The 69,858-nt window shown below is 60.6% G+C and overlaps 2 protein-coding genes across 2 annotated transcripts; one reads left to right on the top strand and one right to left on the bottom strand.

The window, feature by feature from the left end:
- The first annotated feature begins 22,125 nt into the window (after positions 1-22,125).
- On the top strand, positions 22,126-25,477 carry LOC133626084 (UPF0598 protein C8orf82 homolog). Its single transcript, XM_062002715.1, has 3 exons — positions 22,126-22,136; positions 23,096-23,142; positions 24,956-25,477. Exons 1-3 carry the CDS (start codon positions 22,126-22,128, stop codon positions 25,459-25,461), a joined length of 564 nt encoding a protein of 187 aa, XP_061858699.1. The 3' UTR covers positions 25,462-25,477.
- A 1,156-nt stretch (positions 25,478-26,633) lies between these two features.
- LOC133626083 (leucine-rich repeat-containing protein 14-like) lies at positions 26,634-60,051 on the bottom strand. The gene is given in 10 exon segments (XM_062002714.1): positions 26,634-26,930; positions 26,932-27,252; positions 28,233-28,348; positions 28,350-28,631; positions 37,768-37,852; positions 38,362-38,498; positions 38,582-38,661; positions 57,854-58,003; positions 59,402-59,682; positions 59,930-60,051. Coding segments are annotated over 10 exon segments (1,764 nt in total). The 3' UTR covers positions 26,634-26,740.
- Between the last annotated feature and the right edge of the window lie 9,807 nt (positions 60,052-69,858).

Here is a 69,858-nt window from a genome sequence, read left to right as displayed (position 1 = left end):
TGAGTCCCATCCCAGTCCTATCCCATCCCACCCTTGGGGTCCCATCCCACCCTTGGGGTCCCATCCCACCCTTGGGGTCCCATCCCACCCCTGGGGACTCATCCCACCCCTGGAGACTCATCCCACCCCTGGGGTCCCATCCCATCCTGTCCCATCCCACCGCACCCCTGGGGTCCCATCCCACCCCTGGAGACTCATCCCACCCCTGGGGTCCCAACCAGTCCCATCCCATCCCAAACCTGGGGTCCCATCCCACCCCTGGCGCCCCATCCCACCCCTGGGGCCCCATCCCATCCAATCCCACCCCTGGGGACTCATCCCAACCCTGGGGTCCCATCCAGTCCCATGCCATCCCACCCCTGGGGACCCATCACATCCCATCCCACCCCTGCGGACTCATCCCAGCCCTGGGGTCCCATCCCATCCCATCCCATCCCACCCCTGGGGTCCCATCCCATCCCACCCCTGGTTTCCCATCCAGTCCCATCCCATCCCACCCCTAGGGTCCCAACCGATCCCACCCCTGGGGTCCGATCCCAACCCTGGGGTCCCAGCCAGTCCCATCCCATCCCACCCCTGGGGTCCCATCCCATCCCACCCCTGAGGTCGCATCCCACCCCACCCCTGGGGTCCCATCCCATCCCTGGGTTCCCATCCCACCCCTGGGGTCCCAACCAGTCCCATCCCAAACCTGGGGCCCCATCCCACCTCTGAGGCCCCATCCCATCCCTAGGGTCCCATCCCATCCCACCCCTGGGGTCCCATCCCACCCCTGGGGACTCATCCCACCCCTGGCGTCCCATCCCATCCTGTTCCATCCCATCCCACCCCACCCCTGGGGTCCCATCCCACCCCTGGAGACTCATCCCATCCCTGTGGTCCCATCCCACCCCTGGGGTCCCAACCAGTCCCATCCCATCCCAAACCTGGGGTCCCATCCCATCCCACCCCTGGGGACTCATCCCAACCCTGGGGTCCCATCCAGTCCCATGCCATCCCACCCCTGGGGTCCCATCCCATCCCACCCCTGGGAACTCATCCCAGCCCTGGGGTCCCATCACATCCCATCCCACCCCTGGGATCCCATCCCATCCCACCCCTGGGATCCCATCCCATCCCAGCCCTGGGGTCCCATCCCATCCCACCCCTGGGGTCCCATCCCATCCCACCCCTGGGGACTCATCCCACCCCTGGGGTCCCATCCAGTCCCATCCCACCCCTGGGGTCCCATCCCACCCCTGGGGACTCATCCCATCCCACCCCTGGTGTCCCATCACATCGCATCCCACCCCTAGGGTCCCATCCCCTCCCAACCCTTGGGTCCCAGCCAGTCCCATCCCATCCCACCCCTGGGGTCCCATCCCATCCCAACCCTGGAGACCCATCCCATCCCTGAAGTCCTATCCCTGGGGTCCCATCCCAATCTAGGGTCCTGTCCCACCCCTGGGGTCGCATCCCACCCCTGGGGTCCCATCCCAGTCTCATCCCACCCCTGGATTCCCATCCCAGTCCTATCCTATCCCACTCCTGAGGTCCCACCCCTGGGGTCCCATCCCAACCCTGGGTCCCATCCACTCCCATCCCATCCCACCCCTGGGGTCCCATCCCAACCCTGGGTCCCATCCACTCCCATCCCATCCCACCCCTGGGGTCCCATCCCAGCCCTGGGGTCCCATCACATCCCACCCCTCGGGGTCCCATCCCAACCCTGGGGTCCAAGTCAGTCCCATTCCACCACACCCCTGGGGTCCCATCCGATCCCTGAGGTCCCATCCCACCCGTGGGATCCCATCCCATCCATCCCATCCCATCCCTAGGGTCCCCTCCCATCCCACCCCTGGGGTCCCATTCCATCCCCTCCCATCCCACCCCTGGGGTCCCATCCCATCCCACCCCTGGGGACTCATCCCATCCCTGGGGTCCCATCACATCCCATCCCACCCCTGGGGTCCCATCCCAATCCTGGAGACCCATCCCACCCCTGAAGTCCTATCCCTGGGGTCCCAACCCAACCTAGGGTCCCATCCCACCCCTGGAGACGCATCCCACCCCTGGGGTCCCATCCCAGTCTCATCCCACCCCTGGATTCCCATCCCAGTCCTATCCGATCCCACTCCTCAGGTCCCACCCCTGGGGTCCCATTCCACCCCTGAGGTCCCATCCCATCCCACCCCTGAGGTCCCATCCCATCCCACCCCTGGGGTCCCATCCCACCACTGGAGACGCATCCCACATCTGGGGTCCCATCCCAAGCCTGGGGTCCCATCCATTCCCATCCAATCCCATCCCATCCCACCCCTGGGGTCCCATCCCATCCCACCCCTGGGGTCCCATCCCAGCCCTGGGGTCCCATCCAGTCCCATCCAATCCCATCCCATCCCACCCCTGGGGACTCATCCCAACCCTGGGGTCCCATCACATCCCATCCCACCCCCTGGGGACTCCTCCCAGCCCTGGGGTCCCATCACATCCCATCCCACCCCTAGGGTCCCATGCCATCCCACCCCTGGGGTCCCATCCAGTCCCATCCCATCCCACCCCTGGGGTCCCATCCCACCCCTGGGGTCCCATCCCACCCCTGGGGTCCCACCCAACCCTGGGGTCCCAGCCAGTCCCATCCCATCCCACCCCTGGGGTCCCATCCCATCCCACCCTTGGGGTCTCATCCCATCCCTGAGGTCCCATCCCACCCGTGGGATCCCATCCCATCCATCCTATCCCACCCTTAGGGTTCCCTCCCATCCCACCCCTGGGGTCCTATTCCATCCCCTCCCATCCCACCCCTGGGGTCCCATCCGAACCCTGGGGTCCCATCCAGTCCCATCCAATCCCATCCCATCCCAACCCTGGAGACCCATCCCACCCCTGAACTCCTATCCCTGGGGTCCCATCAAACCTCAGGGTCCCGTCCCACCCCTGGGGTCGCATCCCACCCCTGGGTCCCATCCCAGTCTCATCCCACCTCTGGATTCCCATCCCAGTCCTATCCCATCCCACTCCTGAGGTCCAAGCCCTGGGGTCCCATCCCACCCCTGGGGTCCCATCCCATCTCACCCCTGCGGTCCCATCCCACCACTGGGGTCCCCTCCCATCCCACCCCTGGGGTCCCATCCCATCCCCTCCCATCCCACCCCTGGGGACTCATCCCACCCCTGGGGTCCCATCCCAGTCTCATCCCACCCCTGGATTCCCATCCCAGTCCTATCCCATCCCACCCCTGAGGTCCCACCCCTGGGGTCCCATCCCAACCCTGGGGTCCCATCCCACCCCTGTGGTCGCATCCCATCCCACCCCTGTGGTCGCATCCCATCCCACCCCTGGGGTCCCATCCCACCCCTGGGGTCCCATCCCAACCCTGGAGTCACATCCCACCACTGAAGTCCCATCCCTGGGGTCCCATCCCAACCTAGGGTCCCATCCCACCCCTGGGGTTCCACCCCTGAGGTCCCATCCCACCCCTGGGGTCCCACGCAGTCCCATCCCACCCCTGGGGTCCCATCCCACCCCTGGGGTCCCATCCCGTCCCATCCAGTCCCATCCCATCTCACCCCTGGGGTCCCATCCCATCCCAGCCCTGGGGTCCCATCCCAGCCCTGGGGTCCCATTCCAACCCTGGGGTCCCATCCAGTCCCATCCCATCCCACCCCTGGGGTCCCATCCCATCCCATCCCACCCCTGAGTCCCATCCACTCCCATCCCATCCCACCCCTGGGGTCCCATCTCAACCCTGGAGTCCCATCCCACCCCTGAAGTTCCACCCCTGAGGTCCCATCCCACCCCTGGAGTCCCATCCCATCCCAACCCTGGCGTCCCAGCCAGTCCCATCCCATCCCACCCCTGGGGTCCCATCCCATCCCACCCCTGGGGTCCCATCCTTCCCCTGTGGTCCCATCCCAACCCTGGGGTCCCTTCCAGTCCCATCCAACCCCTGAGGTCCCATCCCAACCCTGGGGTCCCATCCCATCCCACCACTGGGAACTCATCCCAACCCTGGGGTCCCATCCCACCCCTGAAGTCCCATCCCTGGGGTCCCATCCCAACCTCAGGGTCCCATCCCACCCCTGGGGTTCCATCCCTAGGGTCCCATCCCATCCTAACCGTGGTGTCCCATCCAGTACCATCCCATGCCATCCCACCCCTGGGGTCCCGTCCCAGCCCTTGGTGCCGCAGGGTACCGGTGGGGTTGCCAGGGTTGATGATGCACAGCACCCGTGGGCAGCAGTGCCGGCGGCCCTCGGCCAGTGCCCGCCGCAGCTCACTCAGCGCCAGTGCCCAGCAGCGTTCGTCGTCCAGGTAGTAGCCGACCTGCACGGCCCCCGGCTCGGCGATGGTGGCCGAGTACAGCGGGTACTGCAGGATGGGCATCAGCACCCGCGTGCGAGAGGGCGCCCAGCCCGTCACCAGCAGCTTCAGGATTGTTTGAGGGCACAGGCATGGCATGATGGGGGGCGACGGGGGGCTGCGGACACGATGGGGGGGGACACGGGGATGGTGAGGGGCACAGTGTGAGCACAGGGATGGTGATGGTACACGGGGGGGATGAGGGGACATGCGGCTGGTGAGGGGACACGGGGGTGGTGAGGGGAGAAGGGGAAGGTGAGAGGACATGGGGGTGGTGAGGGGATAAGGGCATGTTGAGGGGGACACGGGGATTGTGAGGGGACACGGGGCTGGTGAGGGGACAAGGGCGTGGTGAGGGAAGAAAGGGATGATGAGGGGATACCGGGATGGTGAGGGGACACGGGGGTGGTGAGGGGACATGGGCGGGTCAGGGTACAAGGTGTTGTGGAGGGGACATTGGGCAGGTGAGGGGACACGGGGCTGGTGAGGGGACAAGGGTATGGTGAGGGGACACGGGTGGGGTGAGGGGATAAGGGGATGGTGAGGGGAGACGGGGATGGTGAGGGGAGACGGGGATGGTGAGGGGAGAAGGGGAGGTTGAGGGGAAAAGGGGGTGGTGAGGGGACATAGGGCAGGTGAGGGGCCACGGGGATGGTGAGGGGCCACGGGGCTGGTGAGGGGACACTGGGATGGTGAGGGTACAAGGGAGTAGTGAGGGGAGAATGGTATGGTGAATGGACACGGGGATGGTGAGCGGAGAAGGGGATGGTGAGGGGACACAGCGGGTGGTGAGGGGAGATGGGGATGGTGAGGGGAGAAGGGGAGGTTGAGGGGACAAGGGAGTGGTGAGCGGACAAGGGGGTGGTGACGGGGCGTGGGGCAGGTGCGGGGACACGGGGGTGGTGAGCGGAGAAGGGGACGGTGAGGGGACACGGGGATGGTGAGGGGACATGGTATGGGCATAGGGATGGTGTGGAGCACGGTGTGGGCACAGGGATGGTGAGGGACATGGTGTCGGCACAGGGATGTTATGGGTCATGGTGTGGGCACATTGATAGTGAGGGGACACAGTGTGGGCATAGGTAAGGTGGGGGGACACGGTGTGGGCACAGGGACAATGAGGGGACACGGTGTGGGTACAGGGATGGTGAGGGGACATGGTGTCCGGGCACAGGGATGGTGGGGGGCCACAGTGTGGGCACATGGATTGGGAGGGGCACAGTGTGGTCATAGGGATGGTGTGGGACATGGTGTGGGTACAGGGATGGTGAGGGCACACTGTGGGCACAGGGACAATGAGGGGACACGGTGTGGGCACAGGGACTGCGTCGGACATGGTGTGGGCATAAGGATGGTGTGGGACAAGGTGTGGGCACAGCGATGGTGTGGGACACGATGTCGGTACAAGGATGGTGTGGGACACGGTGTGGGCACAGTGACAATGAGGGGACACGCTGTGGGCACAGGGATGGTGTGAGACACAGTGTGGGCACAGGGATGGTGAGGGTCACAGTGTGGGCACAGGAACAATGAGGGTCCCATCCCAGTCTCATCCCACCCCTGGAGTCCCATCCCAGTCCTATCCCATCCCATCCCTGAGGTCCCACCCCTGGGATCCTATCCCATCCCAACCCTAGGGTCCCATCCAGTCCCATCCCATCCCATTCCATCCCACCCCTGGGGACTCATCCCACCCCTGGGGTCCCATTCCATCCCATCCCAACCATTGGGTCCCACCCCAAACCTGGGGTCCCATCCCACCCCAACCCTGGGGTCGCATCCAATCCCACCCCTGGGGTCCCATTCCATCCCACCCCTGAAGACTCATCCCACCCCTGGGTTCCCATCCCATCCCACCACACCCCTGGGTTCCCATCCCATCCCACCACAACCCTGGGGTCCCATCCCAACCCTGGGGTCCCATCCAATCCCACCCCTGGGGTCCCATCCCACCCCTGGGGTCCCATCCCATCTCAACCCTGGGGTCTCATCCCACCTCTGAGGTCGGATCCCACCCCTGCGGTCCCCTCCCATCCCACCCCTGGGGACTCATCCCACCCTTGGGGTCACATCCCATCCCACCCCTGGGTTCCAATCCCATCCCAACCCTGGGGACACATCCCATCCCACCCCTGTGGTCGCATCCCACCCTTGGGGTCCCATCCTAGTCTCAATCCACCCCTGGAGTCCCATCCCAGTCCTATCCCATTCCATCCCATCCCACCCCTGGGGTCCCATCCAGTCCCATCCCACCCCTGTGGACCCCTCCCACCCCTGGGGTCCAATCCCACCCCTGGGGACCCATCCCAACCCTGGGATCCCATCCAGTCCCATCCCAACCCTGGGATCCCATCCCACCCCTGAGGTCGCATCCCACCCTTGGAGGCCCATCCCATCCCACTCCTGGGGACTCATCCCACCCCTGGAGTCCCATCCAGTCCCATCCCACCCCTGAAGTCCCATCCCTGGGGTCCCATTCGAACCTCAGGGTCCCATCCCACCCTTGGGGTCCCACCCCTGGGGTCACATCCCACCCCTGGGGTCCCATCCCACTCTCATCCCATCCCTAGGGTACCATCCAGTCCCACCCCTGGGGTCCCATCCCACCCCTGGGGTCCCATCCCACCCCTGGGGTCCCATCCAACCTCTGGGGTCCCATCCCATCCCACCCATGGGGACCCATCCCATCCCACCCCTGGGGTCCCATCCCAACCCTGAGGTCCCATCACACCCCTGGAGTCCTATCCCATCACACTATTGGGGACTCATCCCACCCCTGGGGTCCCATCCCATCCCAACCCTGGGGTCCCATCCAGTCCCATCCCAACCCTGGGATCCCATCCCACCCCTGAGGTCGCATCCCGCCCCTGGGGTCCCATCCCATCCCACTCCTGGGGACTCATCCCACCCCTGGGGACCCATCCCATCCCACCCCTGGGGACTCATCCCAACCCTGGGGTTCCATCCAGTCCCATCCCAAACCTGGAGTCTCATCCCACCCCTGGAGTCCCATCCCAGTCCTATCCCATCCCACCCCTGAGGTCCCACCCCTAAGGTCCCATCCCATCCCAACCCTGGTGTCCCATCCAGTACCATCCCATCCCATCCCATCCCAACCCTGGGTTCCCATCCCGTCCCATCCCAACCCTGGGTTCCCATCCCAACACTGGAGTCCCATCCCATTCCACCCCTGGGGTCCCATCCCATTCCACCCCTGGTGTCCCAACCCGTCCCATCCAGTCCCATCCCAACCCTGGGGTCCCATCCCAGCCCTGAATTCCCATCCCTGGGGTCCCATCCCAACCTCAGGGTCCCATCCCACCTCTGGAGTCCCACCCCTGGGGTCGCATCCCACCCCTGGGGTCCCATCCCAGTCCTATCCCATCCCACCCCTGAGGTCCCACCCCTGGGGTCCGATCCCAACCCTGGTGTCTCATCCTATCTCACCCCTGGGGACTCATCCCATCCTACCCCTGGGGTCCAATCCAGTCCCATCCCATCCCATCCCACCCCTGGGGTCCCATCCCACCCCTGTGGACCCATCTCACCCCTGGGGACCCATCCCCCCCCTGGGGACTCATCCCACCCCAAGGATCCCATCCCATTCCTAGGGTCCCATCCCATCCCACCCCTGGGGTCCCATCCCATCCCACCCCTTGGGACCCATCCCAACCCTAGGGTCCCATCCCATCCCAACCCATCCCATCCCACCCCTTGGGTCCCATCCTATCCCAACCCTGAGGTTCCATCCAGTCCCATTCCATCCCACCCCTGGGGTCCCATCCCATCCCACCCCTGGGGTCCCATCCCACCCCTAAGTTCCCATCCCTGGGGTCCCATCCCAACCTCCGGGTCCCATCCCACCCCTGGCTCCCACCCCTGGGGTCCGATCCCACCCCTGGGGTCCCATCCCAGTCTCATCCCACCCCTGGAGTCCCATCGCAGTCCTATCCCATCCCACATCTGAGGTCCCACTCCTGGGGTCCCATCACATCCCAACCCTTGGGTCCAATCAAGTCCCATCCCATCCCATTCGATCCCACCCCTGAGGTCCCATCCCACCCCTGAGGTCCCATCCCACCCCTGAGGTCCCATCCCACCCCTGGGGTCCCATCCAGTCCCATCCCAATCCTGGGGTCACATCCCATCCCTGAACTCCCATCCCTGGGGTCCCATCCCAACCTCAGGGTCCCATCCCACCTCTGGAGTCCCACCCCTGGGGTCGCATCCCACCCCTGGAGTCCCATCCCAGTCCTATCCCATCCCACCTCTGAGGTCCCACCCCTGGGGTCCCATCCACTCCCATCCCATCCCATCCCTGGGGTCCCATCCCACCCCTCGGGTCCCATCCCATCCCACCCCTGGGGACTCATCCCACCCCTGGGGTCCCATCCCAACCCTGGGGTGCCATCCCACCCCTGAAGTCCCATCTCTGGGGTCCCATCCCAACCTCAGGGTCCCATCCCAGTGTCATCCCACCCCTGGAGTCCCATCGTAGTCCTATCCCATCCCACCCCTGAGGTCCCACCCCTGGGGTCCCATCCCATCCCACCCCTGGGGTCCCATCTCATCCCACCCCTGCGGTCCCATCCCACCCCTGGAGTCCCATCCCATCCCACCCCTGGGGTCCCATCCCACCCCTGGAGTCCCATCTCATCCCACCCCTGGGGTTCCATCCCTAGGGTCCCATCCCATCCCAACCCTGGTGTCCCATCCAGTACCATCCCATCCCATCCCACCCCTGGGGTCCCATCCCATCCCAACCCTGGCGTCCCAGCCAGTCCCATCCCATCCCATCCCACCCCTGGGGACCCATCCCACCCCTGGGGACCCATCCCACCCCTGGGGACTCATCCCACCCCAAGGATCCCATTCCACCCCTGGGGTCCCATCCCATTCCACCCCTGGGGTCCCATCCCATCCCACCCCTTGGGACCCATTCCAACCCTAGGGTCCCATCCCATCCCAACCCATCCCATCCCACCCCTTGGGTCCCATCCTATCCCAACCCTGAGGTTCCATCCAGTCCCATCCCATCCCACCCCTGGGGTCCCATCCCATCCCACCCCTGGGGTCCCATCCCACCCCTAAGTTCCCATCCCTGGGGTCCCATCGCAACCTCCGGGTCCCATCCCACCCCTGGCTCCCACCCCTGGGGTCCCATCCCAGTCTCATCCCACCCCTGAAGTCCCATCGCAGTCCTATCCCATCCCACCCCTGAGGTCCCACCCCTAAGGTCCCATCCCATCCCAACCCTGGTGTCCCATCCAGTACCATCCCATCCCATCCCATCCCAACCCTGGGTTCCCATCCCGTCCCATCCCAACCCTGGGTTCCCATCCCAACACTGGAGTCCCATCCCATTCCACCCCTGGGGTCCCATCCCATTCCACCCCTGGTGTCCCAACCCGTCCCATCCAGTCCCATCCCAACCCTGGGGTCCCATCCCAGCCCTGAATTCCCATCCCTGGGGTCCCATCCCAACCTCAGGGTCCCATCCCACCTCTGGAGTCCCACCCCTGGGGTCGCATCCCACCCCTGGGGTCCCATCCCAGTCTCATCCCATCCCACCCCTGAGGTCCCACCCCTGGGGTCCGATCCCAACCCTGGTGTCTCATCCTATCTCACCCCTGGGGACTCATCCCATCCTACCCCTGGGGTCCAATCCAGTCCCATCCCATCCCATCCCACCCCTGGGGTCCCATCCCACCCCTGTGGACCCATCCCACCCCTGGGGACCCATCCCCCCCCTGGGGACTCATCCCACCCCAAGGATCCCATCCCATTCCTAGGGTCCCATCCCATCCCACCCCTGGGGTCCCATCCCATCCCACCCCTTGGGACCCATCCCAACCCTAGGGTCCCATCCCATCCCAACCCATCCCATCCCACCCCTTGGGTCCCATCCTATCCCAACCCTGAGGTTCCATCCAGTCCCATCCCATCCCACCCCTGGGGTCCCATCCCATCCCACCCCTGGGGTCCCATCCCATCCCACCCCTGGGGTCCCATCCCACCCCTAAGTTCCCATCCCTGGGGTCCCATCCCAACCTCCGGGTCCCATCCCATCCCTGGCTCCCACCCCTGGGGTCCGATCCCACCCCTGGGGTCCCATCCCAGTCTCATCCCACCCCTGGAGTCCCATCGCAGTCCTATCCCATCCCACATCTGAGGTCCCACCCCTGGGGTCCCATCACATCCCAACCCTTGGGTCCAATCAAGTCCCATCCCATCCCATTCGATCCCACCCCTGAGGTCCCATCCCACCCCTGGGGTCCCATCCAGTCCCATCCCAATCCTGGGGTCCCATCCCATCCCTGAACTCCCATCCCTGGGGTCCCATCCCAACCTCAGGGTCCCATCCCACCTCTGGAGTCCCACCCCTGGGGTCGCATCCCACCCCTGGAGTCCCATCCCAGTCCTATCCCATCCCACCTCTGAGGTCCCACCCCTGGGGTCCCATCCACTCCCATCCCATCCCATCCCTGGGGTCCCATCCCACCTCTCGGGTCCCATCCCATCCCACCCCTGGGGACTCATCCCACCCCTGGGGTCCCATCCCAACCCTGGGGTGCCATCCCACCCCTGAAGTCCCATCTCTGGGGTCCCATCCCAACCTCAGGGTCCCATCCCAGTGTCATCCCACCCCTGGAGTCCCATCGTAGTCCTATCCCATCCCACCCCTGAGGTCCCACCCCTGGGGTCCCATCCCATCCCACCCCTGGGGTCCTATCTCATCCCACCCCTGCGGTCCCATCCCACCCCTGGGGTCCCATCCCATCCCACCCCTGGGGTCCCATCCCACCCCTGGGGTCCCATCCCACCCCTGGGGTCCCATCCAACCTCTGGGGTCCCATCCCATCCCACCCATGGGGACCCATCCCATCCCACCCCTGGGGTCCCATCCCAACCCTGAGGTCCCATCACACCCCTGGAGTCCTATCCCATCACACTATTGGGGACTCATCCCACCCCTGGGGTCCCATCCCATCCCAACCCTGGGGTCCCATCCAGTCCCATCCCAACCCTGGGATCCCATCCCACCCCTGAGGTCGCATCCCGCCCCTGGGGTCCCATCCCATCCCACTCCTGGGGACTCATCCCACCCCTGGGGACCCATCCCATCCCACCCCTGGGGACTCATCCCAACCCTGGGGTTCCATCCAGTCCCATCCCAAACCTGGAGTCTCATCCCACCCCTGGAGTCCCATCCCAGTCCTATCCCATCCCACCCCTGAGGTCCCACCCCTAAGGTCCCATCCCATCCCAACCCTGGTGTCCCATCCAGTACCATCCCATCCCATCCCATCCCAACCCTGGGTTCCCATCCCGTCCCATCCCAACCCTGGGTTCCCATCCCAACACTGGAGTCCCATCCCATTCCACCCCTGGGGTCCCATCCCATTCCACCCCTGGTGTCCCAACCCGTCCCATCCAGTCCCATCCCAACCCTGGGGTCCCATCCCAGCCCTGAATTCCCATCCCTGGGGTCCCATCCCAACCTCAGGGTCCCATCCCACCTCTGGAGTCCCACCCCTGGGGTCGCATCCCACCCCTGGGGTCCCATCCCAGTCCTATCCCATCCCACCCCTGAGGTCCCACCCCTGGGGTCCGATCCCAACCCTGGTGTCTCATCCTATCTCACCCCTGGGGACTCATCCCATCCTACCCCTGGGGTCCAATCCAGTCCCATCCCATCCCATCCCATCCCACCCCTGGGGTCCCATCCCACCCCTGTGGACCCATCCCCCCCCTGGGGACCCATCCCCCCCCTGGGGACTCATCCCACCCCAAGGATCCCATCCCATTCCTAGGGTCCCATCCCATCCCACCCCTGGGGTCCCATCCCATCCCACCCCTTGGGACCCATCCCAACCCTAGGGTCCCATCCCATCCCAACCCATCCCATCCCACCCCTTGGGTCCCATCCTATCCCAACCCTGAGGTTCCATCCAGTCCCATCCCATCCCACCCCTGGGGTCCCATCCCATCCCACCCCTGGGGTCCCATCCCACCCCTAAGTTCCCATCCCTGGGGTCCCATCCCAACCTCCGGGTCCCATCCCACCCCTGGGGTCCGATCCCACCCCTGGGGTCCCATCCCAGTCTCATCCCACCCCTGGAGTCCCATCGCAGTCCTATCCCATCCCACATCTGAGGTCCCACTCCTGGGGTCCCATCACATCCCAACCCTTGGGTCCAATCAAGTCCCATCCCATCCCATTCGATCCCACCCCTGAGGTCCCATCCCACCCCTGAGGTCCCATCCCACCCCTGAGGTCCCATCCCACCCCTGGGGTCCCATCCAGTCCCATCCCAATCCTGGGGTCACATCCCATCCCTGAACTCCCATCCCTGGGGTCCCATCCCAACCTCAGGGTCCCATCCCACCTCTGGAGTCCCACCCCTGGGGTCGCATCCCACCCCTGGAGTCCCATCCCAGTCCTATCCCATCCCACCTCTGAGGTCCCACCCCTGGGGTCCCATCCACTCCCATCCCATCCCATCCCTGGGGTCCCATCCCACCCCTCGGGTCCCATCCCATCCCACCCCTGGGGACTCATCCCACCCCTGGGGTCCCATCCCAACCCTGGGGTGCCATCCCACCCCTGAAGTCCCATCTCTGGGGTCCCATCCCAACCTCAGGGTCCCATCCCAGTGTCATCCCACCCCTGGAGTCCCATCGTAGTCCTATCCCATCCCACCCCTGAGGTCCCACCCCTGGGGTCCCATCCCATCCCACCCCTGGGGTCCCATCTCATCCCACCCCTGCGGTCCCATCCCACCCCTGGAGTCCCATCCCATCCCACCCCTGGGGTCCCATCCCACCCCTGGAGTCCCATCTCATCCCACCCCTGGGGTTCCATCCCTAGGGTCCCATCCCATCCCAACCCTGGTGTCCCATCCAGTACCATCCCATCCCACCCCTGGGGTCCCATCCCATCCCAACCCTGGCGTCCCAGCCAGTCCCATCCCATCCCATCCCACCCCTGGGGACCCATCCCACCCCTGGGGACCCATCCCACCCCTGGGGACTCATCCCACCCCAAGGATCCCATTCCACCCCTGGGGTCCCATCCCATCCCACCCCTTGGGACCCATTCCAACCCTAGGGTCCCATCCCATCCCAACCCATCCCATCCCACCCCTTGGGTCCCATCCTATCCCAACCCTGAGGTTCCATCCAGTCCCATCCCATCCCACCCCTGGGGTCCCATCCCATCCCACCCCTGGGGTCCCATCCCACCCCTAAGTTCCCATCCCTGGGGTCCCATCGCAACCTCCGGGTCCCATCCCACCCCTGGCTCCCACCCCTGGGGTCCCATCCCAGTCTCATCCCACCCCTGAAGTCCCATCGCAGTCCTATCCCATCCCACATCTGAGGTCCCACCCCTGGGGTCCCATCACATCCCAACCCTTGGGTCCAATCAAGTCCCATCCCATCCCATTCGATCCCAACCCTGGGGTCCCATCCCATTCCATCCCATTCCACCCCTGAGGTCCCATTCCACCCCTGAGGTCCCATCCCACCCCTGGGGTCCCATCCAGTCCCATCCCATCCCATCCCTGGGGTCTCATCCCACCCCTCGGGTCCCATCCCATCCCACCCCTGGTGTCCCATCCCATCCCACCCCTGGGGTTCCATCCCTAGGGTCCCATCCCATCCCAACCCTGGTGTCCCATCCAGTACCATCCCATCCCATCCCAACCCTGGCGTCCCATCCCATCCCACCCCTGGGGTCCCATCCCACCCCTGGGGTCCCATCCCATCCCTGTGGTCCCATCCCAACCCTGGGGTCCCTTCCAGTCCCATCCAACCCCTGAGGTCCCCTCCCCACCCTGGGGTCCCATCCCATCCCACCACTGGGAACTCATCCCACCCCTGGGGTCCCATCCCATCCCATCCCAACCCTGGTTTCCCATCCCGTCCCATCCCACCCCTGGGGTCCCAACCCGTCCCATCCAGTCCCATCCCAACCCTGGGGTCCCATCCCACCCCTGAAGTCCCATCCCTGGGGTCCCATCCCAACCTCAGGGTCCCATCCCACCCCTGGGGTTCCATCCCTAGGGTCCCATCCCATCCCAACCCTGGTGTCCCATCCAGTACCATCCCATGCCATCCCACCCCTGGGGTCCCGTCCCAGCCCTTGGTGCCGCAGGGTACCGGTGGGGCTGCCAGGGTTGATGATGCACAGCACCCGTGGGCAGCAGTGCCGGCGGCCCTCGGCCAGCGCCCGCCGCAGCTCACTCAGCGCCAGTGCCCAGCAGCGTTCGTCGTCCAGGTAGTAGCCGACCTGCACGGCCCCCGGCTCGGCGATGGTGGCCGAGTACAGCGGGTACTGCAGGATGGGCATCAGCACCCGCGTGCGAGAGGGCGCCCAGCCCGTCACCAGCAGCTTCAGGATGGTCTGAGGGCACAGGCATGGCATGATGGAGGGCGACGGGGGGCTGCGGACACAATGGGGGGGGACACGGGGATGGTGAGGGGAGAAGGGGATGGTGAGGGGACACGGGGATTGTGGAGGGGAGAAGGGGGTGGGGAGGGGACACGGGGGAGATGAGGGGACATCGAGATGGTGAGGGAACACGGGGCTGGTGAGGGAACACGGGGGTTTTGGAGGGGAGAAGGGGGTGGTGAGGGGACACAGGGATGGTGAGGGGAAAACGGGGTTGGTGAGGGGACAGGGGTGGTGAGGGTAAAAGGGTTGGTGAGGGGACACAGGGGTGGTGAGGGGAAAATGGGTTAGTGAGGGGACACGGGGGGCGTGAGGGGACACGGGGGGGTGAGGGGACACGGGGACAGTGAAGGGAGTAGGGGATAGTGAGGGGACACAGGGTTTGTGAGGGGAGAAGGGTTGTGAGGGGAGAAGGGGATGGTGAGGGGACATGGGGGTGGTGAGGGGACACGGGGGGGGTGAGGGGAAAAGGGGCTCGTGAGGGGACACGGGGCAGTTGAGGGGACACGGGAGTGGTGAGGGGAGAAGGGGAAGGTGAGGGGACAAGGGGGTGGTGAGGGGACATTTGGCAGGTGAGGGGACACGGGGGTCATGAGGGGACACGGGGATGGTGAGGGGACACGGGGATGGTGAGGGGACACGGGGATGGTGAGGGGAGAAGGGGGTGGTGAGGGGAGAAGGAGGTTGAGGGGAAAAAGGGGTGGTGAGGGGACACGGCGGGGGTGAGGGGACACTGGGATGGTGAGGGGACAAGGGGGTGGTGAATGGACACGGGGATGGTGAGGGGACAATGGGATGGTGACGGGTACAGTGTGGGCACAGGGATGGTGAGGGGACATGGGACTGGTGAGGGGACACAGCGGGTGGTGAGGGGAGATGGGGATGGTGAGGGGAGAACGGGGTGGTGAGGGGACACGGGGATGGTTAGGGGACAAGGGGATAGTGAGAGGACACAAAGGTGTGGGCACAGGGATTGTGAGGGTCACAGTGTGGGCACAGGGATGGTGAGGGGACATGGTATGGGCACAGGGATGGTGTGGAGCACGGTGTGGGCACAGGGATGGTGTGGGACACTGTACATGGACAATGAGGGGACATTGTGTGGGCATAGGGACGGTGTGGGGACACAGTGTGGGCACAGGGATCATGAGGGGACATGGTGTGGGCACATGGATGGTGAGGGGACACAGTGTGGGCATAGGTAAGGTGGGGGGACACGGTGTGGGCACAGGGACAATGAGGGGACACGGTGTGGGTACAGGGATGGTGAGGGGACATGGTGTGGGTACAGGGATGGTGAGGGCACACTGTGGGCACAGGGACAATGAGGGGACACAGTGTGGGCACAGGGACTGCGTCGGACATGGTGTGGGCATAAGGATGGTGTGGGACAAGGTGTGGGCACAGTGATGGTGTGGGACACGATGTGCGCACAAGGATGATGTGGGACACGGTGTGGGCACAGGGATGGTGAGGGGCACAGTGTTGGCACAGGGAAAATAAGGGAAGACAATGTGGGCACAGGGATGGTGAGGGGACATGATGTGGGCACAGGAACAATGAGGGTCCCATCCCAGTCTCATCCCACCCCTGCAGTCCCATCCCAATCCTATGCCATCCCACCCCTGAGGTCCCACCCCTGGGGTGCCATCCCATCCCAACCCTGGGGTCCCATCCAGTCCCATCCCATCCCACCCCTGGGGTCCGATCCCATCCCTAGGGACCCATCCCACCCCTGGGGTCCAATCCAGTCCCATCCCACCCCTGGGGTCCCATCCCATCCCACCCCTGGGGACTCATCCCACCCCTGGGGTCGCATCCGATCCCAACCCTGGGGTCCCATCCCATCCCACCATTGGGGTTCCATAGCACCCCTGAAGTCCCATCCCACCCCTGGGGTCCCATCCCACCCCACCCCTGGATACTCATCCCACCCCTGGGGTCCCATCCCATCCCACCCCTGGGGTCCCATCCCACCCCTGGGGTCCCATCCCACCCCTGGGGTCCCATCCTATCTCACCCCTGGGGACTCATCCCACCCCTGGGGTCCCATCCCACCCCTAAGTTCCCATCCCTGGGGTCCAATCCCAACCTCCGGGTCCCATCCCACCCCTGGCTCCCACCCCTGGGGTCGCATCCCACCCCTGGGGTCCCGTCCCAGTCTCATCCCACCCCTGGAGTCCCATCGCTGTCCTATCCCATCCCACATCTGAGGTCCCACCCCTGGGGTCCCATCACATCCCAACCCTTGGGTCCAATCAAGTCCCATCCCATCCCATTCGATCCCAACCCTGGGGTCCCATCCCATTCCATCCCATCCCACCCTGGGGTCCCATCCCACCCCTGAACTCCCATCCCTGGGGTCCCATCCCAACCTCAGGGTCCCATCCCAGTGTCATCCCACCCCTGGAGTCCCATCCCAGTCCTATCCCATCCCACCTCTGAGGTCCCAACCCTGGGGTCCCATCCAGTCCTATCCCATCCCATCCCACCCCTGGAGTCCCATCCCATCCCAACCCTGGGGTGCCATCCAGTCCCATCCCAACCCTGGGGTCCCATCCCACCCGTGAAGTCCCATCTCTGGGGTCCCATCCCAACCTCAGGGTCCCATCCCAGTGTCATCCCACCCCTGGAGTCCCATCGTAGTCCTATCCCATCCCACCCCTGAGGTCCCACCCCTGGGGTCCCATCTCATCCCACCCCTGGGGTCCCATCTAGTCCCATCTCATCCCATTCCATCCCATCCCATTCCATCCCATCCCACCCCTGGGGTCCCATCCCATCCCACCCCTGGGGTCCCATCCCATCCCACCCCTGGAGTCCCATCCCATCCCACCCCTGGGGTCCCGTCCCAGCCCTTGGTGCCGCAGGGTACCGGTGGGGTTGCCAGGGTTGATGATGCACAGCACCCGTGTGCAGCAGTGCCGGCGGCCCTCGGCCAGCGCCTGCCGCAGCTCACTCAGCGCCAGTGCCCAGCAGCGTTCGTCGTCCAGGTAGTAGCCGAGCTGCACGGCCCCCAGCTCGGCGATGGTGGCCGAGTACAGCGGGTACTGCAGGATGGGCATCAGCACCCGCGTGCGAGAGGGCGCCCAGCCCGTCACCAGCAGCTTCAGGATTGTTTGAGGGCACAGGCATGGCATGATGGAGGGCGACGGGGGGCTGCGGACACGATGGGGGGGGACACGTGGACGGTGAGGGGAGAAGGGGGTGGTGCGGGGAGAAGGGGATGGTGAGAGGACACAATGGTGAGGGCACAGGGACGGGGAGGGGACACGGTGTGGGCACAGGGATGGTGTGGGGAACAGTGTGGGCATAGGGATGGTGAGGGGAACAGTGTGGGCACAGGGATGGTGTGGGGAACAGTGTGGGCATAGGGATGGTGAGGGGAGACGGGGATGGTGAGGGGACATGGGGCTGGTGAGGGGAGAAGGGGCTGGTGATGGGATACGGGGGTGGTGACGGGAGAAGGGGCTGGTGAGGGGACATAGGGATGGTGACTGGGCACGCGACGGTGAGGGAGAAGGGAACGGTGAGGAGAGAATGGGACGGTGAGGGGACACGGGGACGGTGAGGGGACACGGGAGTGGTGAGGGGACACGGGAGTGGTGAGGGGAGAAGGTGTTTCTGAGGGGATATGGGGGGGGGTGAGGGAACATGGGGATGGTGAGGGGGCACGGCGACGGTGAGGGGACACGGGGGTGGTGGGGGGACAAGGGGGTGGTGAGAGGAGAAGGGGCTGGTGAGGGGATACGGGGGGGGGTGAGGGGATAAGGGGATGGTGAGGGGGCACGGCGACGGTGAGAGGAGAAGGGGACGGTGAGGGGACACGGGGGGGTGAGGGGATAAGGGGTTGGTGATAGGAGAAGGGGGTGGTGAGGTGACATTGGGATGGTGAGGGGAGAAAGGGGTGGTGAGGGGAAACGGGGCTGGTGAGGGGACACAGGGGTTGTGAGGGGAGAAAGGGGTGCTGAGGGGACACGAGGTGTGTGAGGGGACACGGGGGTGGTGAGGGGAGACGGGAGTGGTGAGAGGAGAAGGGGATGTTGAGGGGACACGGGGATGTTGAGGGGACACCAGGATGGTGAGGGGAGAAGGGGATGGTGATGGGAGAAGGAGTTGCTGAGGGGACACGGGGGGGATGAGGGGACACGGGGAGGGTGAGGGGAGAAGGGGGTGGTGAGGGCAGAAGGGGGTGGTGAGGGTACACGGGGGTGGTGACGAGAGAAAGGGATGGTTTGGGGAGAAGGGGATGCTGAGGGGAGAAGGGGATGGTAAGGGGAGAAGGGGAAGGTGAGAAGACACGGGGAGGGTGAGGAGATACGGGGGTTGTGAGGAGAGAAGGGGGTGGTGATGGCAGAAGAGGTTTCTGAGGGGACACGGGGGCGGTGAGGAGACACGGGGGTGGTGAGGGGAGAAGGCGATGGTGAGGGGACACGGGGACAGTGAGTGGACACGGGGGTTGTTAGGGGACACGGGGGTGGTGAGGGGAGAAGAGGTTTCTGAGAGGACACGGTGGGGGGTGAAGGGATACAGGGGCGGTGAGGGGACATGGGGGTGGTGAGGGGAGAAGGAGTTGCTGAGGGGACATGGGGCTGGTGAGGGGACACGGGGGGGTGAGGGGAGAAGGAGTTGCTGAGGGGACATGGGGCTGGTGAGGGGACACGGGGGGGTGAGGGGAGAAGGAGTTGCTGAGGGGACATGGGGCTGGTGAGGGGACACGGGGGGGGGTGATTGGATAGGGGGGGTGGTGAGGGGAGAAGGGGGTGGTGAGGGGACACGGGGGGGGTGAGGGGACACGGGGGTGGTGACGAGAGAAGGGGGTGGTGATGGGACACGGGGAGGGTGAGGGGAGAAGGGGGTGGTGATGGGAGAAGGGGTTTCTGAGGGGATACATGGGGGGGTCAGGGGACACGGGGGCGGTGAGTGGACATGGGGGAGGTGAGCGGACACGGGTGTGGTGATGGGACACGGGGACGGTGAGGGGACACAGGGGGGGGTGAGGGGACACGTGGGTGGTGAGGGGAAAAGGCGATGGTGAGGGGACCAGGAGGTGGTGAGGGGACATGGGAGGGGTGAGTGGACACGGGGACGGTGAGGGGAGGAGGGGATGGTGAGGGGAGAAAGGGATGGTAAGGGGGACACGGGGGTGGTGAGGGGACACGGGGATGTTGAGGGGAGAATGGGATTGTGAGAGGACACGGGGGGTGGTGAGGGTAGAAGGGGATGGTGAGGCGACACCGGTATGGTGAGAGGATAAGGGGATGGTGAGGGGAGAACGGGATGGTTAGGGGACACGAGGGTGGTGAGGGGAGAAGGGGATATTGAGGGGACATGGGGCTGGTGAGGGGAGAAGAGGATGGTGAGGGGAGAAGAGGATGGTGAGGGGAGAAGGGGATGGTGTGGGGACACGGGAATGGTGAGAGGAGAAGAAAAATGCTTTTCCCAAGTGCCTTCGGGTGACATGGGACGGTGAGGGTGGGGGGCACCCACAGGGGAGGGGGCACCCCAGGAGCACCCATGGGTGGGGAGGGGGTGGGGTGGGACAGGACACCCATCAGAGTCCAGAGATGTATAAAGAGAGTTATTAATTAGAAGCCCCTAATTATCAACCCAGATGCTGATTTCTCCTCGGGGTTGGGGGGGCCATGGAGGGGAAGGGGAGGGGTCCCCAAAGTGGAGGGTCTTCAAGGTGGGTGTCACAAGGAAGGGGGTCCCCAAAGTGGTGGGTGTCCCCAGGGGAGGGGTCCCCAAAGTGGGAGTTCTTAAGGTGGGAGGGGTCCCCAAAGTTGAGGGGGATGTCTCCAAGGTGGAAGGGGGGGGGGGGGTCACTGAATGGGAGGGTGTCCTTAAGGTGAGGGGTCCCCAAAGTGAAGGGAGGCGTCCCCAAAGTGGGAGTCCTTGAGGTGGGGGGGGTCCCCAAGGTGGGTGTCACTAAGGTGGGGGTGTCCCCAAAGTAGGGAGGGAGGGTCCCCAGGGTGAGAGGGGATCCCCAAGATGGGCGTCCCCAGGGGGAGGGGAGGTCCTCAAGGTGGGTCACCGAGGTGGGGGGGTCCCCAAGGCGCAGGGTGTCCCCAGGGTGAGGGGGGGTCCCCAAGGCGCAGGGGGTCCCCGAGGTGGATGTCACAGGGTGAGGGGGGTCCCAGGGTGGGGGGACCCCCAGCGCTACCTCCCAGCTCTGCTCACTGCCAGGCGTGGGGAGGAGGGGGCACAGGGGGAGAGTGGGGGGTGACACCGGTGTGTGGGGGGGTCCCCCAGGGCCGGGAGGGGTCCCCACTTCCTCTGTTCCCATTTAACCCTTCACCCCCTCAGCTTTTGTATTTCCCCTCTCTCTTTTTCCCCTTTTTCCCCCTTTTTTTCCGTTTCAGCCTTTTATTTATTATGAAGCCGACTCCGAGCATCTCCCCGAGCCCCCCCACCCCCGCGGCTGTGGGACCCTCCCCGCGCGTGGGCCGGGGGCGTGGGGGGGGGGGGGGATCCAGATTGGGGGGAGGGGTCCAGAGGCACCACCCCCCCGCCCCTCCCCCCACGGCGTGTGAATAAAAAGCGTCTGGCTGGTGCTGCTCGTTCCCTCTGGAGCCCGTCAGTGGGGGGCTACGGGGGGCTATATGGGCTATGGGGGGGCTATATGGGCTATAAGGGGGCTATGGGGGGCTGTAGGGGCTATGCTGAGGCTATGGGGGGCTACCAAGATACTATGGGGGCTATGAGGAGGCTATGGGGGGCTATGAAGGGTCTATGGGGGGCTATGAGGGGGATATGAGGAGGCTATGGGGGGCTATATGGGCTATAAGGAGGCTATGGGGGGCTATAGGGGCTATGAAGGGGTTATAGGGGATATGAAGGGGCTATATGGGCTATGGGGGGCTATATGGGCTATAAGGGGCTATAGGGGCTATGAGGATGCTATGGGGGCTATGGGAGCTATGAGGGGTTTATAGGGGCTATGAAGAGACTATGGGGGGCTATGAGGGGGCTATAGGGGCTATGAGGATGCTATGGGGGCTATAGGGGCTATGGGGGGCTATGAAGGGGCTATAGGGACTATGAGAAGGCTGTGGGGGCTATGAAGGGGCTATAGGGACTATGAGAAGGCTATGGGGGGCTATGAAGGGGCTATAGGGACTATGAGAAGGCTATGGGGGGCTATGAGGAGGCTATGGGGGGATATATATGGTGTCTATAGGCTTCGGGGATGCCTATAGGGATATATGTGGGTGCCTACAGAGTTATGGGGGTGTCTGTATGGTCATGTGTGTGTCTATAGGGATACGTGTGTGTGTGTCAGTAGGGTTATGGGGGTGTCTATAGGGATATATGTGGGTGCCTATATGGTTATGGGGTATGCCTATAGGGATCTATGGGGGTGTCTATAGGGTTAAGGGGGTGTCTGTAAGGTTATGGGAGTGTCTCTAGGGGTACGTAGGAGTGTCAGTAGGGTTATGGGGGTGTCTGTAGGGATACATGTGGGTGTCTATAGGGTTAAGGGGGTGTCTGTATGAGTGTCAGTAGGGTTATGGGGGTGTCTGTAGGGATATATGTGGGTGTCTATAGGGTTAAGGGGGTGTCTGTATGAGTGTCAGTAGGGTTATGGGATGTCTCTAGGGATATATGTGGGTGTCTATAGGGTTAAAGGGGTGTCTGTAAGGATCCGAGAGGATCCCCAATGGATCCTGGGCAGAACCCCCCAAAAAAAAGACCTCAACGGACCCAGGACAGAGGCTGGATGGATGCTGGATGGATCCCAAACGGATCCCAGCACAGAACCCAAACAGATCCTGGACAGTCTCCCCCAAAAAGACCTAAATGGACCCAGAGCAGAGGCTGGATGGATCCCAAATGGATCCCAGGCAACCTCCCCCTCCCCAAAAGGCTCTGAATAGACCCAGGATACAGCCTGGATGGATCCCAGCCCAGAGACAAAACAGATCCTGGACAACCCCCCCCCAAAAAGACCCTAAATGGACCCAGGACACAACCTGGATGGATCCCAGCCCAGAGACAAAACAGATCCTGCACAACCCCCGCCCCCCAAAAGACCCTAAATGGACCCAGGGCAGAGCCTGGATGGATCCCAGACAAACCCCCCCCTCCCCAAAAGGCTCTAAATGGACCCAGGACACAACCTGGATGGATCCCAGCCCAGAGACAAAACGGATCCTGGACAAAACCCCCATGAAAAGACTGTAAATGGACCCAGGGCAGAGCCTGGATGGCCCCTGGATGGATCCCAGCCAGATCCCATTTGGCCCTTGCACCTGCTTTGGGATTTTGAGGCTTTCCCCCTTTTTTTCTGCAGCTTTTCCTGGATGACACCAAAGTGAAGAACTTCATCACTTGCTTCAAAGGTACTGGGATCCCCCCAAAAGCCCCCCAAATCCTCCCCCTCAAAAATGACCCCTCAAAATGCCCCCAAAAACCAAAATCCCCCCAAAATTATCCCCCAGATCCTCTCTGACCCCTTCCAAAGACCCAAATCCCACCCTAAAACCCCCACAAATAAGCCTCCCAAATCCCCCCAAAAAACCAAACCCCAACTCCCCCCGACCTCAAAAGCCCCCAAATCCCAACAATCCCCCTCAAATCCCCCCAGAGCATCCCAAAACCTCCCAAATCCCCCCCAAAAAGCCTCCAAATTCTCTCCAACCCCCCAAAAAATGTCAAAATCCACCCAAACCCCCCAAAATATCCCCCCAAACAATCCCCAAAGTCTCCAAATCCCCTCAAATCACCCCAAAAAACACAAAAGCCCCCCAGAAACCCCCAAATCCTCTCCAGCCCCCCCAAAATAAATCCCCCGAAAATCCCCAAAGCCCCCAAATCCCCCCCAAAAAACCCCAAATCCCCTCCAACTCTCTCCAAAAGCAATCAAAATCCCCCCAACCCCCCCAAATCTCCTCAGAACCCCTCCAAAAAACCAAATCACCCCAAAATCCCTCCTCCCCATCACCATTCAGTAGCGTTTTAGCCTTAATTAGGGTCTTTAATTAGAGACTCATCTTTATTTGGGGTCTCATCTGTATTGGGGGGGCTGTGGAGTGGGGAGAAGATACTCTCATCCCCTTCATGGCCTTCGTAGGTGCCAAAACATCCTCCTCTCAACCTAATTTGCATATTAATCACCACCTTAATTAACCACTTCCTGCCCTTAATTGCTCCCAGGCACTTGGTAACACTGATCCCTACTCACCCCCCCCCCCCCCCCCCCCAACCTCCCTCAGCCCCTTCAAATCGCTTTCCCATTAAGGAACACCCCCCTTTCTCCGGTGTTAATTAGGGGAGGGTTAATTAACGAGGGTGTGAGATTAATTAACGTTGCCTTCCTCACTCACCTGGAGCTGAACCCTGGCAGCCTCTATGGGAGGGTTCATTATGGAGAATTGGGGGTTAGTTAGGAGGGTTGGGGTTAATTAGGAGGGTGGAAGTTAATTAGGAGGTTTAGGGGTTGATTAGTGGGGTTACTTAGGGTCCATCCTGGCAGGTATCACCTTCCTCTTCCTCACTCCCTTAGCAGTGGTTGTTCTGAGCAGCTTTAATCATGAGAGGACTGAGGGTTGGAGGTTAATTAGGAGGGTTGGGGTTAATTAAGAGCACTGGGGGTTAATTGTGGGAAGGGGTTATCCCAGCAGACGTTGCCTTTCTCATCTTCTTCTTCCTCACCCTCCCTTAGAATCGCAGTGGTTGTTTTGAGGGGGTTAACCATGGGGGGACTGGGGGTTAGTTAGGGGCGTTGGAGGTTAATTAGGGGGATTGGAGGTTAATTAGGAGCACAGGGAGTTAATTCAGGGAAGGGGTTAATGATGGTTTATCCCAGCAGACGTTGCCTTCCTCCTCCTCATCTTCTTCCTCACCCTCCCTTAGAACCGCAGTTGTTCCAAGTGGGTTAATCATGGGGACACTGGGGGTTAGTTAGGGGGGCTGGAGGTTAATTAGGAGGGTTGGAGGTTAATTAGGAGCACACGGAGTTAATTGTGGGAAGGGGTTAATGATGGTTTATCCCAGCAGACGTTGCCTTCCTCCTCCTCTTCTTCCTCACCCTCCCTTCGCAGCCCCGCAGCGGCCGTTCCCAGCGGGCTAACCACGAGCGGCGATGCGGCTTAATTAAAAGGGGGGGCTGTTAATTAAGGAGAGGCGCGGGTTAATGAGGGTCCATCCCGGCAGACGTGACCTTCCTCACGTTCTTCTTCACGCGGCTGGAGCGGAACCGCAGCGGCCGCTACGAGCGCGAATTCCCGTTCGTGTCCCGCTGCGGCGCGGAGCGCAACCTCCTGCGCTGCGAGCACAGACCCATCGTCTTCACCCGCCTCCTGCCCCCGGACGCCTCCTCCTCAGCCTCCTCCTGCTCCCGCCGCGCCGTGCTGTCGTTCTGCGGCGGCGGGGAGCGGCTGGCCGTGCCGCTCCGGCCCGAGGCGCTGGTGATGCTGCCGGAGAACGGGCGCTTGTACCACCCGGCGCCGGGCCGGGCGGGGGGCGCGGGGCCGGTGCGCTCGGCGCTGGCTCTGGAGTGGGGGTCCCGCTTCGAGTACGAGCAGGGGCCGGAGCAGCCCCCGACTCACTTTTGGTGGGAGGGGAAGAGGTATCGGCTCACGGGGGAGCTGGTGCAGCTGCTGCGGGGAGGGGAAGGGGCGGGGGAGGCGGAGAGCGGCGGGGCCGCGGGGCGGGGGTGAGGCTTGGAGGGGGTGGGAAGGGGCATTGCATGGCCCCGGGCGACGAGGAGGAGGAGGCAGAGCTGGTGTTCAGCCACACCGTGTGGCTGATGCTGTGGTGAGGTGCCACAGCACCTGTGCCGGTGCCAGGGATGTGGGTGTTGTGTGTGGGTCCCCCCACTGTGCTATTAAAGGTCTCTGGCAATTGAAATGAGCCTAGAGGTGATGGGTGCCACTGCAGCAGTGTGGGTGCAGCTGTGGAGAGGTTGGTGCTGCTATGGTGAGGTTGGTGCAGCTGTGGTGGGTGACACACGGTGCTACTGCCACAGTGTGGGTGTCCCCACGGGTGCTGCCACGGTGACAGTGTTGCTGCCACACTGTGGGTGCCACTGTGGTGATGTTGGCTGGTGTGTAGAGGGAAGGGAAGTTCTTCAGAGGGATGTGGCCAGGGGCTGAGGTTGCCTGAGGGCAAGGAGCCAGCAGCGTGCCCAAGGGGGCAAGAAGGCCAGTGGCAGCCTGGCTGGGCTGAGCAGTGGGGTGGCAGCAGCCCCAGGGCAGGGATTGTCCCCTGTGCTGGGCCCTGGGGAGGCTGCAGCTCCAGGGCTGTGCTCAGTGCTGGGCCCCTCACTCACTGCCACAGGGACACTGAGGGGCTGCAGGGAGAGAAGATGCACTGGGAAGCTCTGGGCTAAATGAGGGTACCTGAGGCAAAGGTTCAGTCTGCAGAGAACGAGGCTCAGAGGAGACCTGATCACTCTGACTCCCTGGCTGTGGCTGAGAGGGTCGGTCTCTGCTCCCAAGTTAAAAGCTACAGGCCAAGAGGAAAGGGGCTCAGGGTGCCCCAGGGGAGGTTGAGGCTGGAGCTGAGGCAGAACTGTTTCCCTGAGAGGGGTGTCAGCCCCTGTGCCAGGCTGCCCAGGGAGCTGGGGGAGTGCCCAGCCCTGGAGGGGTCCCAGAGCCGTGGGGCTGAGGTGCTTGAGGGCCGTGGCTCAGTGGTGCCTGTGGCACTGTGGGGTCAGGGTTGGACTCCAGCAGCTCAAAGGGCTTTTCCATCTGTAATGATTCTCTGGTCAGTGCCCTGTGTGCCAGAACAGCAGCCAGCTCTCTCCTTGGTCCATTAAAAGCAGAAGAGCTCCATCCCCTCCGCTGAGCTCTGCCACTTCCTCCTGCCAAGCATCCCAGGAGGACTTGGGTTAATCGGGCAAGGTGGGGTTGGCTTTAATGAACTCACCATAACCGAGTGGCACAGCCCAGAGCCCGGCACAGCGCCCCGAGGTGAAGCTTCCCTGGGGGGGGGATGCTACAAGCTGAAGTAGTCGATGGCTCCGTAGCGCTGGAGGCTGGTCGCCCACACGGCGTCTGCTCTACCCGCGCTCGCCAGCAGCCGGCACAGCTCCGCCGGGAAACCCTCCTCCCCCTGCGTGGGGGTGTGGTGGCCGGAGCCCCGCGGCGGCTGCGAGTAGCCCACGAGGCGCAGGTCGGGCAGGGCCGCGCAGCGCCGCCGCGCTCAGGGGGGTGCCGAGGAGACCGAGGCAGCGCAGGCGGCGGCAGCGGCGCAGCGCCGGCAGCAGCAGCTCCAGCTCCGCGTCCCCCAGCTGACACTCCAGCAGCTCCAGCTGCAGCAGCGAGCACGAAGCGGCTTCCAGCAGCGTCCGCAAGGGTTGCAGGAGGCTGGGGGACGTGAGGTTGTGGCCGCTCAGGTCCAGCTGGAGCAGGGAGGGCGCGTGGAGGCTCGAGGACAGGAAGATGAGGTCGGAGGGGAGCAGGCAGCAGAAGGCCAGCGCCAGACTCTCCAGGGGAGTCTGCAGCTCGCTGGGAGGACAGGATGGGGTGGCAGAGTGGGGAACCCCCAAAGCACCCCCAAACCACCACGAGGCTCCCCCACCTCCAAATCCCCTGAGGCCCTCCCCAAACCAGCCACAGACCCCTAAAACCCTGAGGCTGCCCAAATTCCACCCCCAGGATCCCCCAAAATCCCTCAGCTCCCTCAAAGTCTCCCCCAACCCCCGTGAGGTATCCCCAAACCTCCTGAGACCAGACCCCTGAGCTGGGGCAGAGCTGCTCTGGGACTCCATCTCCTCATAAGTGTAGACAGTTGCACAGTGCCAAACTGGGCAACTCCCCTAAAACCCCCTGAGCCAAGGCAGAGCTGCTGTGGGACTCCATCCCCTCTTAAATCTTTGCCCACAGGGTGTAGACAGTTCCCCAATGCCAAACCCCAACCCCCAAACACCCTGAGGCTGCCCAAAACATCTTCAGGCACCCCAAACCCCTCTTTTATGCCTCCCCTGAGCCGAGGCAGAGCTGCTGTGGGACTCCATCCCCTCTTAAATCTTTGCCCAAGGGGCAAATGCCAAACCTTCCAAACCTTCCCCCCAAAACACCCTGAGCCCCCCCAAAACCCCCTGAGACCAGCCCCCTGAGGTGAGGCACAGCTGCTGTGGGACTCCCATCTCCTCTTAAATCTTTGCCCACGGGGCAAATGCCAAACCTTCCCCCCAAAACCCCCTGAGACCAGCCCCCTGAGCTGAGGCAGAGCTGCTGTGGGACTCCATCCCCTCTTAAATCTTTGCTCACAGGGCAAATGCCAAACCTTCCAAACCCTCTCCCCAAAACCCCCTGAGACCAACCCCTGAGGTAGTGCAGAGCTACTGTTGGACTCCAGCCCCTCTTAAATCTGCCCCCACAGGGTGTGGGTGATACCCCAATGCCACCCCCCCCCCACACACACACATTCCCTCCCGCTGCAGCGTGTGAAGGTTTTGGAGTCCCTCCCCCAGCGGGCAGCTTACCCCAGGAGCTGCCTGAGTCTCCCAGAAAGCCTGGAGGAGTACAAATCGAGTTCCTTGAGGGCAGGCAGGGCCCGGAGGTGAGCGGCCAAGCAGCGGATGCCGGCGTCCGTGCCCGGGGGCCGTGCGGCGCACGTCCACGTTGCTGTAGGGCAGCTTGAGGCTGCGCAGCGCGGGGAAGCGGCTGAGGTGAGGCAGCACTGCGCACAGCCCCGCCAGCCCCAGGTTGTTGAAGCGTGAAACAACTCTGCGGACGGCGGCAGGCTCCAGGGAGTCCAGCAGGGAGACGACGGTGGAGACGGAGAGCTCCTCGGCGTGGAAGTCGCGGCAGAGCAGGAGCAGGGGGGCGCAGGGCGAGCGGAGGGCGGCGCGCAGCAATAGGCGCGTAGCAATAGGGCACCCCTAAGCCAGCCCCCATCAATAGGGCATCCTATAGCACCCCTAAGCCAGCCCCCATCAATAGGGCATCCTATAGCACCCCTAACCCAGACCCCATCAATAGGGCATCCTATAGCACCCCTAACCCAGACCCCATCAATAGGGCATCCTATAGCACCCCTAAGCCAGCCCCCATCAATAGGGCATCCTATAGAACCCCTAAGCCAGCCCCCATCAATAGGGCATCCTATAGCACCCCTAAGCCAGCCCCCATCAATAGGGCATCCTATAGCACCCCTAAGCCAGCCCCCATCAATAGGGCATCCTATAGCACCCCTAAGCCAGACCCCATCAATAGGGCATCTTAGAGCACCCCTAACCCAGACCCCATCAATAGGGCATCCTATAGCACCCGTAACCCAGACCCCATCAATAGGGCATCCTATAGCACCCCTAACCCAGCCCTCTATCTATAGGGCATCCTATAGCACCCCTAAGCCAGCCCCCATCAATAGGGCATCCTGTAGCACCCCTAAGCCAGCCCCCATCAATAGGGCATCCTATAGCACCCCTAAGCCAGCCCTCTATCTATAGGGCATCCTATAGCACCCCTAAGCCAGCCCCCATCAATAGGGCATCCTATAGCACCCCTAACCCAGCCCCCATCAATAGGGCATCCTGTAGCACCCCTAACCCAGCCCCCATCAATAGGGCATCTTAGAGCACCCCTAACCCAGCCCCCATTAATAGGGCATCCTATAGCACCCCTAAGCCAGCCCCCATCAATAGGGCATCCTATAGCACCCCTAACCCAGCCCCCATCAATAGGGCATCCTATAGCACCCCTAAGCCAGCCCCCATCAATAGGGCATCCTATAGCACCCCTAACCCAGACCCCATCAATAGGGCATCCTATAGCACCCCTAACCCAGACCCCATCAATACGGCATCCTATAGCACCCCTAACCCAGCCCCCATCAATAGGGCATCCTATAGCACCCCTAACCCAGCCCCCATCAATAGGGCATCCTATAGCACCCCTAAGCCAGCCCCCATCAATAGGGCATCCTGTAGCACCCCTAACCCAGCCCCCATCAATAGGGCATCCTATAGCACCCCTAAGCCAGCCCCCATCAATAGGGCATCCTATAGCACCCCTAACCCAGCCCCCATCAATAGGGCATCCTATAGCACCCCTAAGCCAGCCCCCATCAATAGGGCATCCTATAGCACCCCTAAGCCAGCCCCCATCAATAGGGCATCCTATAGCACCCCTAACCCAGACCCCATCAATAGGGCATCTTAGAGCACCCCTAACCCAGACCCCATCAATAGGGCATCCTATAGCACCCCTAACCCAGACCCCATCAATAGGGCATCCTATAGCACCCCTAACCCAGCCCTCTATCTATAGGGCATCCTATAGCACCCCTAAGCCAGCCCCCATCAATAGGGCATCCTGTAGCACCCCTAACCCAGACCCCATCAATAGGGCATCCTATAGCACCCCTAAGCCAGCCCTCTATCTATAGGGCATCCTATAGCACCCCTAAGCCAGCTCCCATCAATAGGGCATCCTATAGCACCCCTAACCCAGCCCCCATCAATAGGGCATCCTATAGCACCCCTAACCCAGACCCCATCAATAGGGCATCTTAGAGCACCCCTAACCCAGACCCCATCAATAGGGCATCCTATAGCACCCCTAACCCAGACCCCATCAATAGGGCATCCTATAGCACCCCTAAGCCAGCCCTCTATCTATAGGGCATCCTATAGCACCCCTAAGCCAGCCCTCTATCTATAGGGCATCCTATAGCACCCCTAACCCAGACCCCATCAATAGGGCATCCTATAGCACCCCTAACCCAGACCCCATCAATAGGGCATCCTATAGCACCCCTAACCCAGCCCCCATCAATAGGGCATCCTATAGCACCCCTAAGCCAGCCCCCATCAATAGGGCATCCTATAGCACCCCTAACCCAGCCCCCATCAATAGGGCATCCTATAGCACCCCTAAGCCAGCCCCCATCAATAGGGCATCCTATAGCACCCCTAACCCAGCCCCCATCAATAGGGCATCCTATAGCACCCCTAAGCCAGCCCCCATCAATAGGGCATCCTATAGCACCCCTAACCCAGACCCCATCAATAGGGCATCTTAGAGCACCCCTAACCCAGACCCCATCAATAGGGCATCCTATAGCACCCCTAACCCAGACCCCATCAATAGGGCATCCTATAGCACCCCTAACCCAGCCCTCTATCTATAGGGCATCCTATAGCACCCCTAAGCCAGCCCCCATCAATAGGGCATCCTGTAGCACCCCTAACCCAGACCCCATCAATAGGGCATCCTATAGCACCCCTAAGCCAGCCCTCTATCTATAGGGCATCCTATAGCACCCCTAAGCCAGCTCCCATCAATAGGGCATCCTATAGCACCCCTAACCCAGACCCCATCAATAGGGCATCTTAGAGCACCCCTAACCCAGCCCCCATCAATAGGGCATCTTAGAGCACCCCTAACCCAGCTCTTTATCTATAGGGCATCCTATAGCACCTCTAATCCAGCCCCCCATCAATAGGGCACCCCACAGCACCCCTAGATCTGCACCTCATCAATAGGGTACCCCTAACCCAGCCCTCTCTCAATAGGACCTCCCATAGCACTCCTAACCCTATCCCCCATTAATAGGGCACCCTATAGCACTCCTAACCCAGCTCCCCATCAATAGGGAACTCCAGGGCAGGACCCATGACCCACCCCTCTTAATGAGGGGTACCCCCAGCACCCCATAAAGGAAGCCTACAGCAGGATCTCCAACACCCCCCTTCCCTCCCTGGGCCCCCATGTGCTGCCCTCACACCCCTCGACCCCCCTCAGCTGCCCTCACCCCCCCTCGATCCCCAGGGTCCCCTTCAGCTGCCCTCACCCCCCCCAATCCCCGGGGTCCCCTTCATCTGCCCTCAATCCCCCAGTCCCTGGGGACCCCTTCAGCTGCCCTCACGCCCCCCAATCCCCGAGGCCCCCCTCAGCTGCCCTCACGCCCCCCCAATCTCCGGGGTCCCCTTCAGCTGCCCTCAACCCCCTAATCCCCGGGGTCTCCCTCAGCTGCCCTCACGACCCCAATCCCCGGGGACCCCTCAGCTGCCCTCACGCCCCCCAGTCCCCGGGGACCCCTCAGCTGCCCTCACGCCCCCAGTCCCCGGGGACCCCTCAGCTCCCCTCACGCCCCCCCATCCCCGGGATCCCCCTCAGCTGCCCTCACACCCCCCAGTCCTCGGGGACCCCTCAGCTGCCCTCACGCCCCCCAATCTCCGGGATCCCCTTCAGCTGCCGTCACGCCCCCCCAATCCCCGGGGACCCCTCAGCTACCCTCACACTCCCCCAGTCCCCGGGGACCCCTCAGCTGCCCTCACCCCCCACAATCCCCGGGATCCCCCTCAGCTGCCCTCACGCCCCCCAGTCCCCGGGGACCCCTCAGCTGCCCTCACGCCCCCCAATCCCCGGGGACCCCTCAGCTCACCTCCCGCCCGCCGCCCCGCTCCCGCCGGGCCCCTCACGGCCGCGCTTCCAGGCATGCGCACTGCACCCCGGCACCGCCCCTCCGCCAATCAGAGCGAGAGTTTCACCACGGAAGGCGGGCCCGGCGTCGTTACTAGGTGCCGCCTGCCATCCTCGCCCGCCCATTGGCTGCCGCCGTGTCTGTCATCGCTTCCTCCCTTCTTATTGGCTGAAGGGCGGCGGCAGCGGGAAGTTCGATCTGAGCCCCAGACGCTGCGGTCCCTGCGCGGCTCCGGGAGGTCTCGGATCCCCCCCGGGCCGGGGAACGGCCCCGCTCCGCACGCCATGGAGCGGCAGCGGGAGGTCAAGGCCCTGCTGAAGAGCTGGGAAGCGGCTTTTGTCCGGGAGCAGCGGAGGAAGCCCGGCCAGGTGCCCGCTGCGGGGGGCGGGGATGGGGAGGGGCGGCGGGGCAAAGTGGGGTTTTAATGGGGTTCTGAGGGGAAAGGTGGAGTTTTGAGAGGAAAAGTGAGGGGTTTTGTGAATTTCTGAGGAGCAAGTGGGAATTGGGAGGAGCTTGGAGGGGAAAAGTGGGGTTTTGGTGGAGTGTTGAGGGGAAAAGTGGGGGTTTGGTGGATTTCTGAGATACAAGTGCGATTTTAGTGGAGCTCTGAGGGGAAAAGTGGGGGTTTTGTGGAGTGTTGAGAAGAAAAGGGGTTTTACTGGAGTTCTGAGTGAACAAGTGGCGATTTGGAGGATTTTTGAGTCTAAAGGTAAGTTTTTGGTGCGGTTCTGAGGGGAAAAATGGGTTTGGGCAGAGTTTTGAGGGCAACAGTGGGTTTTACTGGAGTTTTGAGGGGAAAAGTGGGGGTTTGGTGGAGGTTTGAGGGGAAAAGTGTTTTTTTGTGGGATTCTGAGGGGAATAAAGGTTTTTGTAGAGCTTTAAGGAGAAAAGAGTGGGGTTGGTTGTCTGCTGAGGGGGAACAGTGGAGATTGGTGGGGTTCTGAGGGGAAAAGTGGGGGTTTGGTGGGGTTCTGAGGGGAAAAGTGCGGGCTTGGTGGAGTCTGGAGTGGAAAGGTGGAGGTTCGGTGGGGTTTTGAGGGTGAAAGTGGGTTTTTGATGGGGTTCTGAGGGGAAAAGTGGAGTTTTGGTGGAGTGTTGAGGGGAAAAGTGGGGGTTTGGTGGATTTCTGAGATACAAGTGCGATTTTAGTGGAGCTCTGAGGGGAAAAGTGGGGGTTTTGTGGAGTGTTGAGAGGTAAGGGGTTTTAGTGGAGTTCTGAGTGAACAAGTGGCGATTTGGAGGATTTTTGAGTCTAAAGGTAAGTTTTTGGTGCGGTTCTGAGGGGAAAAATGGGTTTGGGCAGAGTTTTGAGGGCAACAGTGGGTTTTACTGGAGTTTTGAGGGGAAAAGTGGGGGTTTGGTGGAGTTTTGAGGGGAAAAGTGTTTTACTGTGGGGTTCTGAGGGGAATAAAGGTTTTTGTAGAGCTTTAAGGAGAAAAGAGTGCGGTTGGTGGTCTGCTGAGGGGGAACAGTGGAGATTGGTGGGGTTCTGAGGGGAAAAGTGGGGGTTTGGTGGAGTTTTGAGGGGAAAAGTGGAGGTTCGGTGGGGTTTTGAGGGTGAAAGTGGGGTTTTGGTGGAGTGTTGAGGGGAAAAGTGGAGTTTTGGTGGAGTGTTGAGGGGAAAAGTGGGTTTTTTTTGTGGAGTGTTGAGAAGAACAGTGGGTTTTACTGGAGTTTGGAATGAAAAAGTGGGGGTTTTGGTGGAGTGTTGAGGGGAAAAGGGGTTTTAGTGGAGTTTGGAGTGAAAAAGTGGCGATTTGGTGGATTTTTGAGGGTAAAAGTAGGTTTTTGGTGTGGTTCTGAGGGGAAAAATGGGTTTTGGTGGAGTTTTAAGGAGAAAAGAGTGGGGTTGGTTGTCTGGTGAGGGGGAACAGTGGAGATTGGTGGGGTTCTGAGGGGAAAAGTGCGGGCTTGGTGGAGTCTGGAGTTGAAAAGTGGAGGTTCGGTGGGGTTTTGAGGGCGAAAGTGGGTTTTTGATGGGGTTCTGAGGGGAAAAGTGGAGTTTTGGTGGAGTTTTGAGAGGAAAAGAGGGGAGTTTGTGAATTTCTGAGGAACAAGTGGGAATTGGGAGGAGCTTGGAGGGGAAAAGTGGGGTTTTGGTGGAGTGTTGAGGGGAAAAGTAGGGGTTTGGTGGATTTCTGAGATACAAGTGCGATTTTAGTGGAGCTCTGAGGGGAAAAGTGGGGGTTTTGTGGAGTGTTGAGAAGAAAAGGGGTTTTAGTGGAGTTCTGAGTGAACAAGTGGCGATTTGGAGGATTTTTGAGGGTAAAAGTAAGTTTTTGATGTGGTTCTGAGGGGAAAAATGGATTTTGGCAGAGTTTTGAGGGCAAAAGTGGAGGGTTTGTGGACTTCTGAGGAACAAGTGGGAATTTGGAGGAGCTTTGAGGGTATAAATGAAGTTTTGGTGGAGTTTTCAGATGAAAAGTGGAGTTTTGGTGGAGTGTTGAGGGAAAAAGTGGGGTTTTGGTAGAGCTTGGAGTGAAAAAGTGGGGGGTTGGTGGGTTTTTGAGGGTAAAAGTGGGGTTTTGGTGGGGTTTTGAGGGGAAAATGGGATTTTTGTAGAGTTTTAAGGAGAAAAGAGTGGGATTGGTGGTCTGCTGAGGGGGAACAGTGGAGATTGGTGGGGTTCTGAGGGGAAAAGTGCAGGCTTGGTGGAGTCTGGAGTGGAAAAGTGGAGGTTCGGTGGGGTTTTGAGGGCGAAATTGGGTTTTTGATGGGGTTCTGAGGGGAAAAGTGGAGTTTTGGTGGAGTTTTCAGATGAAAAGTGGGGTTTTTTTTGGAGTGTTGAGAAGAACAGTGGGTTTTACTGGAGTTTGGAGTGAAAAAGTGGGGGTTTTGTGGAGTGTTGAGAAGAAAAGGGGTTTTAGTGGAGTTTGGAGTGAAAAAGTGGGGATTTGATGAATTTTTGAGAGTAAAAGTAGGTTTTCGGTGTGGATCTGAGGTGAAAATGAGTTTTTGTGGGGTTTTAAGGGGAAAAGTAAGGTTCTGGTGGAGTGTTGAGGGCAAAAGTGGGGTTTTGGTGAGATTCTGAGAGGAAAGAATTGGGTTTTGATGGTGTTGTGGGGAGAAAGTGGGATTGTGGTGTAGTCTTGAGAGGAAAACTGGGTTTTGGCAGAGTTTTGAGGGCAAAAGTGGGGGATTTGTGGACTTCTGAGGAACAAGTGGGAATTAGGAGGAACTTTGAGGGGGAAAGTGAAGTTTTGGTGGAGTGTTGAGGGAAAAAGTGGGGTTTTGGTGGAGCTTGGAGTTAAAATTGGCTGTTCAATGGGTTTTTGAGGGCGAAAGTGGATTTTTGATGGGATTCTGAGGGGGAAAATGGATTTTTTGGTGGAGTTTTAAGTGGAAAAGTGGAGGTTTGAGAAGAAAAGTGGGGATTTGGTGGACTTAAGAGGAACAAGTGGGATTTTGGAGGAGCTTTGAGGGGAAAAGTGGAGTTTTGGTGGGGTTTTTAGATTAAAAGTGTGGGTTTGGTGTATTTTTAAGGGCAAATGTGGGATTTTGTGGACTTTGGAGTGGTAAGGTGTGGGTTTGGTGGATATTTGGGGCAAAAGCGGGGTGTCTTGTGGTTCTGAGGGAAAAAGAGAGGGTTTGGTGGTCCACTGAAAGGAAAATGAGTTTTTGTGGAGTTTTAAGGGGAAAAGTGGGGTTTTGGTGGGGTTTTAAGATGAAAAATGCAGTTTTGGTGGAGTTTTCAGATGAAAAGTGGAGTTTTGGCTGCCCTCACGCCCCCCCAATCTCCGGGGTCCCCTTCAGCTGCCCACACCCCCCCCAATCCCTGGGGTCCCCTTCAGCTGCCCTCACGCCCCCCCAATTCCCGGGATCCCCCTCAGCTACCCACACACTCCCCCAATCCCTGAGGCCCCCCTCAGCTGCCCTCACGCCCCCCAATCCCCGGGGACCCCTCAGCTGCCCTCACGCCCCCAATCCCGGGGGACCCCTCAGCTGCCCTCACGCCCCCCAATCCTCGGGATCCCCCTCAGCTGCCCTCACGCCCCCCAGTCCCCGGGGACCCCTCAGCTGCCCTCACGCCCCCCAGTCCCCGGGGACCCCTCAGCTGCCCTCACGCCCCCAATCCCGGGGGACCCCTCAGCTGCCCTCACGCCCCCAATCCCGGGATCCCCCTCAGCTGCCCTCACGCCCCCCAATCCTCGGGATCCCCCTCAGCTGCCCTCACGCCCCCCAGTCCCCGGGGACCCCTCAGCTGCCCTCACGCCCCCCAGTCCCCGGGGACCCCTCAGCTCACCTCCCGCCCGCCGCCCCGCTCCCGCCGGGCCCCTCACGGCCGCGCTTCCAGGCATGCGCACTGCACCCCGGCACCGCCCCTCCGCCAATCAGAGCGAGAGTTTCACCACGGAAGGCGGGCCCGGCGTCGTTACTAGGTGCCGCCTGCCATCCTCGCCCGCCCATTGGCTGCCGCCGTGTCTGTCATCGCTTCCTCCCTTCTTATTGGCTGAAGGGCGGCGGCAGCGGGAAGTTCGATCTGAGCCCCAGACGCTGCGGTCCCTGCGCGGCTCCGGGAGGTGGAGTTTTCAGATGAAAAGTGGAGTTTTGGTGGAGTGTTGAGGGGAAAAGTGTGGTTTTAGTGGACCTTGGAGTGAAAAAGTGGAGATTTGGTGGGTTTTTGAGGGCAAAAGTGCGTTTTTTGTGGGATTCTGAGGAGAAAAAGGTTTTTTTGTAGAGTTTTAAGGAGAAAAGAGGGACGTTGGAGTTCTGCTGAGTTGGAAAAGATGCAGATTGGTGGGGTTCTGAGGCACCAGTGGGATTTTGGGGGAGCTTTGAGGGGAAAAGTGGAGTTTTGTTGGTGTTTTCAGATGACAAGTGTGGTTTTAGTGGATTTTGGAGTGAAAAAGTGGGGGGTTGGTGGATATTTGAGGGCAAAGGTGGGTTTTTGATGGGGTTTTGAGGGGAAGATGGGTTTTTGTGGAGTGTTGAGGGGAAAAGTGGTGCTTTGGTGGGGTTCTGACGAAAAAGTTGTGCTTTGGTGTAGTTTTGAGGGGAAAAGTGAGCTTTTTGTGAGTTTTGAAGGGAAATGTTCGGGTTTGGTGGAGTTTTAAGGGGGAAAAAGTGGGATTTTGGTGGAATTCTGAGGGGAAAATTGGGGAGGTGATTTGAGGGAAAAAAAGTAGTGTTTTTGTGGTGGTGTTTGGACAAAAAGATAGAATATTGGGGTTTTGGTGGTGAAATCTCTACCAGGAGGCTGCAGTGAGCTGGAGGTCGGTCTCTGCTCCCAGCTAGTGAGTGACGGGCCAAGAGGAAAGGGGCTCAGGGTGCCCCAGGGGAGGCTGAGGCTGGAGCTGAGGCAGAACTGTTTCCCTGAGAGGGGTGTCAGCCCCTGTGCCAGGCTGCCCGGGAGCTGGGGGAGTGCCCAGCCCTGGAGGGACCCCAAAGCCCTGGAGCTGAGGTGCTGAGGGCTGTGGGTCAGTGGTGGCCGTGGCAGGGTGAGGGCTCAGGGCTGGGCTCCAGCAGCTCAAAGGGCTTTTCTAACTCAAATGATTCTGTGGTTTGCTCCCTGCAGCTGTGGCATCATCACAGATGCCAGTCCTGGGTCGCTCAGCACCATCTGCTGCCACAGCCTCCGCGGCCGCTACGTCACCGTCACCATCCTGGGCCGGGAGGAGCAGTTCACTCTCTGTGAGGTCGAGGTCTACACTGTCCACCCCGAGCCATGAGGGGCTTTTAAGGGGGACAAGGTGAGGAGTTTCCCCCTCGGCACCAGGACCCTCTGACATCAGATGCCCCTGGAGGCTCCCTGTCGTCAGAACCACCCTAATAAACATCCCCACGGGGCCTCTTTGTGCATCACCATCCCCATCCCATAGGCTCCAGAGGACCATGGCATCACCATCCCCACCCCGTGGGCTCCACAGGACCATGGCATCACCATCCCCACCCCGTGGGCTCCACAGAACCATGGCATCCCCATCCCCACCCCGTGGGCTCCACAGAACCATGGCATCACCATCCCCACCCCGTGGGCTCCACAGAACCATGGCATCACCATCCCCATCCCATAGGCTCCAGAGGACCATGGCATCACCATCCCAACCCCACGGGACCTCCAGCCTCTTTCCATCACCACCCTTGAGGCCCATGGGGTTCCACCATCCTCATCCCCACTCTGTGGCTCCCCAGGACCTGTGGTGGCCACCTCGGGGTGGGGGTGGCCGTGGGAGGTCACTCACTCGCCTGTGAAGCCTTTGGAGATGGAGTGGAAGGAGGTGAGTTCCACCGACTCCAGGTAGGGCTGCCCCATCTCTGTCAGCACCTTCCTGAAGGAGTGGAAGGCCGAACCCTCAGCATACACGTTGTCCTGGTACACCTGGAGGAGGGGGGAAACTGGTGGGGTTACCTAGATGTTGGGGTCCACCTCACATACCCCCCGAGTCTGAGGGTCCCACTCACCTCGTCAGCCATGAGGAAGAGCCTCTCCTCGAAGGCGAATTTGATGACGGCCTCAATGCACTGACGGCTCTGGACCTGCCCTGGGAGGGGGGAGAAGGGGGGAGGTTGGCATAGCGGAGTGGGGGGGTCCAGTCCCACTCCCACCATGGGTTTGGGGGGCCCAGTCCTGCTCCTGATGGGTTTTGGGGGGCTCAATCCCTTTTCCTGATAGGTTTGGGGGCCCAGTCTTGCTCCCTATGGGTTTGGGGTATGGGCTCAGCCCCACTCCTGATGGGTTTTAGGGGACTCAGTCTAGTTTCCCATGGGTATGGGGGGGCTTAGACCCCCTCTCCTGATAGGTTTGGGGGACCCAAACTGCCTCCCTATAGATTTGGGAGGAGAGTCATCCCCACTCCTGATGGGTTTGGGGGGGCTTAGCCCCTGCTCCTGATGGGTTTTGGGGCCTTCACCCCACTCCTGATGGATTTGAGGGGACTCAGTCCCACTTCCTATGGCTTTTGGAGGATCTCAACCCAGTTCTTGGGTATGTTTTGGAGGTCTTAGTAGGACCAGTAAAGCACTGGGGGTCTCAGAATGGGACTGGGAGGGCACTGGGAGCTCACAGCCCTGGTACCAGAAGTCCCATCCCAGCCCCAGGGTCCTATCCCCAGGGTCCCATCCCAGTCCCAGGATCCCATCCCATCCCTGATATCCCACCCCTGGGGTCCAATCCCACCCCTGGGGTCCCATCCCAGTCCCATCCCATCCCATCCCTGGGGTCCCATCCTAACCTCAGGGTCCCATCCCACCCCTGAGATCCCATCCCTGGAGTCCCATTCCATCCCTGGGGTCCCATCCCATCCCACCCCTGAAGTCCCATCCCTGGGGTCCCATCCCACCCCTGGGGTCCCATCCCATCCCAACCCTGGAGACCCATCCCATCCCTGAAGTCCTATCCCTGGGGTCCCGTCCCACCCCTGGGGTCCCATCCCACCCCTGGGGACTCATCCCATCCTGTCCCATCCCATCCCATCCCACCCCTGGAGACTCATCCCATCCCACCCCTGGAGACTCATCCCATCCCACCCCTGGCGCCCCATCCCACCCCTGGGGACTCATCCCACCCCTGGGGTCCCATCCAGTCCCATGCCATCCCACCCCTGGGGACCCATAACATCCCACCCCACCCCTGGGGTCCCATCCCATCCCACCCCTGGGGTCCGATCCCAACCCTGGGGTCCCATCACATCCCATCCCACCCCTGGGGTCCCATCCCATCCCACCCCTGGTTTCCCATCGAGTCCCATGCCATCCCACCCCTGGGGTCCCATCCCATCCCAGCCCTAGGGTCCCATCCCATCCCACCCCTGGGGTCCGATCCCAACCCTGGGGTCCCATCACATCCCATCCCACCCCTGGGGTCCCATCCCATCCCACCCCTGGTTTCCCATCGAGTCCCATGCCATCCCACCCCTGGGGTCCCATCCCATCCCACCCCTAGGGTCCCATCCCATCCCACCCCTGGGGTCCAATCCCAACCCTGGGGTCCCAGCCAGTCCCATCCAATCCCACCCCTGGGGTCCCATCCCATCCCACCACTGGGGTCCGATCCCATCCCCTCCCATCCCACCCCTGGGGACTCATCCCACCCCTGGGGTCCCATCCCAACCCTGGGGTCCCATCCAATCCCATCCCATCCCACCCCTGGGGTCCCATCCCATCCCACCCCTGGGGACTCATCCCATCCCACTCCTGGTGTCCCATCACATCCCATCCCACCCCTAGGGTCCCATCCCCTCCCAACCCTTGGGTCCCATCCAGTCCCATCCCATCCCACCCCTTGGTTCCCATCCCATCCCAACCCTGGAGACCCATCCCATCCCTGAAGTCCTATCCCTGGGGTCCCATCCCAACCTAGGGTCCCGTCCCACCCCTGGGGTCGCATCCCACCCCACCCCTGGGGTCCCATCCCATCCCTGGGTTCCCATCCCATCCCACCCCTGGGGTCCCAACCAGTCCCATCCCATCCCAAACCTGGGGTCCCATCCCATCCCACCCCTGGGGTCCCAACCAGTCCCATCCCATCCCAACCCTGGAGACCCATCCCATCCCTGAAGTCCTATACCTAGGGTCCCGTCCCACCCCTGGGGTCCCGTCCCACCCCTGGGGTCCCATCCCACCCCTGGGGACTCATCCCACCCCTGGGGTCCCATCCCATCCTGTCCCATCCCATCTCATCCCACCCCTGGGGTCCCATCCCACCCCTGGAGACTCATCCCATCCCTGGGGTCCCATCCCATCCCACCCCTGGCGCCCCATCCCACCCCTGGGGACTCATCCCAACCCTGGGGTCCCATCCAGTCCCATCCCATCCCACCCCTGGGGACCCATCACATCCCATCCCACCCCTGGGGTCCCATCCCATCCCACCCCTGGGGACTCATCCCAGCCCTGGGGTCCCATCACATCCCATCCCACCCCTGGGGTCCCATCCCATCCCACCCCTGGTTTCCCATCCAGTCCCATCCCATCCCACCCCTGGGGTCCCATCCAATCCCACCCCTAGGGTCCTATCCCATCCCCTCCCATCCCAACCCTGGGGTCCCATCCAGTCCCATCCAATCCCATCCCAGCCCTGGGGTCCCATCCCATCCCACCCCTGGGGTCCCATCCCACCCCTGGGGACTCATCCCATCCCACCCCTGGTGTCCCATCACATCCCATCCCACCCCTAGGGTCCCATCCCCTCCCAACCCTTGGGTCCCATCCAGTCCCATCCCATCCCACCCCTGGGGTCCCATCCCATCCCAACCCTGGAGACCCATCCCATCCCTGAAGTCCTATCCCTGGGGTCCCATCCCAACCTAGGGTCCCGTCCCACCCCTGGGGTCCCATCCCACCCCTGGGGACTCATCCCACCCCTGGGGTCCCATCCCATCCTATCCCATCCCACCCCACCTCTGGGGTCCCATCCCACCCCTGGAGACTCATCCCATCCCTGGGGTCCCATCCCATCCCACCCCTGGCGCCCCATCCCACCCCTGGGATCCCATCCCATCCCACCCCTGGGGACTCATCCCAACCCTGGGGTCCCATCCAGTCCCATGCCATCCCACCCCTGGGGACCCATCACATCCCATCCCACCCCTGGGGTCCCATCCCACCCCTGGGGTCCGATCCCAACCCTGGGGTCCCAGCCAGTCCCATCCCATCCCACCCCTGGGGTCTCATCCCATCCCACCCCTGGGGTCTCATCCCATCCCACCCCTAGGGTCCCATCCCATCCCACCCCTGGGGTCCAATCCCAACCCTGGGGTCCCAGCCAGTCCCATCCAATCCCACCCCTGGGGTCCCATCCCATCCCACCACTGGGGTCCGATCCCATCCCCTCCCATCCCACCCCTGGGGACTCATCCCACCCCTGGGGACTCATCCCACCCCTGGGGTCCCATCCCAACCCTGGGGTCCCATCCAGTCCCATCCAATCCCATCCCATCCCACCCCTGGGGTCCCATCCCATCCCACCCCTGGGGACTCATCCCATCCCACTCCTGGTGTCCCATCACATCCCATCCCACCCCTAGGGTCCCATCCCCTCCCAACCCTTGGGTCCCATCCAGTCCCATCCCATCCCACCCCTTGGTTCCCATCCCATCCCAACCCTGGAGACCCATCCCATCCCTGAAGTCCTATCCCTGGGGTCCCATCCCAACCTAGGGTCCCGTCCCACCCCTGGGGTCGCATCCCACCCCACCCCTGGGGTCCCATCCCATCCCTGGGTTCCCATCCCATCCCACCCCTGGGGTCCCAACCAGTCCCATCCCATCCCAAACCTGGGGTCCCATCCCATCCCACCCCTGGGGTCCCAACCAGTCCCATCCCATCCCAACCCTGGAGACCCATCCCATCCCTGAAGTCCTATACCTAGGGTCCCGTCCCACCCCTGGGGTCCCGTCCCACCCCTGGGGTCCCATCCCACCCCTGGGGACTCATCCCACCCCTGGGGTCCCATCCCATCCTGTCCCATCCCATCCCATCCCACCCCTGGGGTCCCATCCCACCCCTGGAGACTCATCCCATCCCTGGGGTCCCATCCCATCCCACCCCTGGCGCCCCATCCCACCCCTGGGGACTCATCCCAACCCTGGGGTCCCATCCAGTCCCATCCCATCCCACCCCTGGGGACCCATCACATCCCATCCCACCCCTGGGGTCCCATCCCATCCCACCCCTGGGGACTCATCCCAGCCCTGGGGTCCCATCACATCCCATCCCACCCCTGGGGTCCCATCCCATCCCACCCCTGGTTTCCCATCCAGTCCCATCCCATCCCACCCCTGGGGTCCCATCCAATCCCACCCCTAGGGTCCTATCCCATCCCCTCCCATCCCAACCCTGGGGTCCCATCCAGTCCCATCCAATCCCATCCCAGCCCTGGGGTCCCATCCCATCCCACCCCTGGGGTCCCATCCCACCCCTGGGGACTCATCCCACCCCACCCCTGGTGTCCCATCACATCCCATCCCACCCCTAGGGTCCCATCCCCTCCCAACCCTTGGGTCCCATCCAGTCCCATCCCATCCCACCCCTGGGGTCCCATCCCATCCCAACCCTGGAGACCCATCCCATCCCTGAAGTCCTATCCCTGGGGTCCCGTCCCACCCCTAGGGTCCCGTCCCACCCCTGGGGTCCCATCCCACCCCTGGGGACTCATCCCACCCCTGGGGTCCCATCCCATCCTATCCCATCCCACCCCACCTCTGGGGTCCCATCCCACCCCTGGAGACTCATCCCATCCCTGGGGTCCCATCCCATCCCACCCCTGGCGCCCCATCCCACCCCTGGGATCCCATCCCATCCCACCCCTGGGGACTCATCCCAACCCTGGGGTCCCATCCAGTCCCATGCCATCCCACCCCTGGGGACCCATCACATCCCATCCCACCCCTGGGTTCCCATACCATCCCACCCCTGGGGACTCATCCCAGCCCTGGGGTCCCATCACATCCCATCCCACCCCTGGGGTCCCATCCCATCCCACCCCTGGTTTCCCATCCAGTCCCATCCCATCCAACCCCTAGGGTCCCATCCCATCCCACCCCTGGGGTCCGATCCCAACCCTGGGGTCCCAGCCAGTCCCATCCCATCCCACCCATGGGGTCCCATCCCATCCCACCCCTAGGGTCCCATCCCATCCCATCCCATCCCTGGGGTCCGATCCCAACCCTGGGGTCCCAGCCAGTCCCATGCCATCCCACCCCTGGGGTCCCATCCCAAACCTGGGGTCCCATCCAGTCCCATCCCATCCCACCCCTGGGGTCCCATCCCACCCCTGGGGACTCATCCCATCCCACCCCTGGTGTCCCATCACATCCCATCCCACCCCTAGGGTCCCATCCCCTCCCAACCCTTGGGTCCCATCCAGTCCCATCCCATCCCACCCCTGGGTTCCCATCCCATCCCAACCCTGGAGACCCATCCCATCCCTGAAGTCCTATCCCTGGGGTCCCATCCCAACCTAGGGTCCCGTCCCACCCCTGGGGTCGCATCCCATCCCACCCCTGGGGTCCCATCCCATCCCACCCCTGGGGTCCCATCCCATCCCACCCCTGGGGCCCCATCCCACCCCTGGGGCCCCATCCCACCCCTGGGGCCCCATCCCACCCCTGGGGCCCCATCCCATCCCTAGGGTCCCATCCCATCCCTGGGGACTCATCCCACCCCTGGGGTCCCATCCCAACCCTGGAGACCCATCCCACCCCTGAAGTCCTATCCCTGGGGTCCCAACCCAACCTAGGGTCCCATCCCACCCCTGAAGTCCTATCCCTGGGGTCCCAACCCAACCTAGGGTCCCATCCCACCCCTGGGGACGCATCCCACCCCTGGGGTCCCATCCCAGTCTCATCCCACCCCTGGATTCCCATCCCAGTCCTATCCCATCCTACTCCTGAGGTCCCACCCCTGGGGTCCCATCCCGTCTCACCCCTGGGGTCCCATCCCGTCTCACCCCTGGGGTCCCGTCCCACCCCTAAGGTCCCATCCCATCCCTCCCCTGGGGTCCCATCCCAACCCTGGGGTCCCATCCAGTCCCATCCAATCCCATCCCATCCCACCCCTGGGGTCCCATCCCATCCCACCCCTGGGGTCCCATCCAGTCCCACCCCTGGGGTCCCATCCAGTCCCACCCCTGGGGTCCCATCCCAGCCCTGGGTTCCCATCCCATCCCAGCCCTGCGGTCCCATCCCAGCCCTGGGGTCCCATCCAGTCCCATCCAATCCCATCCCATCCCACCCCTGGGGTCCCATCCCATCCCACCCCTGGGGACTCATCCCAACCCTGGGGTCCCATCACATCCCATCCCACCCCTGGGGACTCCTCCCAGCCCTGGGGTCCCATCACATCCCATCCCACCCCTGGGGTCCCATCCCACCCCTGGGGTCCCAGCCAGTCCCATCCCATCCCACCCCTGGGGTCCCATCCCATCCCACCCTTGGGGTCTCATCCCATCCCTGAGGTCCCATCCCACCCGTGGGATCCCATCCCATCCATCCTATCCCACCCTTAGGGTTCCCTCCCATCCCACCCCTGGGGTCCTATTCCATCCCCTTCCACCCCACCCCTGGGGTCCCATCCCAACCCTGGGGTCCCAGCCAGTCCCATCCCATGCCATCCCACCCCTGGGGTCCCATGCCATCCCACCCCTGGGGTCCCATCCCATCCCTGAGGTCCCATCCCACCCCTGGGGTCCCATCCCATCCCTCCCCTGTGGTCCCATCGCAACCCTGGGGTCTCTTCCAGTCCCATCCAACCCGTGAGGTCCCATCCCAACCCTGGGGTCCCATCACATCCCACCCCTGGGAACTCATCCCACCCCTGGGGTCCCATCCCATCCCACCCTTGGGGACCCATCCCATCCCAACCCTGGTTTCCCATCCCGTCCCATCCCACCCCTGGGGTCCCAACCCGTCCCATCCAGTCCCATCCCAACCCTGGGGTCCCATCCCACCCCTGAAGTCCCATCCCTGGGGTCCCATTCCAACCTCAGGGTCCCATCCCACCCCTGGGGTTCCATCCCCAGGGTCCCATGCCATCCCACCCCTGGGGTCCCATCCCATCCCACCCCTGGGGTCCCATCCCACCCCTGGGGTCCCATCCCATCTCAACCCTGGGTTCCCATCCAGTCCCATCCAGTCCCATCCCACACTTGGGGACTCATCCCACCCCTGGAGTCCCATCTCATCCCATCCCATCCCATCCCACCCCTGGGGTCCCGTCCCACCCCTGGGGTCCCGTCCCAGCCCTTGGTGCCGCAGGGTACCGGTGGGGCTGCCGGAGTTGATGATGCACAGCACCCGTGGGCAGCAGTGCCGGCGGCCCTCGGCCAGTGCCCGCCGCAGCTCACTCAGCGCCAGTGCCCAGCACCGTTCGTCGTCCAGGTAGTAGCCGAGCTGCACGGCCCCCAGCTCGGCGATGGTGGCCGAGTACAGCGGGTACTGCAGGATGGGCATCAGCACCCGCGTGCGAGAGGGCGCCCAGCCCGTCACCAGCAGCTTCAGGATGGTCTGAGGGCACAGGCATGGCATGATGGAGGGCGACGGGGGGCTGCGGACACGATGGGGGGGGACACGGGGATGGTGAGGGGAGAAGGGGGTGGTGAGGGGAGAAGGGGGTGGAGAGGGGCACAGTGTGAGCACAGGGATGGTGATGGTACACGGGGGGGGATGAGGGGACATGCGGCTGGTGAGGGGACACGGGGGTGGTGAGGGGAGAAGGGGAAGGTGAGAGGACATGGGGGTGGTGAGGGGATAAGGGCATGTTGAGGGGACACGGGGGTGGTGAGGGGAGAAGGGGCTGGTGAGGGGACACGGGGATTGTGAGGGGACACGGGGGTGGTGAGGGGAGAAGGGGATAGTGAGGGGAGAAGGGGCTGGTGAGGGGACACGGGGCGGGTGAGGGGACACGGGGGTGGTGAGGGGACAAGGGCGTGGTGAGGGAAGAAAGGGATGATGAGGGGATACCGGTGTGGTGAGGGGACACGGGGATGGTGAGGGGACACGGGGGTGGTGAGGGGACACGGGCAGGTCAGGGTACAAGGCGTTGTGGAGGGGACATTGGGCAGGTGAGGGGACACGGGTGGGGTGAGGGGACACGGGTGGGGTGAGGGGACAAGGGGATGGTGAGGGTACAAGGGAGTAGTGAGGGGAGAATGGTACGGTGAATGGACACGGGGATGGTGAGCGGAGAAGGGGATGGTGAGGGGACATGGGACTGGTGAGGGGACACAGCGGGTGGTGATGGGAGATGGGGATGGTGATGGGAGATGGGGATGGTGATGGGAGATGGGGATGGTGAGGGGAGAAGGGGAGGTTGAGGGGAAAAGGGGGTGGTGAGGGGCCACGGGGCTGTTGAGGGGACACTGGGATGGTGAGGGTACAAGGGAGTAGTGAGGGGAGAACGGTATGGTGAATGGACACGGGGATGGTGAGGGGACAAGGGGATGGTTACGGGTACAGTGTGGGCACAGGGATGGTGAGGGGAGATGGCGAGGGGAGATGGGGATGGTGAGGGGAGAAGGGGAGGTTGAGGGGACAAGGGGGTGGTGAGCGGACAAGGGGGTGGTGACGGGGCGCGGGGCAGGTGCGGGGACACGGGGGTGGTGAGCGGAGAAGGGGACGGTGAGGGGACACGGGGATGGTGAGGAGAGAAGGGGATGGTGAGGGGACACAGCGGGTGGTGAGGGGAGATGGGGATGGTGAGGGGAGAAGGGGATGGTGAGGGGACACGGGGATGGTGAGGGGACATGGGACTGGTGAGGGGACACAGCGGATGGTGAGGGGAGATGGGGATGGTGAGGGGAGAAGGGGAGGTTGAGGGGACAAGGGAGTGGTGACGGGGCGTGGGGCAGGTGCGGGGACACGGGGGTGGTGAGCGGAGAAGGGGACGGTGAGGGGACACGGGGATGGTGAGGGGACATGGTATGGGCATAGGGATGGTGTGGAGCACGGTGTGGGCACAGGGATGGTGTGGGACACTGTACATGGACAATGAGGGGACATTGTGTGGGCATAGGGACAGTGTGGGGGCACAGTGTGGGCACAGGGATGGTGAGGGACATGGTGTCGGCACAGGGATGTTATGGGTCATGGTGTGGGCACATTGATAGTGAGGGGACACAGTGTGGGCATAGGTAAGGTGGGGGGACACGGTGTGGGCACAGGGACAATGAGGGGACACGGTGTGGGTACAGGGATGGTGAGGGGACATGGTGTCCGGGCACAGGGATGGTGGGGGGCCACAGTGTGGGCACATGGATTGGGAGGGGCACAGTGTGGTCATAGGGATGGTGTGGGACATGGTGTGGGTACAGGGATGGTGAGGGCACACTGTGGGCACAGGGACAATGAGGGGACACGGTGTGGGCACAGGGATGGTGTCGGACATGGTGTGGGCATAAGGATGGTGTGGGACAAGGTGTGGGCACAGCGATGGTGTGGGACACGATGTCGGTACAAGGATGGTGTGGGACACGGTGTGGGCACAGTGACAATGAGGGGACACGCTGTTGGCACAGGGATGGTGTGAGACACAGTGTGGGCACAGGGATGGTGAGGGGCACAGTGTGGGCACAGGAACAATGAGGGTCCCATCCCAGTCTCATCCCACCCCTGGAGTCCCATCCAGTCCTATCCCATCCCACCCCTGAGGTCCCACCCCTGGGATCCTATCCCATCCCAACCCTAGGGTCCCATCCAGTCCCATCCCATCCCATTCCATCCCACCCCTGGGGACTCATCCCACCCCTGGGGTCCCATTCCATCCCATCCCAACCATTGGGTCCCATCCCAAACATGGGGTCCCATCCCACCTCAACCCTGGGGTCGCATCGAATCCCAACCCTAGGGTCGCATCCAATCCAACCCCTGGGGTCCCATCCCACCCCTGGGGTCCCATCCCATCCCACCCCTGAAGACTCATCCCACCCCTGGGTTCCCATCCCATCCTACCACACCCCTGGGTTCCCATCCCATCCCACCACAACCCTGGGGTCCCATCCAATCCCACCCCTGGGGTCCCATCCCACCCCTGGGGTCCCATCCCATCTCAACCCTGGGGTCTCATCCCACCTCTGAGGTCGCATCCCACCCCTGCGGTCCCCTCCCATCCCACCCCTGGGGACTCATCCCACCCCTGGGGTCCCATCCCATCCCAACCCTGGGGTCCCATCCAGTCCCATCCCATCCCACCCTTGGGGTCACATCCCATCCCACCCCTGTGGTCGCATCGCACCCTTGGGGTCCCATCCTAGTCTCAATCCACCCCTGGAGTCCCATCCCAGTCCTATCCCATCCCATTCCATCCCATCCCACCCATGGGGTCCCATCCCAACCCACCCCTGGGATCCCATCCCATTCCATCCCATCCCACCCCTGGGTCCCATCCCATCCCACCCCTGGGGTATCATCCCATCCCAACCCGGGGGTCCCATCCAGTCCCATCCCACCCCTGTGGACCCCTCCCACCCTTGGGGTCCCATCCCATCCCACCCCTGGGGACTCATCCCACCCCTAGGGTCCCATCCCAACCCTGGGGTCCCATCCAGTCCCATCCCAACCCTGGGATCCCATCCCACCCCTGAGGTCGCATCCCACCCTTGGGGTCCCATCCCATCCCATCCCACTCCTGGGGACTCATCCCACCCCTGGAGTCCCATCCAGTCCCATCCCACCCCTGGGGTCCCATCCAGTCCCATCGCAACCCTGGGGTCCCATCCCACCCCTGAAGTCCCATCCCTGGGGTCCCATTCAAACCTCAGGGTCCCATCCCACCCTTGGGGTCCCACCCCTGGGGTCACATCCCACCCCTGGGGGTCCCATCCCACTCTCATCCCACCCCTGGAGTCCCATCCCAGTCCTATCCCATCCCACCCCTGAGGTCCCACCCCTAAGGTCCCATCCCATCCCATCCCTAGGGTCCCATCCAGTCCCATCCCATCCCATCCCATCCCATCCCACCCCTGGGGTCCCATCCCATCCCACCTTTGGGGACTCATCGCACCCCTAGGGTCCCATCCCAACCCTGGGGTCCCATCCAGTCCCATCCCAACCCTGGGATCACATCCCACCCCTGAGGTCGCATCCCGCCCCTGGGGTCCCATCACATCCCACTCCTGGGGACTCATCCCACCCCTGGAGTCCCATCCCAGTCTCATCCCACCCTTGGAGTCCCATCCCAGTCCTATCCCATCGCAACCCTGAGGTCCCAACCCTAAGGTCCCATCCCATCCCAACCCTAGGGTTCCATCCAGTCCCATCCCATCCATCCCATCCCACCCCTGGGGTCCCATCCTATCCCACCCCTGGTGTCCCATCCCATCCCACCCCTGGGTACCCATCCCATCCCACACCTGGGGTCCCATCCCAACCCTGGGGTCCCATCCCATCCCACCCCTGGGGACCCATCCCAACCCTGGGGTCCAATCCAGTCCCATCCCATCCCACCCCTGGGGTCCCATTCCATCCCACCCCTGAAGACTCATCCCACCCCTGGGGACTCATCCCACCCCTGGGGACCTATCCAACCCTGGTGTCCCATCCAGTCCCATCCCAGCCCTAAGGTCCCATCCCACCCCTGGGGTCCCATCCAGTCCCATCCCACCCCTGGGGTCTCATCCCACCCCTGAAGTCCCATCCCTGGGGTCCCATTCCAACCTCAGGGTCCCATCCCACCCTTGGGGTCCCACCCCTGGGGTCGCATCCCACCCCTGGGGTCCCATCCCAGTCTCATCCCACCCCTGGAGTCCCATCCCAGTCCTATGCCATCCCACCCCTGAGGTCCCACCCCTGGGGTCCCATCCCATCCCATCCCAACCCTAGGGTCCCATCCAGTCCCATCCCATCCCATTCCATCCCACCCCTGGGGTCCCATCCCATCCCACCCCTGGGATCCCATCCCATCCCATCCCACCCCTGGGTACCCATCCCACCCCTGGGGTCCCATCCCATCCCATCCCACCCCTGGCTACCCATCCCAACGCTGGAGTCCAATCCAGTCCCATCCCATCCCACCCCTGGGGTCCCATCCCAACCCGGGGGTCCCATCCAGTCCCATCCCAACTCTGGTATCCCATCCCACCCCTGAGGTCGCATCCCACCCCTGGGGTCCCATCCCATCCCACCCCTGGGGACCCATCCAGTCCCTTCCCACTCCTGGGGTCCCATCCCATCCCACCCCTGGGGACTCATCCCACCCCTGGAGTCCCATCTTATCCCATCCCATCCCACTCCTGGGGTCCCATCCCACCCCTGGGGTCCCATCCAGTCCCATCCCAACCCTGGGGTCCCGTCCCACCCCTGAAGTCCCATCCCTGGGGTCCCATTCCAACCTCAGGGTCCCATCCCACCCTTGGAGTCCCACCCCTGGGGTCGCATCCCACCCCTGGGGTCCCATCCCAGTCTCATCCCACCCCTGGAGTCCCATCCCAGTCCCATCCCATCCTACCCCTGAGGTCCCAACCTTAAGGTCCCATCCCATCCCAAACCTAGGGTTCCATCCAGTCCCATCCCATCCTATTCCATCCCACCCCTGGGGTCCCATCCCATCCCACCCCTGGGGTCCCATCCCATCCCACCCCTGGGTACCCATCCCATCCCACACCTGGGGTCCCATCCCAACCCTGGGGTCCCATCCCATCCCATCCCACCCCTGGGGACCCATCCCATCCCACACCTGGGGTCCCATCCCAACCCTGGGGTCCCATCCCATCCCATCCCACCCCTGGGGACCCATCCCAACCCTGGGGTCCAATCCAGTCCCATCCCATCCCTGCCCTGGGGTCCCATTCCATCCCACCCCTGAAGACTCATCCCACCCCTGGGGACTCATCCCACCCCTGGGGAACTATCCAACCCTGGTGTCCCATCCAGTCCCATCCCACCCCAGGGGTCCCATCCAGTCCCATCCCACCCCTGAAGTCCCATCCCTGGGGTCCCATTCCAACCTCAGGGTCCCATCCCACCCTTGGGGTCCCACCCCTGGGGTCTCATCCCACCCCTGGAGTCCCATCCCAGTCCTATGCCATCCCACCCCTGAGGTCCCACCCCTAAGGTCCCATCCCATCCCTAGGGTCCCATCCAGTCCCATCCCATCCCATCCCATCCCACCCCTGGGGTCCCATCCCATCCCACCCCTGGGGTCCCATCCCACCCCTGGGGTCCCATCCCATCCCATCCCATCCAACCCCTGGGGACCCATCCCACCCCAGGGGTCCCATCCAGTCCCATCCCACCCCCCAAGTCCCATCCCTGGGGTCCCATTCCAACCTCAGGGTCCCATCCCACCCTTGGGGTCCCACCCCTGGGGTCTCATCCCACCCCTGGAGTCCCATCCCAGTCCTATGCCATCCCAACCCTGAGGTCCCACCCCTAAGGTCCCATCCCATCCCTAGGGTCCCATCCAGTCCCATCCCATCCCATCCCATCCCACCCCTGGGGTCCCATCCCATCCCACCCCTGGGGTCCCATCCCACCCCTGGGGTCCCATCCCATCCCATCCCATCCAACCCCTGGGGACCCATCCCAACCCTGGGGTCCAATTCAGTCCCATCCCATCCCACCCCTGGGGTCCTATCCCACCCCTGGGGTCCCATCCCATCCCACCCCTGGGGTCCCATCCCATCCCACCCCTGGGATCCCATCCCATCCCATCCCACCCCTGGGTACCCATCCCACCCCTGGGGTCCCATCCCATCCCATCCCACCCCTGGCTACCCATCCCAACGCTGGAGTCCAATCCAGTCCCATCCCATCCCACCCCTGGGGTCCCATCCCAACCCGGGGGTCCCATCCAGTCCCATCCCAACTCTGGTATCCCATCCCACCCCTGAGGTCGCATCCCACCCCTGGGGTCCCATCCCATCCCACCCCTGGGGACCCATCCAGTCCCTTCCCACTCCTGGGGTCCCATCCCATCCCACCCCTGGGGACTCATCCCACCCCTGGAGTCCCATCTTATCCCATCCCATCCCACTCCTGGGGTCCCATCCCACCCCTGGGGTCCCATCCAGTCCCATCCCACCCCTGGGGTCTTATCCCACCCCTGGGGTCCCATCCCTGGGGTCCCATTCCAACCTCAGGGTCCCATCCCACCCTTGGGGTCCCACCCCTGGGGTTGCATCCCACCCCTGGGGTCCCATCCCAGTCTCATCCCACCCCTGGAGTCCCATCCCAGTCCTATCCCATCCCACCCCTGAGGTCCCACCCCTAAGGTCCCATCCCATCCCAACCCTGGTGTCCCATCCAGTACCATCCCATCCCATCCCATCCCTGGGGACCCATCCCATCCCAACCCTGGGTTCCCAACCCTGGGGTCCCATCCCAACCCTGGGGTTCCATCCCAACCCTGGGGTCCCATCCCATTCCACCCCTGGAGTCCCATCCCATTCCACCCCTGGGGTCCCATCCCATTCCACCCCTGGGGTCCCAACCCGTCCCATCCAGTCCCATCCCAACCCTGGGGTCCCATCCCAGCCCTGAATTCCCATCCCTGGGGTCCCATCCCAACCTCAGGGTCCCATCCCACCTCTGGAGTCCCACCCCTGGGGTCGCATCCCACCCCTGAGGTCCCACCCCTGGGGTCCGATCCCAACTCTGGTGTCCCATCCAGTACCATCCCATCCCGTCCCACCCCTGGGGTCCCATCCCATCCCACCCCTGGAGTCCCATCCCATCCAACCCCTGGGGACTTATCCCAACCCTGTGGTCCCATCCCATCCCACCCCTGGGGACTCATTCCACCCCTGGAGTCCCATCTCATCCCATCCCATCCCACCCCTGAGGTCCCATCGCATCCCAAACCTGGGGTCCTATCCAGTTCCATGCAATCCCACCCCTGGGGTCCCATCCCACCCCTGGGGTCCCGTCCCAGCCCTTGGTGCCGCAGGGTACCGGTGGGGTTGCCAGGGTTGATGATGCACAGCACCCGTGGGCAGCAGTGCCGGCGGCCCTCGGCCAGCGCCCGCCGCAGCTCACTCAGCGCCAGTGCCCAGCAGCGTTCGTCGTCCAGGTAGTAGCCGAGCTGCACGGCCCCCAGCTCGGCGATGGTGGCCGAGTACAGCGGGTACTGCAGGATGGGCATCAGCACCCGCGTGCGAGAGGGCGCCCAGCCCGTCACCAGCAGCTTCAGGATTGTTTGAGGGCACAGGCATGGCATGATGGGGGGCGACGGGGGGCTGCGAACACGATGGGGGGGGACACGTGGACGGTGAGGGGAGAAGGGGATGGTGAGGGGCACAGTGTGAGCACAGGGATGGTGATGGTACACGGGGGGGGATGAGGGGACATGTGGCTGGTGAGGGGACACGGGGGTGGTGAGGGGAGAAGGGGAAGGTGAGAGGACATGGGGGTGGTGAGGGGTGAAGGGGATAGTGAGGGGAGAAGGGGCTGGTGAGGGGACACGGGGCGGGTGAGGGGACATTGGGCAGGTGAGGGGACACGGGGATGGTGACAGGTACAGTGTGGGCACAGGGATGGTGAGGGGAGATGGGGATGGTGAGGGGAGATGGGGATGGCGAGGGGACATGGGGCTGATGAGGGGGCACAGCGGGTGGTGAGGTGACACGGAGTGGGCACAGGGATGGTGTGGGACATGGTGTGGGCACAGGGACGGTGAGGGCACACAGTGTGGGCACAGGAATTGTGGGGGGACACGGTGTGGGCAAAGGGATTGTGAGGGTACACTGTGTGGGCACAAGGATGGTGTGGGACATGGTGTGGGCACAGGGACAATGACGGGACACGGTGTGGGCACAGGGATGGTGAGGGAACATAGTGTGGGCATAATGATGGTGTGGGACTCGCTGTGGGCACAGTGATGGTGAGGGCACGGTGTGGGCACAGGGACAATGAGGGGAAACGGTGTGGGCACAGGGATTGTGTGGGGCACGGTGTGGGCACAGGGATGGTGAGGGGCACAGTGTGGGCACAGGGATGGTGAGGGTACACGAGGGGGGTGAGGGGACATGGGTGGGGTGAGGGGACACAGGGGTAGTGAGGGGACACGGGGGTAGTGAGGGGAGAAGGGGTGGTGAGGGGAGAAGGGGGTGGTGAGGGGACACGGGGATGGTGAGGGGACACGGGGGGGTGAGGGGACACGGGGGGGGTTAGGGGACTTGGGGTTGTTAGGGGAAAAGGGGTTGGTGAGGGGACACGGGGGGGTTGAGGGGAGACGGGGATGGTGAGGGGAGAAGGGGATGGTGAGGGGAGAAGGGGATGGTGAGGGGAGAAGGGGATGATGAGGGGACACGGGGGTGGTGAGGGGAGACGGGGATGGTGAGGGGAGAAGGGTATGGTGAGGGGACAAGGGGATGGTGAGGGGCACGGTGTGGGCACAGGGATGGTGAGGGGAGAAGGGGATGGTGAGGGGACACAGGGGTGGTGAGGGGACAAGGGGACGGTGAGGGGACACGGGGACGGTGAGGGGAGAAGGGGCTGGTGAGGGGAGAAGAGGTTGCTGAGGGGACATGGGGCTGGTGAGTGGACCCGGGGGGATGAGCGGACACAGGGGGGGTGAGCGGACATGGAGGAGGTGAGGGGACACGGGGGGGGTGAGGGGAGAAGGGGCTGGTTAGGGGACAAGGGGGTGGTGAGGGGAGAAGGGGATGGTGAGGGGACACGGGGGTGGTGAGGGGAGAAGGGGATGGTGAGGGGACACAGGGGTGGAGAGGGGACATGGGGGTGGTCAAGGGAGAAGGGCATGTTGAGGGGACATGGGAATGGTTAGGGGAGACGGGGATGGTGATGGGAGAAGGGGAGGGTGAGGGGACACGGGGGTCGTGAGGGGAGAAGGGGGTGGTGAGGGGACACGGGGGGGGGTGAGGGGACATGGGGGTGGTGAGGGGAGAAGGGCTTGTTGAGCGGACACGGGGATGGTGAGGGGACAAGGGGATGGTGAGGGGAGAAGGGGATGGTGAGGGGACACAGGGGTGGAGAGGGTACACGGGGATGGTGAGGGGCACAGTGTGGGCACAGGGATCGTTAGGGGACACCGGGATGTTGAGGGGATAAGGGGGATGGTGAGTGGAGAAGGGGAGGGTGAGGGGACAAGGGGGTGGTGAGGGGACATTGGGCAGGTGAGGGGATACGGGGGTGGTGAGGGGAAAAGGGGATGGTCAGGGGACACGGGGGTGATGAGGGGACACCTGGGAGAGGAGGGGACACGGGGATGGTGAGGGGACATGGGGATGGTGAGGGGAGAATGGTGTGAGGAGAAAAGGGGTTGGTGAGGGGACATGGGGCTGGTGAGGGGAAATGGAGGTGGTGAGGGGACAAGGGGATGGTGAGAGGACATGGGGGTGGTGAGGGGATAAGGGCATGTTGAGGGGACACGGGGATGGTGAGGGGACACAGGGGTGGTGAGGGGAGAAGGGGATGGTGAGGGGAGTGGGCACAGGGATGGTGTGGGACACGGTGTGGGCACAGGAATGGGGAGGGGACATGGTGTGGGGGCACAGGGATGGTGAGGGGACATGGTTTGGGCACAGGGATGATGTGGGACATGGTGTGGGCACAAGGATGGTGTGGGACACAGTGTGGGCACAGGGACAATGAGGGGACATGGTGTGGGCACAGGGACGGTGGGGGGACACGGTGTGGGCACAGGGATTGTGAGGGGACACGGTGTGGGCACAGGGATGGTGAGGGCACGGTGTAAGCACAGGGACAATGAGGAGACATGGTGTGGGCACAGGGATGGTGAGGGCACAGTGTGGGCACAGGGACAATGAGGGGACACGCTGTGGGCACACGGATGGTGTGGGACACGGTGTGGGCACAGGGATCATGAGGGGACACAGTGTGAGCACAGGAATGATGGGGGGACACGATGTGGGCACAGGGATTGTGTGGGACACGATGTGGGCACAGGGACAATGAGGGGACACGGTGTGGGCAGAAGGATGGTGAGGGGATATGGTGTGGGGGCACAGGGATGGTGGGGGGACACAGTGTGGGCACAGGGACAATCAGGGGACATGATGTGGGCACAGGGGTGGTGGGGGGACACGGTGTGGTCATAGGGATAGTGGGGGGACACAGTGTGGGCACAGGGATGTTGAGGGGACATGGTGTGTGGGCACAGGGATGGTGAGGGGACACAGTGTGGGCACAGGGATGGTGAGGGGACACAGTGTGGGCAGAGGGATGGTGTGGGACATGGTGTGGGCACAGGGACAATGAGGGGACATGGTGTGGGCACAGGGATGGTGAGGGGACATGGTGTGGGCACAGGGATAGTAGGGGGACACGGTGTGGGCACAGGGATGGTGAGGGCACGGTGTGGGCCCAGGGACAATGAGGGGACATGGTGTGGTCACAGGGATGGTGAGGGCACGGTGTGGGCCCAGGGACAATGAGGGGACATGGTGTGGTCACAGGGATGGTGAGGGGACACGGTGTGGGCACAGGGACAATGAGGGGACATGGTGTGGTCACAGGGATGGTGTGGGACACGGTATGGGCAAAGGGATGGTGAGGGCACATGGTGTGGGCACAGGGATAGTAGGGGGACATGGTGTGGGCACAGGGATGGTGTGGGGACATGGTGTGGGCACAGGGATGGTGAGGGACACAGCGTGGGCACAGGGATGGTGTGGGACAAGGTGTGGGCACAGGGACGGTGTGGGGACATGGTGTGGGCACAGGGATGGTGAGGGACACAGCGTGGGCACAGGGATGGTGTGGGACAAGGTGTGGGCACAGGGACGGTGTGGGGACATGGTGTGGGCACAGGGATGGTGAGGGACACAGTGTGGGCACAGGGATGGTGGGGGTACACGGTGTGGGCACAGGGACAATGAGGGGCCAGAGCTGCGGGTGGCACCGGGACAGGAGGTGGTGGTGACTATCGTACCTTTTCCCTCTTTGTCTCCCTCTCATTCTTTTCTTTGCTTCTCCCACTTTCTATTGTTGATTGTTGTGGGGAAAATAAAGTAATTCAGCACTCGACTCCCCAACCAACTTTTCAGGAGCTTACAGTAAACAACTTGCTTTGTGACCAGAGACATTTTTGAGAAGGGATTCTCGCAGGGCCTAATTCTGTTCTGTCATTCTATCCTCTTTGGGACATAGCTCCACCGCAACACAGGTGGTACAGACTAAAAGCACGGAAACTAAAGCATGTTATGCAGGGGGAGTTGAAAAGAATTACTTAAACTATAGACAAGGGTGCGAAGTGTTGGAATAGACAAATCTCTCAGTTTATTTTATATATAAAGGGCACGGGGCCTCAGAGCAGACTCACCGCTGGCATTTCTATCGGACGTAAAGGCACAACCATTCACCATCTCCTTTGTGCCTCGGGCCACGTTTCCAGCTGCCGGGCTCGGGGTGAGCGCCTGCGGTTGGGTCTGGGCGAGAGGGTGAAGTGCTGCGGGGCTGAAGCCCTGGCCTTCTGTTCCCAAAGAACGGAACCCGGGCTGCTTAGATTTCTGTTCTGCGTATCCATTGTAGTTCACCGATTCTAATTTTCAATGTTTTTATTATTTCCTTAGTCATCTTTGCCTTTAAATTTGTCTGTTGCCTTGTATCCATTTGCTGTCTTTGCTCTATTTGTTTTCCTTTTCCCTTGCCTTTCCTTGTTTTTTTTCTTTCTAGATCCATTTTAGTTTCTGATCCCATTTCGTAACCTTTTCCCTTTATTTGCCTAATATCCACTGATTTTATTTGTTCCTTCTGTTCCTGCTTTTGTTCCATTTGCCACTCCTAATTTTTTTCATTATTTATATTGAAGCTGCTAAATGAGCGTTACCAAGTGAACAAATGTTTAAACCTACTGACTTTCATGGCAACCATATGCTCAGTCTGTAGAAGAATCAAGGTGAAAAACAAATGCATCTACTGACCCTCAGATACTTCTCCAAACTAACTCTTTCTTCCCTAATCTAAGAAGTCGTAAATAGTGATGGACCACGAGGCATTTTTGCAGAGACAGCCACCAGCAAGGGGAAGAGAAAGATAACCGGGCGATGATAACAAAAGGAGTGCCTGTGCCGAAGTGAGCAGAATCCAGGAGTTCATCCAGCAGATAACTGAGGAAGACCATCAGAAAGACCCCCTAGAGGAAGCAAGTGACCACCGCAGCGACTGCAAAAATGTGAAATAGATGCAATTCCTGTGAAGTGATGAACTGTAAAGATGTTTAAATAGGCACGTTTATAGCAAATAACCCCTTGAAAAGTGTCGAATGTTCACGTTTTGACATATAAAAGAAGCATACTTCAGTCTTTCCACACGCACGTTTGGCGGAAGGATCCTCCGAGCATCCGGCGCCACATTAAAGAATACCTGCTTCATAACAGCTCTGTTGTTACCGAGTCTTTATTTGGTATTGGCATTTGGGAATATACTTGGTTCCATACAACAGGAATTTGAATCCCTTTTACAATAAGCTGGCTGCTAAGTTCAGAACATTCTGGCAGCTCTAGTATCAGCCGGTGAGTTCTGCAGTATACAGAACTGTCTTTGGTATGTTAACATTAGTTGTAATTTGGCTTTTGACTACTCGTGTTCCATTCACTGGATTATAGTTGTCCTGCAGTATCGATTGTCAAGATTGATGTGGATATCAGTCAGAGTCTAAGCCCAGCCGCCCCCGGCCCCTCTGACACCCCATGACAAGCTGGAACACAGGGGGACTTATTTTCTACCAAAATTGCCTTGCCTTCTAACAATTATTGTGGGTAATGTAACTGAAGATGCACCGCCCCACCACCTCCAGGGCTTTGACAGAGTGCCCGCAGTTAGTGCAGCTCCGCAGCCGCGCGCTGCAGTGTCGACCCTGACAATTTACCCGGTGCCTTCGCTCCGTGGCGAAAAGCCGGTACCGCAGCCCCTGTCGATGGCCGATAGCCGGTAGCGCCATCCCGTGGCGAAGAGCCGGTACCGCAGCCCCTGTCGATGGCTGATAGCCGGTAGCGCCATCCCGTGGCGAAGAGCCGGAACGGCCGCGCCCGGTAATAGCTGGTGCTCGGTACCGCCGCCATGTGGACAAACTGCGGTCCTGCGACCCGAGGCACGCGCATGCGCAGTGACGCCCGTGACAGCGCTGCAGCTGCGCATGCGCAGCGGCGTCTGTAACACCAGCAGCAGGGATCTTTTCAGCTATATTTCGTAAATTATTAGGGTTACAGCTCTATTAGCAATGGCATTTGGTTTAATTGTATACGCACTAGCAGACAGAGCGTAAATTTAGGGTTAAAAGGAGCGAATTTGAGTACAATTTAGAGAGATAGCTCAGTCCTCCGAACCACCATCGTATGGTCCGGAAGTCCTCCGGAGCGTGTAAGCGACTGTCAGTCCTCCGGAAGTCACACTCTACGGGCCGAGAGACCCTCCTAGCGCCCGGAAGCGACCCTCCGTCCTCCGGAAGTGACGGTTTACGTTGCGGAAGTCCTCCAGACCCCGGAAGCGACTATCAGTTTTCCAGCAGGTGCACTCCATGCGCCGGAAGTCCTCCAAGGACCACTAGTGCTCGTCAGCCCCCCAGAACACGCGCTACAAGGACAGTTCCTACCAAAGTAGGAAAAAAGGAGCAAAAAATCTAAAAAAAAAAAGAAAAAAAAAAAAGAAAAAGGAAACAAATCCCAACCCGAGCTCCCCCTCAGCCCCTGCCACTGCCCGAACAGGTCCATGCTGCAGGGCAGAGTCTATTGCTGCTTTGGCTGGGCAGTTTAGAATTCTGTTAGAATGCCATTGTTCATTTTGCTGCTGTTCTTCTGTTTTATGTTTTCCCATGAACTTCTCTGTCTTGTTGATTTGCAATTTTTATGCTAACCCTTTTTTTTACTATCTGTTTTTAAATGTTTGTAACAGCTCGGTGCTATCTCCAGTGGAGATTTTTATGTCTCCATTTCATTTGTTTCTTGCCCCTATTGTAGTTTCTGTGGTGCAAATTGGTGTCTCACAGTCTCCATTCAATTTTCAACATCCTCACTGAGGTTTGGGGGAACTGATGGGGCTTTGTGGCCCAAATCAGGCTTGCAGCACAGTATTCTCAGAAAAAGCCACAAGGCACCATGAAAGGCAGAGAGATCCTACCAGGCTCTACAGAGCCCAGAAAGAACATCATGGCAATCTGGTGTGCAGTAAGGCTTCCTTCCTCTTTTGTGGCCTCTAGCACTTCAGTTTTCTATGTTAATTTTTAATTGTAATAAACCAAAACAACCTACTTCCCTACAGTTTAGTATAACAGCTGTTTCTTTTCTACCTTGACAGCTACTCCTAGACAGCTAAGTTTCAGTCCTTACCCGGTCACAGCGCTGACAGTGGAGGCATATTGGTGCTATAAAAATACTATCATAATTTTCAGGCAGAACAGCTTCTTCTATCCAGCACTCTACACACTAGAAACCTAGGCCTTCTTCACCTGGAAGCTTTTATGACTCCCTGCAGTCTCCCCTCCCCTTTCCCAGGTGTCAGCACTGAGAGCAGTGGGAGGGACCTGGTGTATAAGAGCCACGGGCCCTGGCAAGAGAGCTCATTGGGCTCTTGGGCTGCTATAGAGTAAATTATCTGCTAGTTTTTCAGTTAGAATGCAAACTGAGGTTAAGCTATTCAGAGCAGATGCATTTTGCTCTTAAAATGAGCAAAGATGACTGACTGAGAGCCAACCTTCAGGACTGCTCGAAGTCAAGCGTTTATTAGAATGTACAATTCAATGGATGTTTTTCAGGTCAGTAATTTTGCATTTCCCATTTGGAGGTATTGAGAGAATTTAACAAAATGCTTTCTCTTTTTTTTTTCAGGCGTGTCCCATTTTCTCAAAGATTGACGTGACTGAATGCAATACTTTTCAACCCTTTTGTTTTAAGATGTAGAAGTTGCTGGTATCAATCTCTTTAGTGGGATGGAAGGTAAAATAATCTCAACAGCATTACGGTATGTATCTTCTATGCACGTGTCTGCGTTTTTGTGACCTACTGTAGGAGTTCCCGCTCTGTCAGGGAGCCGGACTACGTGATTTTTTGAGGTCTCTTCCGACCCTCATGATTCTGTGAAAGCAGCCAGCAGGGAACGTAGAGCACCTGTCAGTATACAGGAGAACAGCTCTTGTCTTTTTCACATTGCCCAGAACCCTCTGTCACACTCAGAACTTCTTCAGCAGCTTGCAGAAGACTCCTCAGAGATGAATCGACGTCAGAAATTCATTTACTTAGTGCCTTCTGAGCAAGACTCAGAGTCCAGGGGAAGATGGAAGATGAGAAGCACCCACAGACTCCAGTCAGAATAACAGAGTTCCGGGCTGTGACTTCCAAGGACAGGGGTGTCACGCAGGAGCGGGTTTTTTTTCCTGAGAGATCAGAGGAGGAAAAACGCTTTTCAAGTGTGGGGGCCCAAGTGCAGCAAGGGAAGGGAGGTCACAGGGTCTGGGTGTGGAAGGAGGTGAATGGACAGCCACAGCCATTCCCAGAGGATGTGCGGTAGGAGGGGCCGGCGCCAGAGATGCGGCCCATGGGTTCTGTCTGCGGTTTGTGTCTTTTTTTAGATGTCTAAGAGGGAGCCGGTGACTGCAGGAACACATCAGCTGACGTGGTCAGAATCGACCCTTTGGCCCTGTGAAAGCAAAGTATAGGGAGGGGGAGGTGGGGTTGGGGATTGCAGGTTTGGGGTTTAAAGGGAGCAGAGGGGAGCAGCCATTTGGGAGCCATCTCCTCTGGGCAAGGAAGGGGAGAGGGTCAACTTTTAGCAGGTAGCCAGTGTACACCGGGCCGGGTGGCTCCAGCCTCTGTGTGTCATATACCAGAGTCTGTCTTCTGTGTCTTGGGACTTTCTCGAGTCCCCTAATCCTTTTTGTGCTCAAGGCTCAGATATCATCGCTACTGTCTCAAAGGATGATTCTCAGCATTCTGGTGCCGATCTGGAGCTGCTTTTCTTGCATTAGAAGCTTAAACTTCGGGTTGATTTTTGTCTCTTGAAGTTTTCTTTTGGTCCCGTTCCACAGCATCAGCCACTGCGCTTCCGAATCATCCTTTTTCAGTCTAGTTCCCTTCATCTTCTCGTTCTTCAGTCTCGAAGCCACACTTCTCGTGCATTTATCATCTGTCTGGACAGGAACTTGTCATCCCTGGCCGTTACTTTTGCCTCTGCGTGCGGCTGCCCTAGAACCTCCTCACTTTACCATCGCAGTCCCACCGGCCTTTTTGCTCAATGGCATTTCCATTTCGGTGTTCTGTTACCGGGACTCGTCTCCTATTTCTGTGTCAGCATCCACGTTCCCTGCAGTGTTGGTCTCAGCACCTGGGCGTCGGGCTCGGAGCCGCTCTGCCCAGGGGACGTGGGGCCCAGCATTAGGGATTTGCTGTAATGCCAGCCTGGAGTTGAGTTCTGAACAGCTTTGTAGAGTGTCGAGCTTTGGAACTGTTTGTCTGTGGTTGGGCTCTTGGGTGATTTGTTTTCTATCTGTTTTCGCAGACGCAGAGAAAAAAGCAGTAATCCAGAGAGTGACCTGAGGATCGAGCGGATCGCCGAGAGAAAGTGGGCGATGGCATGGGGAGAGCAAGAAAATGGGGATGGGCAGATGTACCGCTACATAATGCTGTGTTTGTGTTCTGTTTTGAAGGTTCGAAGGCACGAGGGAGCCAGGTAATTGGCACCGGAGAGGACTCGGCCAGGTGAGCAGAGACCAGGGGTCTAAAGCTGCTGTTTTCAGGGGCCATTGGTGATGAAGTTACAAGATTTCCTCATTTGTATCTCGCAGGAGGTCCCCGAGCCTGACGCAGCAGGATGGAATGACCCACGTGGAGGGCTAGAGGCCAAGGTAAAGGAGCCAGAGATGGGGATCCCTGTGGGTTTGTTCAGTATCTCGTTATGTGTTTTAGTTTCTTATTTGTGTTTCTTGCAGATGCTATAAGATGCCTCGGAGAGGTGAAGCCACACACTGAGGAGGAGGCTGAAAAGGTGAGGCAGATGTGATCCCCGTTGGTGTTTAAAACTCTCCTGCTGCAAAGCAGTGAAGCATTTTCCTTGTTTTTCAGGGGCCGTGAGGACAGCCTCCGGAGCTTTCGAGATGAGCCAGGCCGGTTGCAAGGAGAGTGTTGGGGCCGGTGCTTTTGAAGAAGCGCCAGAGTTATTTTCTTTGAGTCTCAGACACCTAAGGTATGACAGCAGCAGCATTGGACTGTGGAACAAACAGGTAAGCAAACCTCTTGGGCTATCGGGGATGACTGTCAGAGCGGAGGTTGACATCTGTCACCTCCAATGCTCACCACTTGCCCCATTTGTGGGGTTTCTTTTTATATCTTTGCAGATGCCCAAGAGGAGCGTGGCGCCCGCAGGCAGACCCTGGTTTTAGTGAAGATGGGCTTTAGACTATACGAGAGCTAAGTTGAGGGACGGGATCGGGGAGGGGGAGATGAGGGGCAGACCGTGTCGGGCATCGTAAGGTGGGGGTTCTAGGGGAGCAGAGGAGAGAGGCTCTTTGGGAACCATATGCTTTGGGGAAAGGGAAGGGCTAGGGTGAGCTTTTAGGAGACAGCTAACATAGGCCGGGCAGGGCGGCTGCAGCCTCTGTGTGTGTTGTCCTGTAGTCTGTTTTCTGTGTCTCAGAACTTCCTCAGGTCCTGAAATCCTCCTTGTGTTCAAGGAGCATGGCACGTGAGTCGGGCGTCTCTCATCGTCGTTCTCACCATTCCTGTGGCGATCCGCCACCGCTTTTCTGGCATCAGAAACCATGGATCGGTTTCACATCTTGAAGTTTTCTATCGGTCCCGTTCCACGACATCAGCCGCTGCGTTCTCGAGTCATCCTTTTTCAGACAGAGTCTAGTTCCCTTCATCTGTGACTTTCTCAGCCTTGAAGCCAGACTTCTCATGCATCCATCATCTGTCTGGACAGGAACTTCTCATCCCAGGCCATTACCTTTGCCCGTGTGTGGGGCTGCTCCAGGATCCTCTGGCTTCAGCATCTCGGCCCCACGGGCCTTTTTGCTCAATGGCATTTCCATTTTGGCGTTCTGTCACCGGGACTCGTCTCCTAGTTGTATGTCAGTGTCCACGTTCCCTGCAGTGTTGGTCTCAGCACGTGGGCGTCGGGCTCGGAGCCACTCTGCCCGGTGGACGTGAGGCCCAGCTTTAGGGATTTGCTGTAATGCCAGCCTGGAGTTGAATTCTGAACAGCTTTGTAGAGTGTCGAGCTTTGGAACTGTTGGTCTGTGGTTGGGCTCTTAGGTGATTTGTTTTCTATCTGTTTTCGCAGACGCAGAGAAAAAAGCTGTAATCCAGAGAGTGACCTGGGGATCGAGCGGATCGCCGAGAAAAAGTGGGCGATGGCATGGGGAGAGCAAGAAAATGGGGATGGGCAGATGTACTGCTACATGAGGCTGTGTTTATGTTCTGTTTTGAAGGTTCAAAGGCACGAGGGAGGCAGGACACGGGCATTGGAGAGGACTCGGCCAGGTCAGCAGAGATTGGGGGCTAAAGCAGCTGTTTTCAGGGGCCATGGGTGATGAAGTTAAAAGATTTCCTCATTTGTATCTCGCAGGAGGTCCCCGAGCCTGACACAGCAGGATGGAATGACCCACGTGGAGGGCTAGAGGCCAAGGTAAAGGAGACAGAGTTGGGGATCCCTGTGGGTTTGTTCAGTATCTCATTATGTGTTTTAGTTTCTTATTTGTGTTTTTTGCAGATGCCATAAGATGCCTGGAAGGAGTGAAGCCACACACTGAGGAGGAGGCTGAGAAGGTGAGGCAGATGTGATCCCTGATGGTGTTTAAAACTCTCTTGCTGAAAGGCAGTGAATTGTTTTTCTTGTTTTTTAGGGGCCGTGAGGACAGCCTCCAGAGCATTTGAGGTGAGCCAGGCTGGTAGCAAGGAGACTGTCAGGGCTGGTGCTTTTGGAGAAGCGCCATGGTTATTTTCTGTCTTTGAGTCTCAGACGCCTAAGGGACAACAGCAGCGGCGTCGGATTCTGGAACGAACCGGTGAGCGGAACCACTCAGGCTATCGGGGATGGTTGTCAGAGCAGAGGTTGACATCTGTCACCCCAATGCTCACCACTTGCCCCATTTGTGGGGTGTCTCTTTCTCTCTATGCAGATGCCCAAGAGGAGCGTGGCGCCTGCAGGCAGACCCTGGTTTTAGCGAAGATGGGCTTTAGACTATACGAGAGTTAAGTTGAGGGACGGGATCGGGGAGGGGGAGACGAGGGGCAGACCATGTCGGGCATCGTAAGGTGGGGGTTCTAGGGGAGCAGAGGAGAGAGGCTCTTTGGGAACCATCTGCTTTGGGAAAGGAAAGGGCTAGGGTGGGCTTTTAGAAGACAGCTAACATAGGCCGGGCAGGGCGGCTGCAGCCTCTGTGTGTGTGTTGTCCTGTAGTCTGTTTTCTGTGTCTCAGAACTTCCTCAGGTCCTGAAATCCTCCTTGTGTTCAAGGAGCATGGCACGTGAGTCGGGCGTCTCTCATCGTCGTTCTCACCATTCCTGTGGCGATCCACCACCGCTTTTCTGGCATCAGAAACCATGGATCGGTTTCACATCTTGAAGTTTTCTATCGGTCCCGTTCTACGACATCAACTGCTGCGTTCTCAAGTCATCCTTTTTCAGACAGAGTCTAGTTCCCTTCATCTGTGACTTTCTCAGCCTTGAAGCCAGACTTCTCATGCATCCATCATCTGTCTGGACAGGAACTTCTCATCCCAGGCCATTACCTTTGCCCGTGTGTGGGGCTGCTCCAGGGTCCCCTGGCTTCAGCATCTTAGCCCCACGAGCCTTTTTGCTCAATGACATTTCAATTTTGCCGTTCTGTCACCTGGACTCGTCTCCTATTTGTATGTCAGTGTCCATCTTCCGTGCAGTGTCGGTCTCAGCACGTGGGCGTCGGGCTCGGAGCCGCTCTGCCCGGCGGACGTGAGGCCCAGCTTTAGGGATTTGCTGTAATGCCAGCCTGGAGTTGAATTTTGAACAGCTTTGTAGAGTGTCGAGCTTTGGAACTGTTTGTCTGTGGTTGGGCTCTTGGGTGATTTGTTTTCTATCTGTCTTCGCAGACGCAGGGGACACAAGCCGCATCCCAGATAGCGACCTGAGGACGGACCGGATCGCCAAGACAAGGTTAGCGATGATGTGAGGTGAGAGGCAAGAGCGTGATGGGCAGATGTACCGCTACATGATGCTGTGTTTATGTTCTGTTTTGAGGGTTCGAAGGCACGAGGGAGGCAGGACACGGGCATTGGAGAGGACTCGGCCAGGTCAGCAGAGATTGGTGGCTAAAGCAGCTGTTTTTAGGGGCCATCGGTGATGAAGTTACCAGATTTCCTCTTTTGTGTCTCACAGGAGGACCCTCAGCCTGATGCAGCAGGATGGAATGACCCCAGTGGAGGGCTAGAGGCCAAGGTAAAGGAGCCAGAGATGGGGATCCCTGTGGGTTTGTTCAGTATCTCATCATGTGTTTTAGTTTCTTGTTTGTATCTTTTTGCAGGTGCCATAAGATGCCTGGAAGTGTGAAGCCACACACTGAGGAGGAGGCTGAAAAGGTGAGGCAAGTGTGATCCCTGATGGTGTTTAAAGCTGTCTTGCTGCAAGGCAGTGAATTGTTTTTCTTGTTTTTCAGGGGCCATGAGGGCAGCCTCCAGAGCATTTGCAGTGAGCCGGACCGGTAGCGATGAGGGTGTGAGGGCCGGCGCATTCGAAGAAGCGCCACAGTTATTTTCTGTCTTTGAATCTCCGGCGCCTAAGGGATGACGACAGCCGTGTCGGACTCCGGAAGGAGCAGGGTGAGCGGGACACCTCTGCCTTTGGAGGGAGTGGTTGTCGGAGCAGAGATCGGTGTAGACTGATGCGATGCTCACCATTTGCCCCATTTGTGGGATTTCTTTTGATCAGGTTGCCGACCCCCAGGAAGAACGTGGCACCCGAAGAAAGGCCTCAGTGAGCGATGTAATTTCCACAGAGATGGACTTCAGAGCATCACGCAAGTTAAGTTGAGCGAAAGGGTCGGGCAGGGGCAAGGAGGGGGAGGTGATGTTGAGAATTGCAGGATGGGGTTTTTAGGGTAGCAGTGGAGAGAGATTGTTTGGGAACCCCCTCCTTTAGGGAAGGAAATAGTTAGGGTTAGGTTTTAAGAGGCAGTCAGGATGTGCCGGGCAGGGCGGTTCCAGCTTCTGTGTGGGTTGTCGTGTTGTCTGTCCTTTCCATCTCAGGATTTCCTCGAATCTCAAAGTCTTCTTTGCACTTGAGGACCACGGCACGTGACTTGAGCACCTTCCCTGAGGTCTCGAAGAACAAACCTCATGATTCAGTGCCGGTCAGGTGCCGCTTTTCTTGCATAAGGAACTTAAACTGTGGATCGGCTTCACATCTTGAAGTTCTCCGTCAGTTGTTTTCTCCAGTACGATGTTCCAGGCTGCGTCAGCAGCTCTTCGCAGTAGGCATCCCTGTTCTGAGATTTGGTCTCATTCTCTTCATCGCTGCATTCTCTAGGACTCACAATCAGGCTTCTTGCGCATCCATCATCCCAGTCTTCACAGTTACTTCTCATCCCGGGCTGTTCCCTCAGCCTCTTTGCGTGGCTGGCGTGGAGCCTCGCTTCTTTGTCACAGCCCCGTAGGTCTCTGTGCTTGAGGGTATCCCCGGTCCAGGCATCGTGTCACCGAGTCTTCTCACTTCTGTGTCGTGTCGTCTGTGTTCTGTGTGGTGTCGGTGTTTGTGTGTGTGTTTACCTTAGAGCCCCTCTGCCCGGGGGTGTAGAGTCAAGAGCAGATGGAGGAGCACTGAGTGTATGTCACTTTACTTTTGGCACATGGGCTTTGGGGTTTTGTTTACTGAGTGGGGTTTTTGGTTTTTGGGTTTTGTGGAGTGAGTGGCCTTTTTGGGGTGTGGGCTTTTTGGGGTGTGGGCTTTTTGGGGTGTGGGCTTTTTGGGGTGTGGGCTTTTTGGGGTGTGGCTGGGCTTTGTATCTGGGTGACTTGTTCTGTTCTATTTCCCGAGACAGAAGCTGTGTTCAGAATAACACCACGAGGGGCAAGCAAAGTGCCTCGGTGCTGCCGTCATGTGGACACAGTGCGGTACTGCAGCTCAGGAGCAGCGCATCGCAGCAGCACCCGACAACTTTTGGAATCAGACCTGTGGCTCTGCACAAGTTAAGTACCGGGATAATGCCATACTGGGGCTGGGGGGAGGGGATAAAGTTAGGAGTTACAGGGAGGGGTTTTGTGTAGTGCCTGGGCTTTTGGGTTTTGGCTTTCAGGGGTTTTGTGTAGTGACTGGGCTTTGGAGTTGTGGCTTTCAGAGGTTTTGTGTAGCTCATGGGTTTTGGAGTTTTGGCTGTCAGGGGTTTTGTGTAGTGACTGGGCTGTCAGCGGTTTTGGCTGTCAGGGGTTTTGTGTAGCGAGTGTGGTTTTGACCTTGGGCTTTGGGATTGTGTTTAGTTGAGTGGACTTTTTGGGTTTTGGCTTAGGGGCTTTGTTAAAATAATGTGGTTTTTCCTTTGATGTTTTGTTGAGGGAGTCGGCTTTTGGCTTTGGGGTTCTCTTTGGTGAATGGACCTTTTGGGTTTTGGCTGTGGTATTTTGAGTGAGTGTGGTTTTTGACTTCATGGGTTTGTTATGCGAGTGTGGTTTTGACTTAAGGGTTTTGTGTAGGGACTGGACTTTTGGGGTTCTATTTTGTGAGTGTGACTTTGGGCTTTGGGTCAGTCAGTTTGCCTTTGGGCTTTGGCAGTTAAGGATAATTCTGTGTTGGGGCTGGGAGGAGGGGATAAGGTCGGGAGTCACAGGGAGGAATTACAAAGGTTGTGTAGAGGAATGTTCTGTAGCGAGTCCCCATTAGGCAAGGAAAGGAAGTTACTTCTCAGGACAAGGGCAGTGTGTGGCAGGCAGAGTGGCTCCAGTGTCTGTGTGGGTTGTTGTGTTGTCTGTCTTTCACATCTCAGGATTTCCTCGAGTCCCAAAGTCTTTTTTTGCACTTGAGGCACACGGCACATGACTCGGCCACTTTCCTTGAGGTCTCAAAGAACAAACCTCCTCATTCCGGTGCCCATCAGTGCCACTTTTCTTTCATAAGAAGCTTAAACTGTGGATCATCTTCACACCTTGAAATTCTTTGTCGGTCATTTTCCACGGTGCAGCGTTCCAGGCTGTGTCAGCAGCTCTTCTCAGTAGGCATCCCTGTTCTGAGATTTGTTCTCATTCCCTTCATTGCTACATTCTCTGGGACTCATGGTCAGGATTCTTGCACATCCATCATCCCAGTCCTGATCCTGGGCTGTTCCCTTAGCCTCTTTGCATGGCTGCCGTGGAGCCTCGCTTCTTTGTCACAG

The sequence above is a fragment of the Colius striatus genome, chromosome 9, assembly GCF_028858725.1.
Source record: "Colius striatus isolate bColStr4 chromosome 9, bColStr4.1.hap1, whole genome shotgun sequence".
Classification (NCBI taxonomy): Eukaryota; Metazoa; Chordata; class Aves; order Coliiformes; family Coliidae; genus Colius; species Colius striatus.
The sequence above is the reverse complement of the archived record's forward strand: the minus strand, read 5'-3'. Positions and strand labels throughout refer to the sequence as shown.

Bases quoted from the DNA above. Each gene is read 5' to 3' on its own strand.
- LOC133626084 (XM_062002715.1), top strand. The intron at 23,143-24,955 runs GTACTGGGATCC...CCATCCCGGCAG, and splicing joins CTTCATCACTTGCTTCAAAG to ACGTGACCTTCCTCACGTTC.